Genomic DNA, 72089 nt, shown 5'->3' with positions numbered 1-72089 from the left:
GCATTCCATACGCTTGGGGTTTCAAAATGGTTACCTGGAACTTTTCTGAGAGGTCACATGGCAAGGGGGCTCCTGATGGAGTAGGCGGAGCTATCAAACGTATTGCTGACAAATATGTCCATGGAGGTGGAGATCTTCAAACACCTAAAGATTTGTTCAACTATCTTTGCCAAAACACAGAAAGAGTGACCATTGAATGGGTTGAAGAAGATAAATGGATAGCTTGCTTCCTTCAACAGTGTGCCCAGTGGTTGGAATTAGTAACACACACCAAGTGCTCTCCTTTTCACCTGGGGAAATACTATATAGACGCCTGAGTTGCTTTTGCAAGTACCCAGAGAAGTGTCTTTGTTATCAGCCGAAGAAACTTCGCATTGACGTCTCTGCTTCTAAAGCTGGCAGTGCCAATGTGGAACAGCAAAGTGCTCTTCTCCAAGATGTTACCTGTGTGAAACCAAAAGAAGCAAACCACCCAGCTGAAGCAGAATGCACTGATTCTGATGATGACACCAGCTACACTGTTGGAAAGTTTGTCATTGTCAACTACGATGATAGGCCATATGTGGGCCAGATCATGAAGATATGTCACAACGAGGCTGAGATTAATTGCATGAAGAAAGCTGGTGACAAGAATAACTTCATCTGGCCAAATAAACCAGACTGCATATTTTACAGCTGTGATCAAATAGTTTGCACAATATCTGTGCCAGAACCTCTTCACAGGTCTACCAAGCTTTCTAAGATTAACTGGCTGAAGTTTAATATGGTCTGAAATGTTATCGGCTTTCGGCTTTTCAGCTTCAACTGATGTTTAAAGAACCCATGTGAAATACACATTTTTGTTTTTGTTTAAAGATTCATTGGATAATTCATATGCAAATTATACATTGTATGTTTTTTACTGTATCTGGTTTTACTAATATCTATGAATTTTCAATCTAAAACATTCAACTAATTGTAAATTGATTTGTTTTTTACTGTTTAACAATTAGAATTGTTGTTACAACACACACTCTCCTCTAATTTGAAATTGTTCATGCTGAATGTTCTTGAAGTGAGATGGTGTTTGATTTACTCATATTTCTGAGTTTCTTATCATTTTAAAAGTTTTAAGACAATGTTAGCTTGTTTTTTGATATTTTTAAATTATTAATGTTAACTTAATTGAATGTTGAATGCAAATAAAATACATTTTTTTTGCATTGACAAATTGTGGAGTGGTGCAGTTCATCATATAGCGTGACACTATATAATTTGGTGTGACATTCAGAATTGTGCCAGTAAAAATACTTTCTTAATTATAAATCATAAAAAACTCAACGGAACACAAGAGAAATAGTATCAGCAAGAGTCACAAGAATTTTCATAGATTTATAACCAGGTTTAACATAATTAATCTAAAATATCTGGAAAGGCTGAGGAGAGATGACTTACTTTGCATGATAATTTAGAAAAACAATACAAAATCTAATGAATCTGCACAAAAGAAATGTTAAATCTTAAGATAGTAATGATAACGATTCAAGTTGAAGTTAGTTACTTAGGGAGAGTATATCCCATTTTCATTTTATATAGAATAACTTTTGTCACACCATATGACAATTTTAGGCACGAATGCAACAAATTGGTGAATAAATCCAATTTCAAATACAAAATCTAAAAGACCACATATATTTTGGGAAATGCAAGAGTCAGTACAACACAACTCAATATTTTTTATGCCTAATATTTGAAGTAAAAAATAAAAACTTTTTTCAGGCTTATATGTCTCCCACCCATTTACACAAAGTTGTAATGGGCATGGCTTGTTGGCATGGGTTATTTACCTCTGCCCATTAATGTCAAAACATGGCTATACGCATTTTCAGTGGCGTAAGAGGTAAAGCGTGTACCACAGTGTTTTTGACGCGAGAGACCCGAGTTCGCGTCCGCATTTGGCTGAAAACGTTCATCTCCTTTTTCACATCTCTTATTACAATAAAATAATCGAAAAGTTTAAATAAAGTATCGGGTAGGATTAGGTGTATCTGAGATGCTTTACTTTGAGACTGAGGCTACATTTATTATTTACATAATTGTGTGCGTTTGTTTGTTTTTTAAAAACACTGTTTTGATGCATTAAGCCACAGTGTTTTAAAATGTGCCTGCATCAGTCGTGAATCGGGGAAGTCGTGGCCTAATGGTTAGAGAGTCGGACTTGTAATCCGAAGGTTGCGGGTTCAAGTCTCGGGCCGGCAGGGATTGTAGGTGGGGGGAGTGAATGTCCAGCGCTCTCTCCACCCTCAATACCACGACTGAGGTGCCCTTGAGCAAGGCACCGAACCCCCAACTGCTCCCCGGCGCTGCAGCATAAAATGGCTGCCCACTGCTCCGGGTGTGTGTTCACGGTGTGTGTGTGTTCACTGCTGTGTGTGTGCACGTTGGATGGGTTAAATGCAGAGCACGAATTCTGAGTATGGGTCACCATACTTGGCTGAATGTCACTTCACTTCACTTCACTTTGCATCTGGAGATTTGCCTACAAGGCAAACTGACTGAATATATTTAGCCAATACTTCTAATATTTCCCTTACTGTACGTAAAGTACACAAGAAGTTTACATGAACAATTGGACTGAGGCTACATTTATTATTTAAATAATTGTCTACAAGGGATGTACTGACAAAAAAAAACTCACTGTAAATCACTATATAGGTAATATAAGCTTTACAGTTTGACAATGTGTTATTTTAAAAGTAATTTTAATAAAAAATACATCGGACGTTTTAACCCAGTTGGTGGAATTGTCAGATTTTAAATGTTTTTTCATGTCAATATGCAACCACTATTTTTTTTTTCCCAAAACCGCCAAATTCAAACACATTATTAATAAATCATACTATACGCTACATAGTTTGATTTTATTAATAATGTGTTTACTGAGTTTGGCATTTTAAAAACACTGTTTTAACGCATTAAGCCAGGTATTCCTTATGGGAGGAAAACGCTTTACGTGTAATTAAACGCGTTACATTCTTATTCTGGACTCATCTGCTTGTCTATACATCATATGCTTTATTAATAATGTTTTTATTGAGTTTGTTCTTTTAAAAACACTATTTTAATGCATTAAGCCACCTTAAGCATGTTCAAATGTCCCGCCGGAAGTACCGCTGCTTCCTTTTACACTGAAATGCCTTCCTTTTACACTGAAAAGTTAATGCACATCCACATATGAAAGCACTCGCATATACACAACTAAAGCATGCATCCGTTTTATTTTGTTTGTATGTGCGAGTGTTTATAGGTGTGTCTGCGTGCAGCGAGTTTGTATGTATGTGCGAGTATGTATAGGTGTGTCTGAGTGCAGCGTATATATGCATGTGCGAGTGTTTATAGGTGTATATGCATGTAAGTTTATATGTATATGCAAGTTATTCACAAGTGTATATGCATTCATTACTAACATAATATGTATTGGTATGGATTTCATATTAGTGTGCACGTGTATTTCATATATGTATTTTGAACATCCAATAGTATACATGTACTGTATATGCGAGTAATTTATAGGTGTATATGCACGTGTGTTATGTATGTATTGATAAGCGTAGTTTGATTTAAATACTAAGTGGCGCCTCATAGGCTGCATCCGAAACCACCTACTTCTCTACTATATAGTAGGGGAAATGAAGTGGGCGAGTGAATAAGTCCGAATCCTTCGGATTCATAAAAGAGTAGGCAGGAATTACCTGGGTGACATACTAATTCTCGCGAGATTCGGACGTGCGTCTACTTAAAGTGCGTCCGAATATGCCTACTTCTCTACTATATAGTAGGGAAAAGCAGTAGGTGAACGAATAAGTATGTCCGAAAACTCAATATTCATAGAAGAGTAGTCGAGAAGTTCCCGGATGTCCTACTGCTTCTGCCCAGATTCTTGAGTGTTCATCCGATCAAGTATAGGTCTCTGCAGCAAAGTAATGGGAGTTACCAGATCGGGGCGTTTTTAGACCATGTGTCCTGATTGGCTGACGTCATAGTGATGGTAGGTTTAGGGGTGGGGTTAGGTAAAGGCAATCATTTTGTTTGTATGATTGAGAAACTCCCAGCAGTTTGAAAACACCCACAAATTCAGAAACGCCCTCTTTTACTCTGCAGAGACCTCAATCTCCATCCGATGCACACTTTTCTATCCCAGAAGCCCCCGCGAGAGGATACGTCATCATCACGTGACGGAGATCAGCGATGCAGGTGTTTACAAATGTGAGTATTATCGATCAAAAACACGGTTACATGTGTTAAAATCGCATTTCTTGAGCTACTGTATAGTAAATCGTTGATTTGCTGAAGGTGTAGATGCTAGACAGTGACGTTACAGTATATTTGTATAGTGAACAGCTCCAGTAAACACGCACGTCTCCAAAGTGCATTTACATAAACCTTATACATCTTAAAGACCATTAAATGTCTATTTAATAAGAGACAGGAACATATTCTAGAAGGATATTCAAAGGCTCTCAGTGAGCTGAAAACCTTTCAGTTACTGAAATGAATAACAAATGATTTTAAATCTTAAGGTTTCGTTTATTTTAATTATTGTAATTTCAAACGAAGCTGTTACAGCGCTTTTCTGATTCTTCATTTCTGTGCATTTGATGCAGAGCTTTTGTGCTGGAGCAGGTGACAGCGGGATTTGTGGGAAAAAAAAAGGAAAACAAAAATATAAAGTAAATCATTTTGTTACTTCTAATACAGAAATCAAATGACATTGTGCTGTTAAAATGACTGCTTGTGTATTATGTTTGTGCTTCTTTGTATGATCTGAAATGTCTGCAGACTGGTGTGAGCAGTGAGGATAGAGAAGTCCACAGCAACATCCTGGAAATGATCCAGTGCCATGAATGAGACACTCCATCACTCCACCTGCCCTTACTGCCTCATCTGGACCGGATGCTGCTGTGGTCTCTTCATCCTCAGTGACCCCAGAGCCAGCGAGAGCATCTAGAGAAAGACCAAAAGAAATTGAGGATGTGATTTTATTCAAGTTTGTCCTGCTGGTTTCTGTTCATACAACATCAGTCAATGGATCACGAGTTTCAGAAGCTTCAAAAGCATCGTCAAATAATTTCACGAAGAATCTGAAAGTTAGGCTCCATTGACTGATATTGTATGAACAGAAACCAGCAGGACAAACACATACACGTACACACACACACACACACACACAGAGGGATTGAACAATGTGGATGTGTGTAAATAACGACTGAATGTATATGTTTGGGTGAACTAACCCTTTAAAGCCCCAAATAGAAATTGTATGAAATATATGTAAGCATTTATATTATAGAAGTACCTTGAAGAAATAAACAAGCAGCTTTGTTGAGCGTTTGTGCCCAAGGCACAAAAAAAGCATTTACATTTTTTTTGTTTTTACATTTAATGTTTTGTAAATTTACAATTATGCATTTGGCAGCTAAATTTGCCCACATGCATTCTCCTGCTCTTGCTTCAAGATTGTGTGTGGTACGGGGGTGTCATCATGGTCTTCCTCATCCTCTCTGTGCACTCAGGCAACGATAGCCTCGATGTCCCTTTCTCATCCATGATCAGATTCAGTCTGACTGCATGACTGCAGCAGTGAGGGACGTGATGGACGGCAGAGACAGGTGAAGCTGGACACGGTGGTCTTCATCAGAATAAAGCTGCAGAACTGGCTCAGCTGTGTTGAGATGCAGTAGGATGTGGGTTCACTGCCTGCAAATACATGATTTTTAGAACAATTTTGTTTGAATAAAGCTTTTTCATGTGTTGTTGACTGGTTTATTTATTGTCATGGTTACTTTTATTTACATTTTACTCATTTGTTCATGTTTCCTGTTGTCAGTAAATAAAATATAACTGTTTCATTAACATATGCATTAATTCATTACTTGACTGAAAATTGAGATGTATTCACCTTGGCTGCATTTGTCTAGTGTACAGTCATGCATAGCTATGGCATATGAAAAAGAAAATTACATTTTGCTTGTTTCACTAAAAAGTATAATTAATTATTGGTCAGCATTTATCATTATTATTCACAAGCTCAGGGAAAGATGGTAGTACCTTTAACAATGAACAATCATAATGACACAAAAAAAAGAGAAAGAAAACAACTACAATTGGTGTACATCATAGTATGAGATTATATACACAGGGACAAAAAGATTAAATATGTTTGTATAATCATAAAATTAATATAATCATAATGCATTAAAATTGCATTTGTTTTTGTTATTTATAAGCCTCAGGGATGAAACCAGAGGGACATTCAACAAGAAAAAAAGGAAAACAAAGGAGATTTAAGCCAGTTTTGCATGCGGATGAACGATTTAGTTTTTTGTAATAAAAAATAATATCTTTAAGGATGAAACTGTAGGGTTATATTAGTTGAGTTAAAAATATAAAAACTTAAATCAACCCTAAATTTGTTGGTTAATGTCTTAATCTGCCGATCTAGTTACTGTGCTGTTTAATAGTGTTTTTACTATATTTTGGATTTTAATATCCAGTGCAGAGTTTGTTATATATGGAATTATTTTTGTGTCTTTATTATTCAAACAAAAATTCTGTATTTGAGAGCAAAACTAATTATTTGTAATTAAAAATTAAAAGTTTGCAAAAAAAAGTCTTCTTAAGGTTCAAAATTAAAGTAATTGAAGGAAAAAATATTTGCAGTGCGTGTAAATCTTAAAATTTTTTATTAATTTTTTTCGTGCACTTTAAAAACTTTTCATCACTAATCCACAAATCTTGCTCTCTTTCCTGACTTTTCAGTGGGCGGTCTCTACGCACCAGGATGAAAGGCCCTTTTCTATTGGCCACTCTCGATTGAAGTGACAGGTTGACCACGCCCACTACGCTTTCACGCCACTGACGCCAGTCTGACAGAAGAGCAGCAATGGCCAGCAACCGCTCCTTTACTGGGTAAGTTAACTAATTTAACATCTTAAATTCAGTGACTAGTGAACTGAATTATTCTCTCTTCTCATGCTCCCCCACCTAAATACATAACGTTAGCTAAGCTTGTCTGTAGTTGGTGATGGCCAATAGAAAAGGACCTTTCATCCTGGTGCGTAGAGACCACCCACTGACACACAGCTTGACTCGCAAGCAAAACTTTTCAACTCGCAAACAAAAGTTTTAGACCCACAAAAAAAGAAGGCAGGAAAGAGAGCACCATTTGTGGATTAGTGATGAAAAGTTTTTGAAGTGCACAAAGAAAAATATATATTTTTCAAAGATTTACACGCACTGCAAATTATTTTGTTTTCAATTACTTTAATTTTGAACCTTAAGAAGACTTTTTTTGCAAACTTTTATTTTTTAATTGCAAAATAATTAGTTTTGCTCTCAAATACAGAATTTTTGTTTGAATAATAAAGACACAAAAATAATTCCATAGTTATACGGCTCGTTCAGTGAATCACCGTAACAGTGATTCTGTTCAAATCCCTATAAAATCATAAATGATTTGCTTTGAGCTAAATTAAACTATTTCTTTAAATTACATATTAATATTATATGTTTATTACGTTACAACTCTCTCTCTCTCTCTCTCTCTCTCTCCCTCTACGTCTCTCACTCTCTGATTACTTGGTAATTGCAAATTGCCCACAGGTGGTGCTCATCAGAGAGTGTGCTGCAGACGTGTGCTGCAAAAGAGCAGAGTGAACTATGGCTGCATCCGAAACCGCATACTCAACGAGTAGGTACTTTTTTTCAAGAAGTACTTACTTAACGAGCGCTAAAAGAGTACGTACTTTACAGCCAAATCTCATTGAGTATGAATGAGATCCGCCATGTTTACGTTATCATGTGATCTATGACTTTATAACAAGCACAAAACAAAAGATATGAGCGACAGGTTTAATTCATCTATCTGTAAATATTTTGATGCTGATGAAATCTGCTCATTTTTTATCTTGTTGAAGAAACAGCTGCCCTTATGATTGTAGTATAACAAACAAAAATGCTCCAAATGTTTTTTTCTAAATTAACTTAATAAAAAAACTAAACGAAATATAATAATTTTGCCATTACACACAAAGAGGAGAAGGGGGAAAAAAAGACGGGCTCAGGTTGGGCTCGAGCCGGTAATTCTGATAAGCTGTGGGACGTGGGCCGTGCTAGGGCCTAAATTTGAGGCCCGTGCAGGGCTCTATTGAGTGTATGCTCTTTCTTTTTTTCTGTTTAACGACCGCATAATATTAAATGATGATAACGCGAGGCAAGCATATGGCATAATCATGACCTATTTTTAGCAGAATTCATTGAGGGATTTGACAGTGTGATTCACAGATTTAAGAATTTCAAGTGTAGGCTGTTATATAGACACACGCACATAGTTTTCTTCTTTTGCCATTTTTGGTTTCTAGCTTTTAGACTAGTCGACTAGTCGGATAAAAAAACTTCCATTTAAACGACAGTCAAATTAGTTGTAGTGCACATCCCTACACTGAATCAACATTGAATCATTGAATCTGCTGAAATCCCAGTTTAGTTAGAGAGGTAAGGGTCCACAGAACAACATCCCAGCGAGCACTTTTAGTCCAGCGAAACAATAACGTTGTAATAAGGATGAATATTCCTTTGTTTACGTTTCATTTCTTCGGGAGAGTTATTGTTCGCGTCCGTTATGGAATTAATTACGCTCAAAAACAGCGTCTTGGTGGTAAAAAAACAACACGGTGCTGTAGCATACAGTTTTACAAACAGAATGAGACCGTCCACGGAAAAAAAAAGTCTCAGAAAAGCGGAATATAGATTATTTGAATTTGGCGCTCCCTCCAGTCAGCCATGACGCACGCTGTGACACGCACGCTGTCATCTGAGCGGGGCGTAACTTAGCGATCTGCTTTATCCATAAAAAACTGTTTTTTTTTTTTCTTCTACATTTTGTATATGTGTGTGTGTGTATTGTGTGGGGAATGTGGCCGTATCTGCATGATTATAATATCTATGGACGGACATCAGCGTGTTTATTACCGACTCTATGACTGCTATCATTGTGATTCATTGATCAGCTATTATTGATTATATGGCCCATCTGTATGATTATCATCTGTATGGACGCACATCAGCGTGCGATTACTGACTGTATGACGATGTCTGCCAATATCACTTCATGTCTGGCTATCAGAATACTTCAGTATACATACTATATACAAAACATTGTTTTTCAATTATTTTTGTATTTTTTAGTGCTCAAATAAATCTGTCTATTATTTTATAATTGAAAAACTATGCAGGAATATGTATAATGACTAAACTAGTTTGTATAATTCTGCAATCCATTTGGTGGTTATTTTTCCTCAAACAGGGGGGTGGGAGGACTATAAATAGTTTCAGAAAAAATATTGCAGGAATCTCATTTTTCATGGTATCTTCTTCAAATTTGAAATATGAACTCATGAGACACGTGGCTTTCAATCCATTACTTTTCTGGATTGCTCCAGGACTTATTTAATGTATTTGTATATGAAATAAAAAAACATTCAGTGTGGAAAAATATTTTTCAAGGCACGTCAGTGTCTATAACTTTTTATCTTTTGGAGCATTATCAACTCTGGATGATGGATAGTAAAGCCGAGAGTCTTCTTTCCAAAGATACCGAATTTGTGTGTGTAGCACACTTTGTCACGAACTATTACCATTTTAATTTAGGTAGGTTATTTTCACCTGTGAGGCCCACAATGGGGGCGAAGGTTAACAGGTTAAATAGCCTATAAGTTTTTTTTTTTTTTTTAAGTAACGATCAAGCGGCCAGCGGCATGAGCTGATCATAGCCTATGTTTGATCAATTTAGCCTTCTCATATCATCACGACTTGCCTAAAATAAAATCTATAGATATACTAAAACAGTTCAAGCATATAACAATGTTTAAACGTTAAACATGCGCTATAATAATAATGTGTGTAGCCTATATCTCAGTTTGTGCAGAGAGTGGAAGCTAAAGCGCGCTCTGCAGGACATGGAGGCACCAGCGCAAACACTTGCATTTATTTCAGTGGAAACAAATTAAAATAGGCTACACCGTCTTTTTTTTTTTTTTTTTGATAAAGGTAAGAGTAATACATCATTCGGGCCTGTAAAGGGTCTACTTGTATTTGTGTGCACTCACAATACCAACAAATGGTAGTTCTTTTAGAAAACAAAGAAAACAAACATGATGCGCTTTCTGCCTTCTTGTCAATAGAAAGCTTTAAATTATCACATAACGAAATAAAAAAATCGAAAACAAAAACGTTTTATTATAATCTTAATCATAATCAATAAAGATGCATTTCTCTCTAAAGGCGCGTCTAATGAGGAGACGGCGAGTCAGGATCAGTTCGTCATCCTTGCGACACAGACTCAGAAAACATTAGTTCCCTATCAAGGGAACTTCGAACTGCGTCCTCTAGAGGTCGCTATGGGGAACTCCAGCTACGTGACCCGTGTCTGAAGCATATATACAAAAACACCAAATATTGGCCGGCGACAGCCTATGATGTCACTCCCGGTGCGCCACAGTATAAAAGGGCGCCGGGAGAAAGCATCATCCTCTTCTTCGTCTTCAATGACTGTTTTGTTTGAAGCGTGCATCTTACGAGGTAAGTATGCTTTACTTTTGTAATGGCGAGCACTAGCAAGGCGTTTGAGAGATGTGTGCATCCGTGTCCACGTTATCGGATGCTTGATGACTCACATGACCTTTGGTTTGCGCGCTGCATGTACTGTGAGCATTTTTCTAAAAGCTCCGCTCTCATCTGTCTCTCTTTTCGAGGAAAGAGGGGCAGCCGTCTGCTTCCCGCGGTTCAGGACCCTCCGCTGCTGAAGCACGGAGGAAAATGAGCTCATGGGGTTTGCAGGTGGTTCTTGCCAATGAGTTATAGAAGGGATTTTCCTTCTCGCGCTCGTCTGCCGCGAGCGAGGGCGAGCTGTTGGATGACAATGACGCGATTTCGCTGACGTCATCTGAAAAAAAAAGAAAAACGCTGGAATGTGATACTAACGCAGCAGCAGGTCAGGCTGTCGCCTCATTACACACTATGGCAGTGTTTCAGGCATATCAGGCTGATCTGTTGAAAGACCTGGATAAAAGTCAGGGTTTGTAAAAAAAAAAAAAAAAAAAAACATTTTTTACCTGACGAGGTTGCTGAGCAGTGCAACCTCTGATTTAGCTCTTTGAGCCATTAAGCAGGCCGCCTCTGCTATGGGCAGTTCTATGGCGGTCATGGTGGTAACGGAGAGACATCTGTGGGTGAACCTGGCAGATATTGAGAAGAGAGAGAGGGGCTTTTTTCTCAGTGCTCCGGTTTCGCCTTCCGTACTTTTTGGTACCTCCGTCGAGTCAGTGGTTGAAAGGTTTAGGGAGGCGAAGGCGCGTTCAGCGGCTTTTTAAACCTTCATTTAAATGAGAAGGTGCAGGTCTGAGCTCAAACAGCGCAGTGGTCCGGACGAGGCGTTGCGATGCTCTCGCCCAGGCCAGGGTAGAGTTGAACATCTCTCCTTCCCTCAGGCGGCCTGTACATCTATTAGGGTTTTAAGTAGCAGTTTCCTCCTGCGCTCTTATTCAGCCCCTACACTGGACCGTTCTTCTGCGCGGGATCCATGGATGGGTGAGTACGATCCAATTTTATCAGATTCGCTGGTATGTGTGTTTTATACCATTCAAACTAACCTAAAATAAACCAGTACTACAGGCTGGTATCAGGTGTAGTGCTGAGCAACTTTATTACAATGCTTTGGCTCTGAGGAGCAGAATTTTCTAGTCTGGCCCTTTTGTTCTTCAAACGAGGCCATGATAGGTGCATAGAGGTTTAGGTTAGAACTGCTCACCCTTATTAGGGTTTTAAGTAGCAGTTTCCCTGACCCCTTGTTGCCTTCTGTTCAGCTACCTATTACCCTGATACTATTTCCAGCAGCTTGTTCGGGTTGTTAGGTATCCCTCTGTTTGTAGGTCGAGCCAGCTTTGCTCTCCTCGCCTAGAATGTGGAGGGTTATTTATGAGCATGCCGCTCCCTCCTGAGTGTTTGAAACTCTTTTGCAAGTAGAGTTTCCGCTCCCAGAGCTTTGTTACTTAACAACCTGATCCTGGTTGCTGCTGTACCCCTCCGAGCTCTACCCTGTTGGTCGAGCTGGCACTGCTCCCCTCACTTAGAGGGTTGCCTATGAGCATGCCGCTCCCTGCTGAGCGTCCGAGTTTCCTCTCATATGAGAGTCGAGTCTCCGCTCTCAGAGCTCCGTTATTCAGAAACCTCAGCACGTCAGGCCTTTCTCCAGGCCTCCTTGTCAGGTTGCTCTCATAGTTGGTCGAGCTAGCATTGCTCTCCACACTTTAGAGGGTTATTTATGAGCATGTTGCTCCCTTTCTGAGCTCTCTTTGTTGGGTGAGCTGGCATCGCTCCCCTTATTTAGAGGGTCTCTTATGAGCGTGTCGCTCCCTTCTGAGTGTCTGAGTTCCCTCTCATGTTGAGAGTTGAGTTCTCCGCTCTCCAGAGCTCTTTCTTGGTAGAGTTAGCATTGTTTCCCTCATTTAGAGGGTCATCTCTCCCTCCAGAGAGCATCTGACAATACGGTTTCTAAAATCCATATTTGGTAAGTGCGCACGCTAGTCTCTGTGCACTTTTCTAAAAACCACGCTGTGGTAAGATCGCACACCAAGTCTTTTGCGGTCTTTTCTAAAATCCTGTATGGTATGGGTTATGCGCTGCGGCTTCGTGCCCATTCTTTGAGTGGGTTAGGCCCGTTTTCTCCTTGGGCCCCACTCTACTTATATATGTGCTGAGTATCCTCTCTGTCTTGGTAGAGCTAGCATTGCTCCCCTCATTTAGAGGGTCGCCTATGAGCATGCTGCTTCCTCAGGAGCTCTCTTTGCTGGTCGAGATAGCATTGCTCCCCTTTCTTAGAGGGTCAGTTTGACTATGAGCATGCTGCTCCCTCCAGAGAGCATCTGATAGAGAGTAATGTTATTTCAAGCTAGAGCATTTGGAGAATAGAAATTTCAAATCCATGATTATGGTAAGTGCGCACGCTAGTCTCTGGGCACTTTCTGAAAGCCACGCTGTGGTAAGATCGCACACCAAGTGTTTTGCCATCTTTTTCTAAAAATCCTGTATGGTATGGGTTACGCGCTGAGGCTTCGTCCCATTCTTTGAGTCGGTTAGGCCCCGGTTTTCACCTTGGGCCCCACTCTACTCATGTATGTACTAGTATCCTCTCATGAACTGAGAGTTAAGTTCTCCGCTCTCTAGAGCTCTGTTTTTGGTAGAGCTAGCATTGCTCCCCTCGTTAGAGGGTTGCCTATGAGCATGCCGCTCTCTGCTGAGCGTCTGAGTTTCCCCTCTTATGAGAGTCGAGTCTCCGCTCTCAGAGCTCCGTTATTCAGAAATTTCAGCACGTCAGGCCTTTCTTTAGGCCTCCTTGTCATCTGACAATACGGTTTCTAAAATCCATATTTGGTAAGTGCGCACGCTAGTCTCTGTGCACTTTTCTAAAAACCACACTGTGGTAAGATCGCACACCAAGTGTTTTGCGGTCTTTTCTAAAATCCTGTATGGTATGGGTTACGCGCTGAGACTTCGTCCCATTCTTTGAGTTGGTTAGGCCTCGGTTTTTACCTTACGCCCCACTCTACTTATGTATGTGCTGAGTATCCTCTCATGCTGAGAGTTGAGTTCTCCGCTATCTAGAGCTCTGCCTTGGTTTAACTAGCATTGCTTCCCCTCATTATAGAGGGTCACCTACGAGCATGCTGCTCTTCTTGTGGGTCGAGCTGGCATTTCTCTCCTCTCTATAGAGGATCACTTATGAGCATGCCGCTCCCTTACGAGCGTCTGAGTCCCCTCTTACGTTGAGGGTTGAGTTCTTCGCTCTTCAGAGCTATGCCTTGGTAGAGCTAGCATCGCTCCCCTCATTTTGGGGGTCACTTATGAGCATGCTGCTCCCTCTAGAGCATCTGGAGAATAGAATTTTCAAATCCATGATTATGGTAAGTGTGCACGCTAGTCTTTGTGCACTTTCTGAAATCCACGCTGTGGTAAGATCGCACACTGAGTGTCTTGTGGTCTTTTCTAAAAATCCTGTATGGTATGGGTTACACGCTGAGGCTTCGTCCCATTCTTTGAGTTGGTTAGGCCCCGGTCTCCTTGGGCCCCACTCTACTCATGTATGTGCTAGTATCCTCTCATAAACTGAGAGTTAAGTTCTCCGCTCTCTGGAGCTCTGTCTTGGTAGAGCTGGCATTGCTCCCCTCGCTATAGAGGGTTACTTTTGAGCATGCTGCTCCCTCACAAGCTCTCCTTGTTGGTCGAGCCGGCACTGCTCCCCTCGCTATAGAGGGTTATCTATGAGCTTGCTGCTCCCTCCAGAGCATATGAAAAGAACAATGTTTATAAATCCATGTTATGGTAAGTGAGCACGCTAGTCTTTGTGCACTTTCTGAAAGCCACGCTGTGGTAAGATCGCACACCGAGTGTTTTGTGGTCCTTTATAAAAATCCTGTATGGTATGGGTTACGCGCTGAGGCTTCGTCCCATTCTTTGAGTCGGTTAGGCCCCGGTCTCCTTGGGCCCCACTCTACCTATGTATCCCCAGTGATACTATTTGTACGGGGGCTACTACTAAGGATCTGTTGATACAGTTCCTTCAGCGAGCTCTTGTAGGAGCAAGCAGTAGCCCCTGGGTGACAGGCCAGGCTTAGTTACTATCCTAAGCGCTTGGTCGTATCCCCTTAAAGGAATCCTTCTTTCTGATTCCAAGCCTTGAGTTTTACCCTAGGTCCACGAGGTCCGGCCTCTATGAGGTAAGTTCCGGGGTATGAAACTCAGGCCTTTGGCCGAAGGGGATAATGTCACTGACAGCCGTCAATTCATCCCAGGGACAACTCCTTTATCGTTGATAAGAGTTGATGCTTAGTGCTCGCCTTTGGAATGGCATGCACTTCCCTCAGCATGACGGCGTGGGTATATCGTTCCCCATAGCGTCCTCTAGAGGACGCAGTTCGAAGTTCCCTTGATAGGGAACGTCTCAGGTTACTTATGTAACCGTGGTTCCCTGAGAGGGAACGGGACACTGCGTCCTCTAGACTTTAGGCCATGCTTCGGATGCAGCTTCAGACGAAGAAGTGGATGATGCTTTCTCCCGGCGCCCTTTTATACTGTGGCGCACCGGGAGTGACGTCATAGGCTGTCGCCGGCCAATATTTGGTGTTTTTGTATATATGCTTCAGACACGGGTCACGTAGATGGAGTTCCCCATAGCGACCTCTAGAGGACGCAGTGTCTCGTTCCCTCACAGGGAACCACGGTTACATAAGTAACCTGAGACGTTTATTAGTAAATAATTCAAAATATCTCCTTACTATTTCCCGCAGACACATTCATGGTTATGTTTGCTGGGGTTTTGCAGCAATCTTTAGCCTATTGCGTGCATTTGAACGCAGAACTATTCAGCTGCGCTGCTGCGGGACACTAAACACCATCGAGCTGCTCTCAATCGCAGCCATAGACTGTAAAAAAGATGGACGACACGTCTCCGCTTCCTTCCATTATAGAAAAGTGAAGCGAATACATCTCAGTATGGCCGCTGCCATCTTGAGTAAATTACGTCATTTGGAGCCCGAGTCTGCACAGTAGAGCTTCGTTTGGGAGAGGAGCACGCAAGATGGCGCCGTGAGCACAGGTGTTGAGTTATAGCGCCCATCAACAAAGTTGAATCTGAGGAATAAAACGAAAATTTCTTAATCAATTTACGCTTTATTTGGATGTTAAGTGCTACTCATGTACCACACTCTGTTCAGAAACATGTCAGCTGATAAGAAAAGAAAGAAGTCTGCGACGAAGAAGAAAGAAATGGCTGCTGACATGGAGACGACAGCTAACTCTGCTACTGCCTGCAACGTTTTAATTGACAGTTGTCACGACTACTATGGGTCTGAAGAGAAGATTAAATTTTCGGTGTTGTCAGTAGAAGATTTCCCCTCGCTTCCTTCAACTCCTCTGAAGCTTCCCCACAAAAAAGGACGTGGTGAGTCCGCTGACGACATTATCACGAAACTTTCTGAGCTAATCAACATGAGGTCTGATAAACTGGAGTCAATGGTTGCGACGTTTACTAATATACTTCTCATATTGCTGGTTTGAAAGAAAAGCTGAACTCTGTATGTGAAGATGTGAATGAGGTGAAGACCAAAGTTTCCCAGGTCGAGTCATCACTTTTGAAGGAGAGTAATCGAATCGACGTCTTGGAGTCTCGCATCACTGAATTGGAGCGGTACTCTAGACGCTGGAATCTGAAATTACAGGGCGTGCCAGAAAACATAGATGAGAAAAATGTGAGGAAAGAAGTGATTCGCATCTGTCAGAATTTACTGCCAGAACACAGTGATCGTCTTCCGGATGTGATTGACACAGTGCATCTTGTTGGAATGAAGAAAGTGAATTATACCCGTGGTATAATCATCCAGTTCTCCTCGCGTATACTCAGAGCAGCAGTATGGGCAGCAACCAAAAATTCTGCATATCTACAGGGAAAAGGTCTGCATTTCAGAGAGGATCTCTGTAAGGCCGACAGAGAAAGCAGGATGAAGTTGTGGCCACTAGTAGATGAGGCACGTAAAGCAGGAAAAAATGCCTATTTTGTAGCCGGTCGTGCTTTCGTGGAGAAAAAGGAGATTTTTCCATCAGGCTGATTGATCTCATTTTTGAAATAAGGTTTCATGTTTATGTACGTATATATATATATATATATATATATATATATATATATATATATATATATATATATATATATATATATATATATATTTTTTTTTTTTTAGAAACAAATAGTTTATTTCTTGGGTTCTTTTTTGGCCAGGACCAAAAAGGTTATGAGTTCATGTTATGAGTCGATGGCCAAAGTCATGTTTCGTCCGTTTATGTCTAAAGCAGTCATAGTTGATGCAGCACTATGTTCTCACCACAATTTATAGCTATCTTTAAGCTTTTGTTCTAAGGAACTTGTTCAAGTGACTTCTTTTTAATTTTTTTCCAAATCTTGTTATTTTGATGTCTTTATCTATAACATTACTCAATGCCAGGGGACTAAGGAACAGTTTAAAACGGAAAGCCATTTTTTTATTTGCCAAACAATATAAAACAGACTTTTGTTTTCTTCAAGAGACTCACAGCATCTCTTGAGGATGTGCCTTTTTGGAAATCCCAGTAGGGAAATTACATTTTTTGTTCTCATGCTTCCCAACGGTCAACAGGTGTTTGTACACTCAAAAACTTATTTGCTGGCAAACTTCCTTATACAGACTTTGATACCAATGGACATTTTATTTGTCATGTTATTCAAATTCAGAACTTTAATTGTAATTGTTATGAATATCTATTGGTAAAATTTAAAAACAGAGAATGATGTTCTTTTTGATAAGTTAGAAGAAAAAATTCTTCATTGGTTAGCTAAATACCCTGATGCACATATACTCTTAGGTGGTGACTTTAATATCACATTAGATAATGTGATTGACAGATGGCCTCCTGGTTCTTGTACTAATACGAATGTAAAGCTAAAAATGTTAATGCAAAGATTTGATCAGATTGATGCATGGAGAGTTAAGCAACCTCACACCAGAGCCTTTACCTGGTGTAATAACTCAAGGTCTAAGCAATCGAGAATAGATTTATGGTTAGTTTCCCGTACACTTGAAGACAATCTGAATACTGATATTTTATCTACCCCGTTAACTGATCACAAAGCAATACGTATCCATATTGATTTACTACCAATGTCTACTTCTAAAATTCATAACTCTTCCTGGAAACTTAATAGCTCTGTACTTAAGCATGAAACCATTACTCTTAAGGTAGAGGAGTTAATTCATCTATTCTGGACAAAAGCTAAAGCAGAAAGTATTCATGCGAAACATTGGGAGTTGCTTAAATTTGAATTGGGCAAGTTTTTCAGAAGTTATTGTAGTAATATTGATAAACTCAACAGAGCACAAGAAGAGAACATAATTTCCACCATTGCATACCTGTCATCTAAAAGTCCTGATAGCTTATCTGTGGAAGAAAGTAACAGTCTTGTTGAGTGTCAGTACAAATTGGATGAACTTTATAAACTAAAAGCTGAAGGTGCTTTTGTAAGGTCCAGAAGACGCTGGCTTGAAGAAGGAGAACAAAATTCGGTTTACTTTTTTAGGTTGGAAAAATCTCTAACTAAAAATAATATATATCAGTTGAAAATAGGTAACTCTATCTCTGAAGACCCAAAAGAAATTGCCAAACATTGTTCTGAATTCTATAAGAATCTTTATAGCAGTTAGTTCTCTTATGACAGCACTATATCCTTTATGGACTCTATAGATAATATTAATTATATTAGTGCTCCTGATAAAGATTTTTGTGATCGTCCCATCACATTAGCTGAGGTCCTTGAATCAATCCAATTTTTAAAGGTTAATAAATCGCCAGGCATAGATGGCCTTACTTCGGACTTTTACCAAAAATTTGCAAAAGATTTGGCCCCTTTTTTATTAGAAGTTATATATGAAAGCATTAGGGTGGAATCTCTCCCACCTACCCTAACTCGAAGTTTAATAACTCTCATCCCCAAGCCTAAAAAAGACTTATTACTAATAGACAATTGGCGTCCAATCAGTCTTTTAAATTGTGACTATTGTCACGGTTCACTTATTCATTGCTTCCTTCTCGTCCCGTGTTATTGTCATGTGCGTGTGTGTTGATGTGTGTGTGGGCGTGACCGAGCCATCACAGCTGATCAGCGCCTCAGCTGAGGCTCGTTAGCAGTTCCAGCCCAGCTGCAGCCCATTCACGCACCTATAAATACTCACCTGTTTCTCCCCTCCATTGTCAGATCGTTTGTTGATGTCTTCACAAAGTCTTCTGTTCCTGTTCCTGTTGTCTTTGTGGATCCGTGCTACCGTCTGGAGTCGTTGTCTAGTTCGTGGATTGTTGCTGTGTTTCTCGTCGCTCGTTTGGATACATCACTCTGCACCCACGGACCCGCCTCAGCTCACCATTTCTCTGTGTTGTCCATCTTCGTCCCTGCGCCACTGATCATCTGTACTCTGTGTTATCTGACAGTGATTTTCTATTAATAGCTTATTCACTCGCTATCTTGCTTCCTCATCCCTGAACATGACAGAACGATCTGACCATTCGTTGGAAGCAGCGAGTGCATCTGCTACTTCTCTGGAGGAGTTTATCAGCCAGAGTATCAGCAGAATGAACAACCAGGAGGCGAGTCTGAGTAGCACGGGGCGTGCTATTCAGGCTCTAGTGGCGCAGGTGTCCGAGCTCACCCAACAGTTTCAACATCTGCGCGTCTCCACTGCGCCTCGGCTGCCCGTGCCCGAGTCGTACTCTGGGGAACCCAGTTTTTGCAAGACTTTTCGGTCCCACTTTATATTAGGTGGCCTTAACTACTATGTACTTACATTTCAATTAATCATTTGGTACAATGCACTTATTGTGTACATGCGTGTTTTTACATTGTACTTATATTTTTTAAAATACCTATATGTAATTACATCTGTAATTAATTTCTGTAATTACATTTATATTTACACTGTTGGCCAATCCCTTACACCGTAACCCACCCTTAAACCTACCCATACCACCAAACCTGTCCATAACCTTACCCGTATCCCACCTCAATAGCAGCAAATGTGTTTTGCGTTCGTACTCACACTTCTGACTGGGAGAGCGGCACTATGGGGAACGGCGGTGTGGGAGAACCAGGATCCATGCTGCGCCTCGTTCCAGACACTATCCGAAGAGATGAAGCGGGTGTTCGACCGTGCTGTCGCCGGGAAGGAAGCGGCCAGAATGCTCGCCGATCTTCGCCAGGGTGAGCGATCGGTCTCCGATTATTCGATTGAGTTCCGGACCCTGGCAGCAGAGTGTCGCTGGAACGAGGAGGCGCAGTGGGACATGTTCCTGCATGGGCTGGCTGACCGCGTCCAGAGGGAGATCTACGTCCTGGACCTCCCTACCACTCTCAATGGACTAGTAGATCTGGCATTAAAGGTTGACGCACGACTATCTAGAGCTGAGCGGCGCGTCCCTTCCTGCCGAGTTCCTGGAGGGGCTGAGAGGCAGCGGTCCAGCGACGGGGACGTGGTCAGTCCCACCTACGATCCCGAGCCCATGCAGGTAGGACAGGCTCGGCTCTCCCGGGAGGAGAAGGAGAGGTGGAGATCCCAGGGTCTTTTCCTATATTGTGGTGGGGCAGGACACTACCTGAACAAGTGCCCAGTAAAAGACCAAGCCTGATAGTAACTGTGAGGCTGCTATCGGGTGGGATCTCCGCCGAGAAGACCTCATCATCCTCGTCGACCCTCCTCCCGGTAAAACTGAGATGGGCAACACATTCTTTTGACTGCCAAGCACTTCTGGACTCTGGGGCGGAAGGTAATTTTCTGGACTACACGTTTGCACATAAACTTCAGATCCCCCTCAAGCCACTCACACACAATATATCTGTCCACGCCCTCAACGGTCTTGAACTCCCCACTATTTCCTTCACCACTGGACCCGTCACTCTCATCACATCAGGCAACCACACCGAAACTATCTCCTTCTTGATCATGGACTCTCCCCTTGCACCCATCGTCCTCGGTCACCCCTGGCTCATTCGTCACAATCCCAAAATCCATCATGGCTTGGAGCAATAGATGTTATGAGTCCTGTCTAGTGTCTGCCTGTTCTTCCATTTCTGTTTCTGTTTTTCAGGAGGAGGCGGTGGATTTGTCTAACGTGCCCGCAGAGTACCAGGACTTGAGGGAAGTGTTCAGTAAGTCTCGAGCATGGCTATGGAGAAATATATTTCTGATTCTATAGCATCTAAGTTCATCCGCCCTTCCTCTTCTCCAGCAGGGGCGGGGTTCTTTTTTGTGGGGAAAAAGGACGGGTCTCTGCGTCCTTGCATTGATTACCGAGGGTTGAACAACATCACGGTAAAGAATACTTACCCTTTGCCGTTGATGTCTTCAGCTTTCGAGAGGTTGCAGGGAGCGTCAATTTTCACAAAATTGGATTTACGTAATGCCTATCATTTGGTCCGCATAAGGAAGGGGGATGAGTGGAAGACTGCCTTTAACACCCCCAGGGGGCATTTTGAATATTTGGTCATGCTCTTCGGGCTGTCCAACTCCCCGGCGGTCTTCCAGGCACTCGTCAATGACGTGCTGCGAGATATGGTAGATCAATTCATATATGTCTACCTGGATGACATATTGATTTTTTTCTTCATTTACATTTACGTTTACATTTACATTTAGTCATTTGGCAGACGCTTTTATCCAAAGCGACTTACAATTGGGGAATACAAAAAGCGATTCATCTTGAAGAGGCAGTCAGACAGAGGAAGTGCTCTTAATACCAAGTCTCAGTCATTGTTCAAATAAGTACAAGCTAGTAGGTGGAGAGAAAGACAGAGGGAAAGTTTTTTTTTTTTTTTTTTTTTTTTTTTTTTTGAGTTTAGGATGAAGTCAAGTACTGCCGAAAGAGATGAGTTTTCAGTTGTTGCTTGAAGGTTGCCAGAGATCCGGCGTTCCGGATAGGGGTGGGAAGATCATTCCACCAGCCAGGAATGGTGAACGAGAATGTTCTGGAGAGTGATTTTGAGCCTCTCTGTGATGGTACCACAAGGCGTCGCTCACTAGCAGATCTCAAACTTCTGGAGGGGATGTAGGTTCGTAATAGTGAGTGGAAGTAGGAGGGTGCCGAGCCTGTGGTAGATCTGTACGCAAGCATCAGTGACTTGAACTGGATGCGAGCTGCCACTGGTAGCCAGTGCAAGGAGATGAAGAGAGGTCTAACATGCGCTCTTTTGGGCTCGTTGAAGATCAGTCGTGCCGCTGCATTCTGAATCATTTGTAGAGGTTTGAGTGCGTTTGATGGCAGACCAGCCAGAAGAGCATTGCAGTAGTCCAGTCTTGAAACAACCAGGGCCTGGACAAGAAGTTGCGCAGCATGCTCTGTCAGAAAGGGCCTGATCTTTCTGATGTTGTGTAGTGCAAACCTGCAGGAGCGAGCAGTCTTTGCAATGTGCTCTTTGAAGGTCAGCTGGTCATCAAAGATTACACCAAGATTTCTGACCGAAGTTGATGGGGTAATCATTGATGAGCCGAACTGAATCGTGAAGTCATGCCGTAGAGTCGGAGTGGCAGGGAAGACCAGAAGTTCTGTCTTTGCCAGGTTGAGCTGTAGGTGATGTTCTTTCATCCATGCCGAGATGTCCGCCAGGCAGCCTGAGATCCGTGCAGCTACCGTTGGGTCATCTGGTTGAAAAGAGAGATAGAGCTGCGTGTCATCGGCGTAGCAGTGGTAGGAGAAGCCATGTGCATGTATGATGGGACCCAGCGATGTAGTGTACGTGGAGAAGAGGAGGGGTCCAAGAACCGATCCCTGAGGAACTCCAGTGATCAGTTGATGTGGTTTGGATACCTCCCCTCCCCAGGTCACCCTGAAGGATCTACCGGTGAGATAGGATTCAAACCAGCGAAGTGGAATTCCAGTGATGCCCAGTGAAGAGAGGGTAGACAGGAGAATCTGATGATTGACAGTGTCAAAAGCAGCAGAGAGATTCAGCAGAATGAGGACTGACGATTTGGAATTAGCCTTTGCAGATCGCAGGGCTTCAGTGACTGAGAGTAGCGCAGTCTCTGTTGAATGGCCACTCCTGAAACCTGACTGTTTAGCATCCAGCTTGTTGTACTGTGAAAGAAACAGTGAGAGCTGGTTGAAGACAGCTCGTTCGAGTGTTTTCCCTATGAATGGAAGGAGAGAGACAGGTCTGTAGTTATCTAAAAGAGAAGCATTTAATGTAGGTTTTTTGATCAGTGGGGTTACCAGAGCCTGCTTGAATGCTGTGGGGAAGACGCCTGTGAGGCCCATTATCATGTGTTGATAATGTGTGTGAGTGCCGGTAAGAGTGTGGGAGAGATTGTTTGGAGAAGATGTGAGGGGATCGGGTCGAGAGGACATGTTGTAGGATGGCTGGAGAGGAGAAGTTTGGATACTTCTGCCTCGGTGAGGGGACAGAAGGAGAAGATGGGAGCTAGAGCGGTGGATGTGGGTGATCGGAGGTCCTGCGGAGTTGAGAACTGGTTGCTGATTGTTCTAGTTTTGTCTGTGAAAAAAGAGGCAAAGTCATCAGCGGTTATCAACGTGGTGGGAGGTGGAGGGGGGGACAGAGGAGAGAATTAAATGTTCTGAAGAGATTACGCATGTCTGGAGCACTGGTGATCTTGTTGTGGAAATGTGAGGATTTGGCAGTGTGGACTTCAGTAGAGAAAGATGAAAGCAAAGACTGATACCTACTCAGGTCCGACGGATCGTTTGATTTGCGCCATTTTCTCTCTGCCGCTCTGAGTTTGGTCCGATTCTCTCGAAGAACATCGGATAACCAGGGGTTAGAAGGAGCAGCCCGTGCTGGCCTAGAGGAGAGAGGACAGATGTCGTCTAGACAAGAGGTTAAGGTAGAGCATAAAGTGTCAGTGGCTGCATTTACATCCAGAGAAGAGAAATGGGTAGGCGAGGGAAGAGAGGAGGACACTACAGAGGAAAGAAGGGAGGGGGAAAGGGAGCGTAGGTTGCGTCTGAAAGTAACCGGTAAGGGAGATGGTGGCACCTGAGTTGCAAAATGTAACGTAAATGTAATGAAGAAATGGTCAGAGATATGAAGTGGTTGTACCAGAATGTTATCTGTAGAACAATTGCGTGTATAAATTAAGTCGAGTTGGTTACCAGATTTGTGCGTGCTAGTAGTGGTGAGGCGTTTGAGATCAAATGAAGCTAGGAGTGACTGGAAGTCTGTAGCATAAGGCCTGTCTAGGTGAATGTTGAAATCGCCGAAGACTAAGAGTGGAGTGCCATCCTCCATGAAAGACGACAGCAGTCCGTCCAGCTCGTCTAGGAAGGTTGGTGGTATTTGGCCCGGCGGACGATAGATTACCACAATCTTCATCTCTCCAGGAAAATATGCAGCACGTCCGGCGAGTGCTTCTGAGGTTGCTAGAGAATGGGCTTTTTGTCAAGGCGGAGAAATGCGCTTTTCATGCACAGTCTGTTCCTTTTCTAGGGTAAATCATTTCGTCTGAGGGAGTGCGCATGGATCCTGAAAAGGTTAAGGCTGTGGTGGAGTGGCCAAGTCCAGATTCCCGTAAGACCCTACAGAGGTTTCTGGGGTTCGCCAACTTCTACCGCCGTTTTATTCGCAACTTCAGCCAACTAGCCGTGCCTCTGACTGCCTTGACCTCCCCCAGAACTACGTTCAGGTGGTCTAACACAGCTGAGGCCGTGTTTACCAAACTGAAGGGCCGCTTTGTTTCAGCCCCTATCCTCATAGCCCCTGATTCCTCACGTCAGTTTGTGGTGGAGGTCGACGTGTCAGAGGTGGGGGTAGGTGCAGTGTTATCCCAGCGTTCTTCCACAGACGACAAGATGCATCCCTGCGCGTTTTTGTCCCATAGTTTATCACCGGCCGAATGTAATTACGACATTGGTAACAGGGAGTTGTTGGCAGTCAAGCTAGCGTTGGAAGAGTGGCGTCATTGGTTGGAAGGGTCGGGGGTACCTTTTATCGTCTGGACCGATCACAAGAACCTAGAATATATTAGAACTGCCAAAAGATTGAACCCCAGGCAGGCTCGGTGGGCACTTTTTTTTCGGTCGTTTTGATTTTTCTCTCTCGTACCGCCCGGGTTCCAAGAACATCAAACCCGACTCTTTATCGCGCATTTTTGACCGCTCCGAACGCCCGTCTACTCCCGAGTGCATTTTACCTGAGACTCTGTTTGTCTCCGCTCTCACATGAGAGGTCGAGTCGAAGGTCAAGGTGGCCTTAGAAGGGGTAACGCCTCCGCCCAGTTGCCCACCGAATCGGTTATTTGTGCCTGAGGGTTTATGGTCAGACGTTATACAGTGGGGGCATTGTTCCAACGTGGCTTGTCATCCAGGAGTCAATCGTACTAATTTTTTGGTTAAGCAACGATTCTGGTGGCCACGTATGGCTCGCGACGTTCACAGTTTTGTTTTGGCTTGCTCGGTTTGTGCCACTGGTAAGACTTCCAATCGACCCCCAGATGGGTTACTTCAACCGCTGCCCGTCCCTTCGAGACCCTGGTCCCATATCGCGCTAGATTTTGTTACTGCCCTCCCGCCCTCTCAGGGCAACACGGTCGTTTTGACTGTGGTGGACCGGTTCTCGAAGGTGGCCCATTTCATCCCCTTGCCCAAATTACCCTCAGACAAGGAGACAGCGTTGACAGTCGTAAACCACGTCTTTCGCTTACATGGCCTCCCATGAATCCTTCCTCTTGGAGTCAGCAACTGTCTATGGTGGAGTACGCCCACAATGCGTTACCAGTGTCGTCCACGGGCCTATCTCCGTTTGAATGTAGTTTAGGTTACCAGCCACCAATTTTTCCCAGTCTGGAATCCGAAGTCGCGGTCCCCTCCGCCCACGCCTTTGTCCAGAGGTGTCACCGCACTTGGACTAGAGCCCGTGAGACTCTACTCCAAGTGGGGGCGCGCACCAAGGCTAAAGCCGATCGCCACCGGTCTAAGCCTCCCGTTTACGTCGTGGGTCAAAAAGTGTGGCTTTCAACCAAGAACATTCCTCTCCGCTCCGTTTCTAATAAACTTGCTCCCAAATTTATTGGCCCGTTCACTGTCACCAAGATCATTAGTCTGGTGGCAGTCCATCTCAACCTTCCTCCAGTGTACAGGAGGATTCATCCCGTCTTTCACGTATCCAAAGTCAAACCCGTTTCACTCTACTATTAATCCGCCAGCCCCGGTCCCCCCCCCCCCCCCCCCGCCGCGACTCGTAGACGGGGAGCCGACATTTTCGGTAAATCGTATTCTGGACTCAAGACGGAGGGGATGCGGATTTCAGTACTTGGTGGACTGGGAGGGTTACGGTCCGGAGGAGAGAAGTTGGGTACCTGCTAGAGACATACTGGATCACTCTCTTATCGATGATTACAATCGACAGGTAGGTGAACCTGGGAACGCCAGGAGGCGTTCTTAGGAGAGGGGTACTGTCACGGTTCACTTATTCATTGCTTCCTTCTCGTCCCGTGTTATTGTCATGTGCGTGTGTGTTGATGTGTGTGTGTGGGCGTGACCGAGCCATCACAGCTGATCAGCCCCTCAGCTGAGGCTCATTAGCAGTGCCAGCTGCAGCTCATTCACCCACCTATAAATACTCACCTGTTTCTCCCCTCCATTGTCAGATCGTTTGTTGATGTCTTCACAAAGTCTTCTGTTCCTGTTGTCTTTGTGGATCCGTGCTACCGTCTGGAGTCGTTGTCTAGTTCGTGGATTGTTGCTGTGTTTCTCGTCGCTCGTTTGGATACATCACTCTGCACCCACGGACCCGCCTCAGCTCACCATTTCTCTGTGTTGTCCATCTTCGTCCCTGTGCCACTGATCATCTGTACTCTGTGTTATCTGACAGTGATTTTCTATTAATAGCTTATTCACTCGCTATCTTGCTTCCTCATCCCTGAACATGACAACTATAAAATTATTGCTACAATCTTTGCAAAACGTTTAAAAATTATTTTACAGTACATAATAGATGAAACAAAATCAGGCTTTCTAAAAAACAGACACATCTCAAACAATATTCGGTTGGTTCTTGATTTGTTAGATTATTCAGAGTTAGTGAAGGATGACAGTTATATGCTTTTTCTGGACTTTTACAAAGCCTTCGATTCTATAGAACATGGTTTTATATTTAAAACTTTAGAAAAATTTGGTTTTGGAGACCTGTTCATTAAAACTGTTAAAACTTTATGTGCTCATGTTTTATATCCTCAATTAAGCTTAAATACGGTACCTCTCCAAGATTTGATCTGCAACGGGGAATACGCCAGGGCTGCCCCATTTCACCATATTTATTTCTTTTGACTACTCAATTATTGGCCAGTCACATTAAGAATAGTACTTTGCAAGGGATTAGTCTCATGGGAAGGGAGATCTCTAAAATGAAGGATTCTCCTCTCCAAGGCAGAAGGCATTTCACGTCTAACATATGCAGCCATCTCTTTAGAACCTGATAAAGTAATATGTAAAAAGATTGATCAAAAATTATGTAACTTTGTATGGAAAAATAAGACTCATTACGTCAAGAAATCTGTTTCATCCAACAGCAATAGTAACGGCGGTCTTAATTTTGTTGATTTTGCATCGTAAAATAAAACCTTTTAAGATTAACTGCTTGAGGAATTACTTGAAAAAAACATCCAGTATTTGGAATATTATACCAGATTATGTCTTTTCACAGTTGGGAGGCTTGAATATTCTATTGTTATGTAATTACAGTATTGAGAAGATCCATGTTGCTCTTTCTAATTTCCACAAACAAGCACTTTTAGCATGGTCTATGATTTTCAAGCACAATTTTTCCCCAACTAGTTACTTCATTTGGAATAATAAGAATATGTTATAAACATAAGTCCCTATTTTTTGAGAACTGGTTTAAGAATGGTATCAATCGAGTTAGTCAGTTAGTTCTTCAGAATGGTTACTTGTTTACTTATCAAGAATTTCTTTCGCATTATAATTTTCCTATTACGCCAAAACAGTTTGCCACTGTATTTGGTGCTATTCCGAATGGTGTAATTATGTTATTTAAGGGCTATAACAGTGATTTGACAAGTTCTGAAATGCCTCTTCCAAACCCAGTTGACACGTACGTAGGTGGGATATGTTTTAAATCTACTTTGAAAATTAACAGAAATATTTGCTTTCTTTTTCTTAATGATTTTGTTTCCACTCCTCAAGCTGTTTCAAAATGGAATAGATCAGTGGAAAATATTTTGTGGAAAAAGGTTTGGACGCTTCCTAACAAGTATTTATTGGTAAATAAGGTTAAAGAGATTTATTTTAAGCTTATTCACCAGTACTATCCTATTAAAACCTTTATTGTGTCAAAATTCAATTTAAGCATAGATGTGAACTGTACTTTTTGTGACTCGCAGCCAGAGACTGTCTTGCATCTTTTTTGGCATTGTGTTCATACAAGAAAACTTTGGCAAGACATTTGCCAGTTCATTGTAAATTTCATACACAATGACTTTGAGCTTTTCTTTAAGGATGTTTTGTTTGGAATTTTCAGTTTTGAGAAGCAATATGGAAATGCTTACTTTCTCTGCAATTTAACTATTTTGCTTGCAAAGTTTTTTATCCACAAATACAAGGTTATGAAAGTTACCCCGAACGTTTCTTATTTTCAAGAAGATATTAAAATTTATATTAAGTCTTTATCTACCTCCTATAACAAAAAGGCAATTAAAACTTTAAATGTATGCTCACTTTTTGGTGTTTTTGCATAATTTGTATTTGTTCATTTATGTTGTGAGAAAAGAGTATGTTAGTTGCTATGTGATCTGTTTATCTATTTTATGTCTTATTTTTTCTCATTTATTTATCACTTATTTTTTCTCATTTATTTATCTCCTTTATTTTTCATTTATTTGTTAAATTTTTTCTTTACTCTTTCTCTTATGATTTGTAATCGCTATGTATTGTTGGCCATCCTTGAACCCCTGGATGTTTGCCTTGGCATATGTTCTGTTACATTTGTATTTCTGAACAAATATTTAATAAAAAAAAAAAAAAAAGAGCTTCGTTTAGAGCCAGAGTCTGCGCAGTAGAGTCGTGGGGCGGAGCCGCAGAACCAAACTCCCACGGACCCAATCAACCATAAAGACACACCCCGTTTTTATAGCATCAAATTACTACCTAAAATCAAACTTATCACAAAAACAAACAATAGAACATATATTAGCGTGATCACAACTATCTTAAATGACCAAAATCGTATTTTGGAAAATTGAATTGGAAGTGTAATTAATTTTTTGCTATGACTCTAGTCCCATTCTTTACATGGAGAAAGCGGGGTTTATGACCTGTACTGCAGCCAGCCACCAGGGGGCGATCAAAGAGCCTGCAGCTTCACTTTTACGGACGAGTCAGACACACTTGGTCGCGGCACGGTCTCGTGTTGTTTCCACCAGCGCGGCAATTTTTTTCATCGCTAATCGATGGATGTCTACAATCTAAATATAAGGAGAAACCCAAAACAGGCCCGAGGCTGGAGCAATGCAGAAATGGAAAATCAATCAATAGACTGACAGAATTCTTCATTTTCATATAAAGTTAGCCAACATATTAAAACAAAAGTCAAAAACAATAGAAAAGTTGATCAAGGAATAGCATTAAAATGGCTTTTAAAATTGTACTTCATGTTGGCTAAATTGTCTAAAAACAAAACAATGCTAGTTTCACTTAGAGCATGCACATTTCTTCAGTGAATTTAACACGTTAACGTGGTCTGGCGAAAGACGGGACTAGATGATTCTGCACTTGAAAAAAATAAATAAATCGCTCAGCAGGAACTGAAGTCACAGGCACGCAGAGTGATAACTACAAGCAAGCAGACAGTTTCGAAAAGAGCCTGGAAATCCCACAGCACCACCGAAGTGGGTCTTCATTTAAGATTCAAGATTTTTATTTGTCACATACACAATTATACAGGGTATAACCAACAGTGAAATGTAGGTCAGGTCCGCTCCAAGGACAGTGCAATTATATAGAATACAAATATTAAGAAAAAGAAAAGTAGAAAAAATAAGAGTAATAAAATAAAAGATAAAAAAATATAAATATAATTGTGCAGGTCAGTACAGGTCGGTATGTTGTTGACTTAAATAGTAATAAGAGAAATGTGCAAAAAGAATGTGCAAAAAGTTGTCCAGGGTATTTAAATAGCAGCAATATGAGGTAGAGAAAAATTATGAACAGCTATTGATATAGTGGTATATACATGGAGTCATGTGATGTTATGACACAGAGTTAGAGTTTAGGAGCCTGATGGCCTGGGGGAAGAAGCTCCTCCTAAGTCTCTCAGTTTTTGCCATCAGGCTACGGAAGCGCTTACCAGATGGAAGCAGAGTGAATAGACGGTTACCAGGGTGATTTGAGTCCTTGATTATTTTAACAGCTCTATTTTTGCAGCGTTTGAGGTAGATGTCCTGCAGAGAGGGGAGAGCAGACCCTGAGATGCGCTCAGCTAAGCGCACAACTCTCTGTAGTGCTTTGCAGTCCTGATTGGAGCTGTTTCCATACCACACTGAGATGCACTGAGTCAATACACTTTCTATGGTCCCTGAATAGAAAGTTTTCAGGATTGCTGGTGAGACCCTGAATTTCCTCAGCTGTCGCAGATGGTACAGTCTTTGCCTGGCTTTCTTAACCTGTGTTTGGATGTGTGTAGTCCAAGTCAGGTTCTCGGAGATGTTTACACCGAGGTACTTGAAGTTGCTCACCCTCTCCACAGGTGTCCCACTGATCATTAGAGGAGTGTAGGGCTGCTGCTGTCTCTTCCTGAAGTCCATGATCAGCTCTTTAGTTTTGCTCACATTCAGAGAGAGACAGTTGTCCTGGCACCATGATGTGAGTCTCTCTACCTTGTCCAAGTATGCGGTCTCATCGTTGTTGGAGATGAGGCCCAGAACCACAGTATCATCAGCGAATTTGACAATAGATGTGGAGCTGTGAGAGGACACGCAGTCATGCGTGTAGAGAGAGTAAAGCAGGGGACTCAGGACACAGCCCACAGTCTATTTAGAAGAATAGATGGCGCGGATGGGATCACGGACCGCAGTGTAGGAACAACTCTTCGGCTTACGCACACATGTAACCACAGACAGCTTGGCGTCTGCTGGGATGCACTCGCTTAAATCTCCAGGGACCAGGAAAACATATATTTTGGATTTTTAAGAGCCCTTGTCATTTGGAGAAACTCCACAGAAAACCCTCCCTAACTGCTAACTCCATTAAGTCGCAGTAAATCCAAGGACGATATCGCAAAGGACGATGTTTTTACGAGTAACTCTGACAACGGACAAATTCCAGAGCTCCCCAAGAACTGACTTTTACAACCTTGCATAGCAGCACATTCCTAAAAACGCGCGCCGTTGCTCTCTAAGATGGACAAAGGGAGCCACACCTTTGAACTAGAAACGAATGTTTAAAAGGGGAACAAAAGTTATACTGGTTTCTGCTATGTGAAGCAAAATATACTCGAGAAAAGAAACAATATATATACCATACCTTTATAAACATATATATTAAAGGATGTTTTGTTTGTGACATTTATAAGCTGTTGCATTATTTTTAATCCATGGTAAATCCAGAATGTATAAGTTACCTGATTACTAGATGTTTAGCTCACCTGCTATTTGTGTCGTTTAAAATTTGAGGATCTGTTTATCAATGTATTTAACCTAGTAATATCCTCTGTGGTCACGTGTATTTTTGGTGCATATCAAAATATAAGTGTTTGGTTTCTTTAGAAAGCTAACCTTATGAAGAATATTATGGTTGAATGAAAATGATCCGCTTTATCAACCCGTGGTTACAATAACGGATAGAAACTTGCTTGCAATAATTTGTTTTATGTGATGAATAACTGACCAGATAATGTATGCAAAACACGCAGCTACGCAGGGCGGGGCTCCGCTCACAGAGACGCTTGCGATTGGATCACGCGCCAAAAAAAGGCGGACCCCAAATCGTCCCGTTAAAAACGGATACTCAACCATGAGAGTTGAGTTGGAGTTGAAAACAACAGGAGGACACGCACGCCAGCGAGTCTCTCGTTCTGCTCACGCTGCAAGCGCTTCAGGCCTCGAACATCACGGCGAAGCAAAGCAACTAACACAAAGACTCAGTTAAACTTTCAAAGAACTTTAACCTTAAACTTCTTCACCAAGTCAGAAAGAGACAACCAACCACTGAAGAGTGCGCTAGTCACACGACCTCCCGAGCAGCCAATCCGAACGCAGCCACAGTTCGTCTCTACCAAAGCAAAGGAGGAAAGAGTCTCTTTGAACCGAAGAAAGCCTGAACTGAGTTCGATCGAAACGACTGAAAGACCAAGTAAGGCAAATCTCTTTATTGACTGAAACCGGGATATCTCTCCGCTGAGGGTAAAGATAAAATACTTCTTTGTCTATGAATTCCCTCAGGTTGAAAAGCTAGCATTAAAACCTAAGTCTCTCTCTCTTCAGATATAAACAACTCGCTCCCATTGCAACGTATGTGTGTGTTCATGTTTGTTTATGTTGTGTATTAATGTTGTGTTAGAATAGTGAATAAAACTTTGACCTTATTAAGAAATCTTTGTCTGTGTTATGTGATTTAACATGTCGTAACTATTTGCCAAAAAGATCGCGTTTACCTACGATCATGGGCTAACTTAGCTAACTCAATTTAACTATTTGATTTATTTTAATCGTTGGCCACGAATGAAATAAACAACGTGTTAAAAGATAACTGCTGTTATTAATGCTTGCTGGACAAGTCGTTAACAAGGCATAAGTTGTACATTCTGATTAATAACAATTAATCGTATGAAGATCAACTCTTAAGAGTGATTCCCTAAAAGCTAAATAATAAAATAAATATATTTTTGTAGGATTAATTCCTACAGCAGGGACGGGGTGTACTGTATGAAAGATTGACATTTGCTGGCTTTAGCTAGCCTCCAAGCTAACGCATAAGATTACGCATCGCTCCAGTAGAGTTATTGTAAGCCAACTTGACATTACACAGTTTACACAACTTTTCCATCTTCTAATTAAAAAAAAACATCCCACACCTTGCTGGACATTTACACTAATTTATATCTGATATTACGGTGCAATACTAAATCAAATATTCAGATGTATACAGTAGGCCTACTTGTCAAAACGAAGGTAATTTGATTTTTAAATGTTTTAATCAGTAATACTCACCAAGGCAGTGCTCAAAACAAAACAGTAATATTGTGAAATATTATTAGAATTTAAAACAACTGTTCCCTCTCAGTCGGTCACTCCGAGTCACGTTGGATGACCGACGAAATTGGGATCTCGCCAGAGAGACCAATCCACTTTGAGTGTAACTAAACGAGCCAATGGACATTGGCATGCGATCATTGCATCCAGCTGCCGCTGATCACAGCGTGAGCATAAGACGCAGCAGGTGCACCGCATTAATTCATCCTTTCGCTTTGGAGCCGAGTGGCAGTGCATCACTGCTGCTCTCCTATCCTGCGAGTAAGCGAGCGAGCGAGTGTTGGCGGTACGGCGCAGCAGCGGTGGTCACGTTGGACGGGAAAAAAGATCGTCTTCCGGCTGACAACCACACTAAGAGTGTGCGGTGGCCAGCTCCCCTGCGTGCTTCAGCACTGAAAGAGCAAATTTCTCTAAAAGAGCAACACGGGTGTTCGCGTCTATTTAAAGATGTCATATCACCCGTGCGTTTCTGGGTGTGGTCATTTCTTGGCGCCTCAGGACGGTCACGATTGCTGCCTCACGTGTCTGGGCATTCAGCACGCTGAGGAAGCTTTCATGGATGGTTCATGTTCTTCTTGTGGGGACATGACCATCTCGGAGTTGCGTAATAGATAGTTCGTCCTGGCACCCGGGGTGACGCTGCGTCGGGTGGAATCAGAGGTGATTTGAGGATCACGGTGAGGGCATCCCCAAGTGGAGCTCCTCATCCCTCAAGCACTCCGCAGCCGGTGGAGCTGCCGAGAAGGAGCGTGCTGGGCCCTCTGCTGGATGGGGTGCACCAGGAGTTTCCTTCGGTGCCCCCTCTGACGACCAGGTGTCGATCGCTGCATCGGAGGGTGCATCTCTCCGGGGATGACGACTCGGCTGCGTTGCCCCCTTCGGGTGTGGTAGCGTTGTCCGAGCCAGACCCAGAGATGACGGCTATGCTTTCCCGGGCCGCCGAGAATGTCGGGCTCGTGTGGAATCCTCCACCGCGTCTCGATCCTTCGAGGTTGGACAAGTGGTTTCTCGGTGGGGGTCGTGCTGGTTATCAGCGCCCCCCTCCGGTGCCATTCTTTCCGGAAGTGCATGAGGAGCTCACAAAATCGTGGAAGGCACCTTTTACTGCCCGAAACAAATCTTGTGGCTCCCCCTCCCTCACCACCCTCAATGGTGGGGCCGCTTTGGGGTACGTGGGCATCCCCTCAGTGGAGCTGTCTGTGGCCATGCAACTATGTCCAACAGCCACTACCACCCTGCGGGGTGACCCGTGTCTCCCCTCACGGGCCTGTAAGTATTCGTCAGGTCTAACTGGCAGTGCTTATAGAGCCTGTGGGGAGGCGGCTTCTGCCCTCCATGCCATGGCGTTATTGCAGGTCCACCAGGCCAAAGCCCAGAAAGACCTGCACGAGGGTGGTCACGACCTGGCGGTTCTACATGAGCTGCGTGCTGCGACGGACCTCGCGCTTCGAGCGACGAAGGTGACCGCACAGTCTCTGGGTCGTGTGATGTCCACGCTAGTGGTCCAGGAGCGCCATCTCTGACTGTGTCTCGCTGACATGAAGGAGCAGGAGAAGGTACAGTTCCTGAATGCTCCCGTGTCACAGACCGGCCTCTTCGCTGTCGAGAGCTTTGCCCAGCAGTTCTCGGCAGCACAGAAGACTGAGGCGATCAAACACATCATGCGCCAGAGGAAACCTGCTGCTTCCACCCCGGCTGCAGCCCCTCAGCCTGTGTCCGCCCCCGCGCAGCCGCAGCAGCCTTCCACCAGGCAGCGTCGTGGAGCCAGTCGCAGGCAGGACGCTCGGCCCGTCCAGGCCCCCGCCAAACCTGGCGGTAAGCGCAAGTGCAAGAGGCCCTGAGACGGGCGACCCAGAGATGGAGGAGACTGCTCATCGGGAGATGGTGACCGCACCACTCCCTCCCCCGGAGGAGGGCCGGGTGGAGAATCTTTTGTTTTGTTTTGCTTTTGTTCCCCAAAACAATCTCTGGGTCTGGGTCTCAAGAGGAGGAGAGTGGTGACCCGTGCATCACGGGATCACTTCCCTCCTCCTCTCTCGTCAGGCAGCGGGTGGTTGCCCAAGAGCACCCCTCCTGCCCATTCGTGGAACCAGGTAAGGGCGGTAGCACTCGAGTCCCCGCTTCAAGTCGTCAAACGCTAGGCTGTCACAAGCCTCAAGCCGGGTTCCTGTATTTCCGCCCTCACGAGGAGCTATCAGGTGAGTGTTACACTACACACCCAGACCCCGCCCCCTGCCGTCACAGGCCCCAGGGCGGGTCCCTGTGTTCCACCTCGTTGCCCCTCTGCGGGTACGTCGGTGGCCCCGCTGGTCCCGGTGGCACGGCCTCTCGGAGCCTGTCTAGCGCTCCCCAGTCCGTCTCGGTGGCTCCTGCTGACCATCAGACTCGGCTACGCGATTCAGTTCGCCCGGCGTCCCCCCAAGTTCGGTTCAGCATATGGTTCACTTCAGTCAAGGCCGTCGATGCCCCTGTCTTGCGTGCGGAAATCACAGTCCTGCTGGCGAAGGACGCGATAGAGCCGGTCCCTCCAGCCGATATGAGGTCGGGGTTTTACAGCCCTTACTTCATTGTGCCCAAGAAAACGGTGGGTTATGACCGATCTTGGATCTGCGAGTTTTGAACCGTACACTTCACAAGATGCTATTCAAGATGTTGACGCAGAAACGCATTTCCAATTAGATTGGTTTGCAGCAATCGACCTGAAGGACGCGTGCTTTCATGTCTCAATTCTCCCGCGGCACAGGCCATTCCTGCGGTTCGCGTTCGAGGGTCGGGCATATCAGTACAAGGTCCTGCCCTTCGGGCTGTCCCTTTCGCCTCACGTCTTCACCAAAGTCGCAGAGGCGACCCTTGTTCTCCTGAGAGAACGGGGTGTGCGCATCTTCAACTATCTCGACGACTGGCTCATACTTGCACTATCCCGAGAGCAGTTGTGTGCACACAGGGACCTGGTGCTCAGGCACCTCAGCCAGTTGGGCCTTCGGGTCAACTGGGAAAAGAGCAAACTCGTGCCAACGCAGAGGATCTCTTTTCTTGGCATGGAGTTGGATTCGCTCAACCAGACAGCACGCCTCACCCAGAAACGTGCTCAGTCGGTGCTAAACTGCCTCAAGACTTTATCAGGCAGGACTTCGGTCCCACTGGAACACTTTCAGAGGCTCCTGGGGCAAATGGCTGCAGCTGCGGCTATAGTTCAGCTCGGTCTGCTCCATATGAGACTGCTTCAGCACTGGCTCCATGGCCGAATCCCGAGGTGGGCGTGGAAACGCGGTACTCTCCGGGTTCAGGTTACACCGGCCTGCCGCAAAACCTTCAGCCCGTGGTCAGATCCCTCATTCCTTCGGGCAGGAGTGCCCCTGTAGCAGGTCTCCAGGCATGCTGTGGTATTCACAGATGCCTCGGCCACCGGATGGGGAGCCACGTACAACGGTCACGCAGTGTCAGGGGTTTGGACGGGTCCCCAACTGCGTTGGCATATCAATTGCCTCGAGCTGCTGGCAGTACGCCTTGCCTTGAGCCGCCTCAGAGGGCGCCTTCAGGGCAAGGACGTTCTGGTCCGTACGGACAACACTGCGACCGTTGCGTATATCAACCGGCAAGGCGGTTTACGCTCCCGTCGCATGTCGCAACTCGCCCGCCACCTCCTCCTCTGGAGTCAGAAGCATCTGAGGTCTCTTCGTGCCATCCACATCCCGGGAGTGTTCAATCGGGCAGCCAACGAGCTGTCTCGAGCAGCACTTCCAGGGGAGTGGAGACTCCATCCCCAGGTGGTCCAGCTGATTTGGAGTCGGTTCGGAGTTGCTCAGGCAGACCTGTTTGCATCTCCGGAAACCACCCACTGCCAGTGGTTCTACACCCTAACCGAGGCAACGCTCGGCACGGATGCACTGGCGCACAGCTGGCCCCAGGGCCTGCGCAAATATGTGTTCGCCCTAGTGAGCCTACTAGCACAGACACTGTGCAAGATAAGGGAGGATGAGGAGCAGGTCTTGTTAGTGGCTCCATATTGGCCCAACAGGACCTGGTTCCCGGAACTCATGCTCCTCGCGACAGCCCCTCCCTGGCCGATTCCTCTGAGGAAGGATCTGCTTTCTCAGAGACGGGGCACCCGCTGGCACCCGCGTCCGGACCAGTGGAAACTCCACGTATGGTCCCTGGATGGGACACGGAGGTTCTAGGTGACCTACCCCAGGAGGTAGCACTCACTATCGCTTCAGCACGTGCACCATCCTCAAGACGGCCTATGCTCTGAAGTGGAACCTGTTCATCGAATGGTGTTCCTCTCACCATGAGGACCCCCGGAGATGTTCGATCAGAGCCGTGCTTTCCTTTCTGCAACAAGGTTTGGAGCGTAGGCTGTCCCCCTCCACCATTAAGGTTTATGTTGCTGGCATTTCCGCTCACCACGACCCTGTAGAGGGGAAGTCGGTGGGGAAGCACGATCTGGTTGTCAGGTTTCTTAGGGGGGCCAGGAGGTTAAATCCTCCTAGGCCTTCCTCCCTACCCTCTTGGGATTTGGCATTGGTGCTAAGAGCCCTACAAACTGCCCCCTTTGAGCCTTTGCAGTCAGTCGAGTTGAAGTTTCTCTCTATGAAAACCATACTTCTGACTGCATTGGCCTCGATCAAGAGGGTAGGGGACCTGCAGGCATTTTCGGTCGACGAATCGTGCCTTGAGTTTGGGCCGGCTGACTCCAGTGCAACACTGAGGCCCCGGCCCAGCTATGTGCCTAAGGTTCCTACCACTCCCTTTAGGCACCAGGTAGTGAACTTGCAAGCGCTGCCCCTGGAGGAGGCAGACCCAGCCCTAGCTTTGCTCTGTCCTGTACACGCACTGCGACAGTACGTGGATAGAACTCAGAGCTTCAGGACCTCAGAACAGCTCTTTGTCTGTTACGGAGGACAGCAGAAGGGGAAGGCTGTCTCCAAGCAGAGGATGGCCCACTGGATAGTGGATGCCGTCATCTTGGCCTATGAAGCACAAGGTGTGCCCTGCCCGCTCAGGTTGCGTGCTCACTCCACTAGGGGTGTCGCATCATCCTGGGCGCTGGCTCGTGGTGCCTCGCTAGCAGACATCTGTAGAGCTGCGGGTTGGGTGACTCCCAACACATTCGCTAGGTTTTATAGCCTACGTGTCGAACCGGTTTCCTCCTGTGTTCTCACCTCAAACGGGTAGTGGCACCGAGAGGCCCGGCTCAGAGTCGGCTTGCGGCGTCCTTACGCCTAATTCTCCAGAGAGTTCCTTAACCAGGCAAACCCTGTCGAGTCCTCCAGCACTCCGGCATCCGGAAGTGGCGGAGCGTCCGGCGTCAGGCCTTTCAGCCAATGAATTCTTGAAATCTGGTGTGAGGCTATTGCCCATATGTGTATCCCACGGTATGCTTATTAGAGCCGTGCTTCCCCTGGCAGACCATGTTCTGCCATCTCTAATGATGCAGCCTAAGCCATCTCAGAGACTTCCATGTCCTATAGGGCCCTACTTCACATGTCTAAATATCACTTAACCTGTTAACCTTCGTCCCCATTGTGGGCCTCGCAGGTGAAAATAACCTACCTAAATTAAAATGGTAACAGTTTGTGACAAAGTGTGCTTACACAAACAAATTAGGTATCTTTGGAAAGAAGACACTCTCGGCTTTACTATCCATCATCCAGAGTTGATAATGTTCAAAAAGATAAAACATTTTCCACACTGATATATTTCAAATTTGAAGAAGATACCATGAAAAATGAGATTCCTGCAATATTTTTTCTGAAACTATTTATAGTCCCCCCACCCCCCTGTTTGAGGAAAAATAACCACCAAATGGATTGCAGAATTATACAAGCTATTTTAGTCATTATACATGTTCCTGCATAGTTTCTCAACTATAAAATAATAGACAGATTTATTTGAGCACTAAAAAATACAAAAATAATTGAGTAATAAAAAAGGAAAAAAAATAGAAAAAGAATTCTTTGTATATAGTATGTATACTGAAGTATTCTGATTGCCAGACATGAAGTGATATTGCCAGACATGGTCATACAGTCAGTAATCACACGCTGATGTGCTTCCATTCAGATGATAATCATACAGATGGGCCATATAATCAATAATAGCTGATCAATGAATCACAATGATAGCCGTCATAGAGTCGGTAATAAACACGCTGATGTCCGTCCATACATATTATAATCATGCAGATATGGCCACATTCCCCACACAATACACACACACACACATATAAAAAATGTAGAAGAAAAAAAAAACAGTTTTTTATGGATAAAGCAGATCGCTAAGTTACGCCCCGCTTAGATGACAGTGTGCGTGTCATAGCCCGCGTCATGGCTGGCAGGAGGGAGCGCCAAATTCAAATAATCTATATTCCACTTTTCTGAGACTTTTTTTTCCGTGGACGGTCTCATTCTGTTTGTAAAACTGTATGCTACAACACAGTGTTGTTTTTTTACTACCAAGACGCTGTTTTTGAGAGTAATTTATTCCATAACGGACGCGAACAATAACTCTCCCAAAGAAATGAAACGTAAACAAAGGAATATTCATCCTTATTACAACGTTATTGTTTCGCTGGACTAAAAGTGCTCGCTGGGATGTTGTTCTGTGGACCCTTACCTCTCTAACTAAACTGGGATTTCAGCAGTGGACACGTTTGTGGCTCGTTATTACAATGATAAAGGTACGTACTGCTTTTTTACTCTGCGTGTTTGGATGTGTACTGCTTACACAAATGTAGCAAATACATTCCTTATAAGCTTTCCATCGAAAAACAGCGATCTGTCGTCGATGCTTAAGGCTTAGACCTTCAAAATGATATATAGTTTGTCAAGATTAACTTTGTCCCGTTTCATTTATTCTATTAGAAAACAATGACACATGCAAACAAAGAGCGTTCAGTGCGACGTCGCTCTGGTAAATGTTAACAGGTTAACCCCCTCTGGGAGGAGGTGACTCCGCAGTGTGCCTCTTCCAAATGGAAGGGCACGCTTCCCAGTGTTATCCAAGTCCTACTGGTGGGTTGCTCAAGGAACAACAGTAGTTCACCTTCTCTGTGTAGAGCCCGGTCCTATCGTCTGCCTTATAGGAAGGATCAGGAGGCCTACACAGGGCACTGGAAGGGGCACTCGGAGTGACCAACTGAAAGGGAACGTCTCGGTTACGTATGTAACCCTCGTTCCCTGAAGGAGGGAATGGAGACGTCACGTCCCGTCGCCACAGTCGCTGTACCACTGCTGAGCTGCCGAGTCACCGGCTCGGCTCCTCAGCGAAAGCAAGAATTAATGCGGTGCACCTGCTGCCTCTTATGCTCACGCTGTGATCAGCGGCAGCAATGATCGCATGCCAATGTCCATTGGCTTGTTTAGTTACACTCGAAGTGGATTGGTCTCTCTGGCGAGATCCCAATTTCGTCGGTCATCCGACGTGACGTCTCTGTTCCCTCCTTCAGGGAACGAGGGTTACATACGTAACCGAGACGTTTTCTATTTAAATATATCGTAAAATTTAATTTATTCCTGTCATCAAAGCTGAATTTTCAGCATAATTTCTCCAGACATGTGACAGTTCAGGTTTGCTTTACAGGAATAAATTGAATTTAATAATATATATTCAAAAATAAAAAAGTTATTTCAAATTGCAATAATATTTCTAAATATTACTGTTTTTACATACTGCACATTTATATAGAATATTTCAGCAGAATAACTGAACAATGACAGGCAAATCAAACAGCATCCAGGGACATATTTACAAGGTCTGAATTATTTATTTATTTATTTAAGAGATCACTTAAACTATAGTTATGAACAATGAAATATAGGCGAATTGATGGAAAAAACCCACTGAATTACAATAACTCATAAATTAAATAATAAAAACACCATTATCAACAAGCAAATGGCCTTCTGCCCAAATTCTGAGGCGGCATCTTTCCCCAACGGTTTCACTTCAACTTTTAACAAAATATAAAGTCATAAATACTGATGTTAAGAATAAATGTCTACCCAGATTCACATCAGTCAGTCATATGTAATTTCCACATGTATTCTTATTCCACCTTTACACTACAGTTAACAGATGCATCTGATTATTATGAATCTAATAATATCTGAAATTGATAAAATCATGCAAACATGTAATATGGATGTAAAATAAACTGCATATGTCAGTATACTGGACATTGAATTTTTACTCAAAATTGTTACATTAAAATCTACAAAGTTTACACAAGTTGTTTTCTCAAATATTATAACAGTAAGACAAAAATATTCAGGTAAAACATGGCATAATAAAATCTTACTTTTCAAACAGTGTGAGAGATGAGGAAACTATATCAGTTTCACTGATGATTGACCACAAACATAAAACCCAGGATAAAGCGTCTGAGTGAATGTGGTCTGGACTGAGTGGATGAGGTTCATTGTGTCAGAGACGCTGTAGAAGGACAGAGTTCCTGCACTGAGATCCACATACACTCCTATTCTCCTGCAGCTGGAGCGAACAGGGAGTATAGTCTTAGTGTTATTGTGCCAGAGTAAGAAACTGAAGGGAGAGCAGGACAAACTCCAGGACTGATCATTATGTCCAAAGAAACACTCATAACCAGGTCCCTTCCTGCTGATGCTCTTATATGACACTGATATACGCACATTACTCCCACTCCACTCAATCTCCCAGTAACAGCGTCCACTCACACTCTCTCTACACAACACCTGACAAATACCATTAAATCTGTCTGGATGATCAGGATACGGCTGAGGTGTGCCAGTGTAAGTCACCACTCTGTTCCCTTCAGACAGATGGAGGTGTTGATGTGCAGTGTTTGGATCCAGAGTGAACTGATGGGAATCTGATGATATAATGATTTAGAATATTTTTGTTATACATTGATTATAGCTTAACACTTCCATGCTCATATTCAGTGTATGCACATCAATCAAAAGAGAAATGTATTAAATGTGAGCTCTTTAAGGTTCATATTACATTTAAATGACAAATTATGGTCTAGATATTAAATTTAACAAGTTTGAAGAAAATGTTTAACATATTGTTGTGGTATAATTTGGTTTACTCATTAGTGAGTCTGGCATTTTTCACCAAACAATTAGATATTAGGATAGCACTAATTGTCTCACTATATGATGTTTTATTAACAAAGTTCAGGAGGAGCACGTTCAGATAATTAACCCAGTTAACAAGATAAGAGGTGTGTATATATACACAGCACATTTACCTCTGTTCCTTGACAGTTTTGCAGCATCCCTCCGCCACCCCTTCTCTGCACTTATTCCTGTCCTAATCTATAGGGGGGTACTCAGGGTTCGAGCCAAAGTTCAGAGCCCTCCCCTCGGACAGCACGCCAAATACGCATAAACTTTATTCTATTAATTATATGTAAGTGTGAACTCGTGAATAACTAGTTGCTTATTAGCATGCATATTACCAGCATATCATCTGTTTAAGTACATATTAATATCTTATTTTGCAGGACTTAATCCTTAACCCTTAATCCACCCCATACCTAAATTTAGCAACTACCTCACTAACTATTAATAAGCAGCAATTTATGAGTTTATTGAAGGAAATGTTGTAGTTAATAGTGAGAATTGGTGTTTGACCAAAATTAGAAAGTAAACTTTTTTTTTTATTGTGTACATTTTCTTGACTTAAGTGACTTACACTGTAGGAAGTCCTCTCTGGTCCTGGGAACAATGTTACTGTGAGTGACTGTGGGAATCAACAGACGTGAATAGATTAAAACACAGGCAAACCTTAGACCTAAAGACTGTTTTCAGAGAGCAGATAAATCTTTACCCAATATCTTTTTTATCTCCACTGTGCAGAAATCCTCCAGTTTGTGTCTCAGCTGACAGATAGTTTCTTTCAAATCTTCAAACAAAAAGAGCAAACTGACAGAGATGTTGTCTGTAGATTCAGGAAGAGCTGAGAGAGACTGAAGACTCTGCAGAAAAACAATATAAATGACTCAAAGACCTCATTATCTCACACTGTCCTCAATAACCTGCACTACAGTTGGGCTACCTGCAGGAAATGGATGTGATCGTCTGTGTGTGAAAGCTGCTCCAGCTCAGTGTTTCTCTTCTTCAGATCATCAATCTCCTGCTCCAGTCGCTCCATTTGTCCTTCAGCTCGACTCACTGCAGTCTTTTCCTGATCTCTGATCCGCTGTGTCACCTCAGAGCGGCTTCTCTCAATGGAGCGGATGAGCTCAGTAAAGATCCTCTCACTGTCCTCCACTGCTGTCTGTGCAGAGCGCTGTTAGACACACATCACAATCAGCTCTTACTGCTTCCTCACAGCCTGAGAGCCACAGCGGCTTCAGTGGGACTGAAAGAGGAGAGTCAAACTGAGTCTCAAACTTCTCTTCTTCTCCAAACTCACCTTATTAGACTCCACAGCCGCTCTCAGCTGCTCAAGATCTTTCTGTCTCTGCTGGATTCTCTGCTGGATTTCACTCTGTGTCTCCTTCAAGTGTTTCTGGAGGAGAAATTAAAAGCAAACGCAAGACTTATTACATAAAACTATCACAAATGCATCATGTAAAAAGGTGCCTGTTTTCTTCTTTACAGCGTTTCTCAAGAGTTGTAAGATCATTATATGAATTTAGGTTAGACATGTAGTCCTTTCACATGAAGGGGACATATATGATTATTACGGAGCAGAGAACTTGAGGAATGTTACAAAAATGATCAAAGTTCAACTCCTGCTCAAATACAGAGCTGTCGTGTAGTAACACCCAATGGGAGAGTAGATCACATGATGCACCCATGATACAGCTGGATACTGCAGTGAGGAGAAACACTTGAAGTGTCAGCATTCATTTCAGTTCATACCTCTTTCTCTTTTCTCTCTGCTGCAGTTGATACAGTCTCATGGTTTTTATGTTCATACATTGCACACAGCATGCAAACACACTGCTGGTCAGTACGACAGAAAACCTCCAGAATCTTATCATGTTGATGACAGATCATCTGCTGCAGTCGTCCAGTGGCATCAGTCACTTTGTGTCTCTTTCCTGAGCGAAACTCCTCATGACGCTCAAAATGAGTTTGACAGTAAGACTCCAGACACACCAGACAGGACTTGACAGCTTTGTGTTTTCTTCCAGTACAGATGTCACACTCCACGTCTCCAGATCCAGCAGGAACAGCAGCTGTTAGTTTGGTCTTCTTCAGTTTCTCCACCACTTCAGCCAGCATGGTGTTTTTACCTAAAGCAGGTCTTGGACTGAAGGTCTGTCTGCACTGAGGGCAGCTGTAGACTCTCTTCTGATCCTCTTGATCCCAGCAGTCTGTAATGCAGCTCATACAGTAACTGTGTCCACAGGGAATGGCCACTGGATCCTTCAGGAGATCCAGACACACTGGACACAAGAACTGCTCCACTGAAAAAACACCAGCTTTAGCCATTTCACCGTCTACAGCAAAACAGACACACAAACAACAGCTCAACAGCAGATCAGCTTCAGTTTCTTTTAACTGAGTTTCCTGGTTCTGTGTTTGAGAGACGTGTGCAAAACAAGTTTGTCTGTAAGTCTGTAAACTCTCATACTGAAATGTCCACTAGATGTCAGTCTCATACAAATAACACTCTGCATTTCAGTGTAAGTTACCCTTACAAAAAAAGAAGTTTATTTAAATATGCTATTAGTATACTTATATTAAAGTAAGAGAGTATACTTTGTCTACCTCATATTTGCTATTCAAAGATATATCTAAAATTAAAGTTAAGTATTCTTTTGTTATACCAGCAAGTATACAAGTTCAAATTCAAGTTCAAGTTTATTTGTATAGTGTATAAGTTTATTACTTAATTAGAAGCACAATTAAATTGTGTCATACAGGGGACCAATAAAGTGCAAAGTATTAAATGTATAAACGAAAGATGTCATGCAAGTAGACAAGTGCAAAGCTGACAGGTGTGGGTATTGGGACAGGCCCAATATTTGACATATACTTAATCTTTTCATTAAGATGTACTTAAAAAGTATAATTAATGATTCTAAATCTACTTGGTTTAGTTCTGATTACAGCTTTTTAATAGAGTAGAATATTAAAATGTACATGTTCATGTTTATAGTAACAAGTCAGCTTTACATAAATTCAAGAATAATTTCCAAGTATACTTTGCAGTAAGCACACTAACATCAATGCACTAGTATAGTATTAAATTGGCCCACTTTTTAGTTGATAATATTATATTTTTAACATTACAGTAGTATACTGTACATCCATGGCCAAAAGTAGTGACATCAATTTTGTGTTTCGCAAATTTTGCTGATCCAGTATTTGTAAATGTTTTTTTTTTTCACGTTTCTTTTGTACACTGGAAACCAATGATTACTATATTTACTGTATGTATTATTCAGAACACACATATATGTATATACATGATTCTCAGTTGCGTCATAACTTATAACGACATCACCTGTGGTCATGTGCTTTGGGTAGTGACCTGAAATAACGAGACTGCAGATTCAAGTGGCTGAAAAAAAAATGAGACACAAATGTGTCATTTTTTCTTATTAGTATAGTTGAATTGTAATGGATCATTGCGGGCCAGTAGACACTGCTTAATAAAATGGGATTAAATACAAAAATTATATTCGCAGGTTTGTATAATATTCAACTGTTTTTAATCATTTTGAGGAATACTGAATCTGTTTTTGTGCAGGTGAGATGAGTAAATACATGTTCATATTTAGTCTAGAACTCCAGTAAGCATCATGTTCACACAGCGCACACAAAGCCTCTGCACTTACTCCTGATTTCTCTCAACATGGCAACACGAGAGCAGTCAGTCAGTACATGGAAAACAAAGTAACTGGAGTTACTTATTTGAAAAAGTAACTCAGATATTTCCTTCTACATTAAAAAGTAATGCATTACTTTACTAGTTATTTAATTTTAAAAAAGTAATCTGATTACATAACTTGTGTTACTTATAATGTGTTACCCCTAAAACTGGAGTCTGGTGCAAAACATCATGGTTATGTATGTATCTTTGGTTCTCAGAGTAGGGAACAAGATGCTGTGTCAGTAACTGACACTATGGAGACGCTGTCTGAGTGCATCCTGCCTTTGTCATTTCCCTGCACTGAGTCTGTTATTAAGAAATGTTGGCCAAGAGGGTCGTCCCTAAGGTGTCTGCCTATTCCATGTTGATCAAGAGAATCATTTGGGCAGTCGTGGCCTAATGGATAGAGAGTTGGACTTGTAATCCGAAGGCAGGGAGTGAATAACCAACACTCTCTCCACACTCAATACCACGACTGAGGTGAGACCCTTGAGCAAGGCACCGAAGCCCCAACTGCTTCCCTGGTGCCGCAGCAATGGCTGCCCACTGCTCCGGGTGTATATTCACTACTGTGTGTACACTTGGATGGGTTAAATGCAGAGCACTAATTCTGAGTATGGGTCACCATACTTGGCAACACAATAGTATAGGGATATAAGTATAGTGCACTGGTTATTAATATTTCTGTCACAATCTCCAGCTGCAGTGCCACTCAATCCCAGGCTCCATTTCCCATAACCCCCTGCACAGGAACTGATTACAGACACATCCGTTTCTTATTAGGAGTATTTAAACTGCACACTCTCACACACTCATTGCTGAGTCTTGTTTAGCTGTTAGTGGACATTTATAAGCGTTTCCTTGTTTCTCCCTGTTTTCCTGCTTCCTTGCTTTGTTTTTTTTTGTTTTGTTTTTTTGTGATCGTTTGCTGCCTGCCCTGACCTTTGTCTGTTTCTTGGATTACTCTTTTGTGTTGCCCTTGGATATTGTTGTTTGCTGGTGTTTGACCCTGCCTGTTTCAACTGCGCTCTGTAATAAAGCTTGCATTTGGATCCCCTACTCCATTGTCACACATCCGTAACAACTTCTTTGTAGCATGTAATTACACAGTAACGAGAACACATTAAAATAAAGTGTAACTGCCTTTTATATTCTTATTCAATTTCTGAATTTGTATTCTGTGTTGTTAGAAGGAAATTGCAAATCTGCTAGAAAATTATTTGCACAGCTCTCTTCATGATTTTGTGATTTGAGGTATCATGTATAGGCCTACCTGTAGCATGGACAGTGTAGATATCGCTTTAAGTTACCTTTCTTGAGTCATAATTATATGGGTTTGTTCAAATTTTAACTGCAGTGTATGAGCAATAGCAAGTGACTCTTCAGGTAAAGGAAATGTACTTCTGTAAGAACAACACTTCCACCTTGAGGAAACTCCTTCCTGTATTACAGCATCAGGATAGGAGCAGCTGGATTAAAGACCCATAACCTCTTGTGTACAATTTTTTAAGAATCAGTTTTACAATAATTAATTAAAGTACAAATACAAAAGATTAACTGATCTGAAAAAACAAATATTTGGACCCAAGGCAGATATAAAAGACTATGAAATATCCAAAAATAGATGTTCAAAACTGTGTGAATTGAAGTATACATAATTCAAAGAATTCAATCTCAAGAGTCCTACATCAAGAATCCTGGCTTCCTGAGGTGTACTGTGGGTAGAGTTTAGGATATTTGTTAACAGATTATGATTATGTAACAACAACAAAAAAAATATGAAAGGTGTCCTGTGAAAGTATACAAGTGTGCATAGAGCTCAGCGCAGATTGACATAAACTTCTGTAAAGTACTAAATAAGTGAACTCTGCATATTGTTTGGTGTAAGGTGTATTTGCTTCAATATAAGGTCACCTTTTGAATCTTCTGAGTGTTTAGCTGAAGTCTTGGTCGGCCAGGATCAGCGGAGCCACCAGAGGTACAATGCCAGTCCCAGCCAACTCGAGCAGATCTTCACCCACACAGATGGCATGCTGGTTTTCATGGCTGCGTAGTCTGTTTCAGGTCTGAGAAGGAAAGAGATTTCTCAATTTGTTTCAAATTAGCATCTATAGAGAGAGAGGATACTCTATAAGATACTCACTGGTACCAGTTGGTCAGGGTCATCATGATGTAGAGAGAGGCCAGGAACAGAGAGAAATGGAAGAATGAGTAGCTGTATGTGACGCTGTCCTCTTCGTTATCCACAGCGCGTCTCACGCCGTCCTCCTCAGAGACGTTCTCACTGGCATCGGTGGCCGCCAGCCCCTGAACTTCCTCTGTCTGCATCAGCTTATTCACCTGGCTGCTGTTTGAGGAGCGAATGCTACAAAAATACAAGACGACAACATGTAAAAGATGGCTTAGATAAAATAATTTAATTAAAAAAATATATATTAATTTCAAATATGAATTTTACGGCTAGCCAATATATTAAACATTTTCAATATATTGAATATGAATTTTCTGCCGATATAGTTTGGCCATTATTTAATATTTTTGAAAGAAATTAATGATTTTATTCAGCACAAAAATTAAATATGAAGCGACAACTTGTTTTCAACATTAATAATGATAAATGTTTCTTGAGCAGCAAATCAACATATTGAAATGATTTCTGAAGGATGTGACACTGAAGACTAGAGTAATGAAGCTGAAAATTCAGAAATAAACTAAATATTTTAAATAATATAAAGACAGAAACAGTTACATTTTAAGCAGTAATGTAAAATAAAATATATATCATGAATATAGTAATGATTTTAATGTGATCAAATTCTGTATTTGATCGTTATGTTTCCAACAAATCAAGTCAGTAGACAGTGAATATGCTATATATATATATATATATATATATATATATATATATATATACACACACACACACACTCACCTAAAGGATTATTAGGAACACCATACTAATACGGTGTTTGACCCCCTTTCGCCTTCAGAACTGCCTTAATTCTACGTGGCATTGATTCAACAAGGTGCTGAAAGCATTCTTTAGAACTGTTGGCCCATATTGATAGGATAGCATCTTGCAGTTGATGGAGATTTGTGGGATGCACATCCAGGGCACGAAGCTCCCGTTCCACCACATCCCAAAGATGCTCTATTGGGGTTGAGATCTGGTGACTGTGGGGGCCATTTTAGTACAGTGAACTCATTGTCATGTTCAAGAAACCAATTTGAAATGATTCGAGCTTTGTGACATGGTGCATTATCCTGCTGGAAGTAGCCATCAGAGGATGGGTACATGGTTGTAATGCCTGGTCGGGATCAGGATACCAAACACAATTTCCAGACATCCTGGCGCCGGCTGAAATAAACATCTAATATCCAGGAGACCCCTAAAACCCAGGATATACGTGAAGGAGTAGCAGCTGAAGGTCTCTCGAGAATAGACTGCTTGGTTATCATAAACCAAGTTGGACGGAGAAAAAGCTCCCTTTGTCACAGTCACTGAGGCGGAAGCAAAGATGCAGGTGATTAATATTTAATTAAGGGTCAGACCACACAAGAACAGTACAAACAACAGTCTCTCGGATGGGATGATGGCGCAGGGACCAGATGAACAGCGTGCTGATGAAGAGTGTCGAGGGAGAATCCAGTGCAGGTGATGATCCAGGTGAGACAAATACTCCAGACACACTCGGACGACGAAGGTACAAGAAGAGATACTGACTGGGAACACATCCAACACATCCAGGTACATCCAACGATCTGACAAGGGAGAGAAGTATTCAGTGAGGCTTTATAGCTGAGTGAATTGGCAGCAGCTGGTGCGGGAAATTGAGATCAGCTGGCGCGCTGATCACGGAGCAAGGGACACGCCCACTCACACACAATACACAGACACAGACAATGATACACGAGACATGGAGGAGGCAGTAGATTAATATACCGTGACACCCTTGGATGACTTTGAAAAAACACAGAAAACACAAATTTTTATTATTTAACTTTATCTTAAAACTACTTTTAAAATGTGGACATATCCTGCACTTGTTTACCTACTTGGTTGTCTGGCGCTGAGGATTCCCATGGACAGTGGGCCTTTTATCGCGGAAGACAGAAGAGATGAATCTGTGCCGTATTTGTGGATTATTATCCCGAGGGCGGCGACTTCCCCAGAACCGGTTGGTGGAGTTATTATTACGAGGATTCAGAGGTATGAGATGTGCACCGTGTATCGGACGCTCTTCATCCAGAGAGTTGAACCGAGAGGGTTGCGGTGCCTGTGGGCTTGGGGAAACAGAAAGTTGTCTCCCTATGCGATATCTATCTGCAGTGACGGTTCGTCAGCCGGCTCAGCGAGGAGAAACTGGTTCGTTTTCCTTTTGCTATTAACTTCGGGCAATATCCATCCTAATCCAGGCCCAGCACAGCTTCAAACTCCTGATGAATTTAAATCCAGTAATGGTTTGCGTTTTTTTCATCTTAACGTCCGTAGTCTGGTGAATAAAATTGACTTCATAAGAATATGGGCTGATTCAACGAACGCCGACATAATTGTTCTTTCGGAAACATGGTTAAACAAATCAGTCTTGGACTCTATGATACATATTGAGGGTTACCATGTTTTTAGATCGGACTGTATTAAGAAGGGTGGTGGAGTTGCAGTTTATATTAAGTCTAAGTTAAACTGCACTTGTATTCTGTCCATCAGTAAACCAAAATGTTTTGAACTTTTTGGCAATTAAATTACATTTTTTAAATGGTCCTGATATTATCGTCGTCGGATGTTATCGTCCACCCTCGGCTTCATGTGAAGCCATCACTTCACTTACGGACTTTTTTCATAACTGGACTAATTCAGAGATGATTTTACTTGGGGACTTAAACTGGGACTGGTTTTCTCATGTATCTCATCCCTTCAAAAGTATTTGTGACTCTTTTTGTTTGGAGCAATTGATACATCTTCCCACCCGGTTAAATCATAAAAATTCTACTAAATCCACGTTACTTGATGTTATTTTAACTAATGCTCCTCATAGATTTTCTGCAGTGGGTGTTTTTTGCAACGATATTAGTGATCATTGTCCTGTGGTTTGTGTGAGAAACTGCAGGACTTCAAAGGGTAAACCTCGCCTTATTTTGAAAAGGCAATTTAAATATTTTAATCAGCAAGCTTTTTTGCAAGATATCTATAATAGTGATTTATATAATGTTTCACAGATACCTGATGTTGATTTAGCCTGGGATTTTTTTAAAAGTACGTTTTTGACTATATGTGATAAACATGCACCTTTTAAAAGATTTAGAGTGCGAAATAGAGATAATCCCTGGTTTAAAGAAGCCATATCTTCACTTATAAAAAAAAGAGATGCTGCATGGGCTAAAGCAAAGAAAACTAATAGTCAAATGGACTGGATAAATTATAGAACACTAAGAAATAATTGCACAAAATTAGTAAAAAGATCTAAGTGTGATTATTATTTAAATATGATAAATGAGAATATTAATGATCCATCTTCTTTCTGGAAACGGACTAAATCAGTTTCTGGTCAAAAAACTTTTACCAGTCTACCTGATTATTTAAAATTAAATGAGAGTATAATTAAGGATAAAGAGAATACTGTAAATGCTTTTAATAAACATTTTATTTTGGGGGGAGAGAACCACAATTGTAGTAATTTAAGGAAACAAGAAAATGTGGAAGCCACTTCATGTTATATTACTCAGAGCCAACAGTTTAATTTTATTCCTATTTTAGCTACTCAAGTTCATAAAGTTCTATCTAATTTGGATATAAAAAAATCAGCAGGGCCGGATAAAATAGAACCTTATTTTTAAAAAATTTCTGCACATCTTATAACAGAGCCCATTACATCTATTTTTAACTTGAGTTTAACCTCAAATGTTATTCCTCGTGCATGGAAATCCGCATCAGTCTTACCTTTGTTAAAAGCTGGTGATCCATCAGTTTTGGATAATTATCGGCCAATTAGTAGGTTATCGGTGTTGGCAAAAGTATTTGAATCTTTTGTCAATGATCAAATGAAATCGTTTCTAACCGAAAATAAAATATTAAATGAATTTCAGTCAGGCTTTAGATCAGGTCATAGTACTATTAAAGCAGCTATGCTGGTTACAAATGATATTGTTAAATATCTAGATAGTAAACAACATTGTGCAGCATTATTTGTAGATCTTTCTAAAGCATTTGACTCTGTAGATCATAAACTTTTATTACAGAGATTAAGTTGTATAGGTTTTAGTGAAATGACTCTAAATTGGTTCAATAATTATCTAACAGAAAGATCTCAATGTGTCTCAGTCGAAAACTTTATTTCAAATGAATTAAAAATAATAAAAGGTGTTCCACAGGGTTCGATTTTAGCCCCAGTTTTATTTTCTATTTATATTAATGACATTGGTTGTGGGATAACCCATCTGGATATAGGGCAAATGATTTTGTTTGTTTTATGTTTTTGAAATTGTTTTATTGTGAAACTTTTTGTGCTGCCATTTTTGGCCAGGACTCCCTGGAAGAAGAGATTTTGTATCTCAATGGGACTTTCCTGGTAAAATAAAGGTAAAATAAGAAAACACTCCCTAGTCTTCCCATTAAAGTCTGCAGTAATTCATGAAAAATGTCTGGAAGAAGAAGGTTTTACAGCCGACTCAGAGCTAAGACGAGCTCCAGAGCTCCCCAAGAAGTGACATTATGACCTCGCTCGATCGGCACATCCCAGGAATGCGCTGTCAGGCTCCGCTACTAGACACAGAGCAAAATGCTTTGTGCAAAGATTTTTAAGGGACAAAGTTATACTGGTTTCTGCGACTGAAATGATACTCTGAAACAAAAACACTATATACCATAGAGTTACAACATATATATTAAAGGATGTTTTTGTTTGTGACATTTATAAGTTGGGTGTGTGAATTTATGTAATCTATTTCATGTAATCTTTTTTATATTCCTGATCACTAGTTGTTCATTTTCACATGATTGATGTTTATTGAGAATTTAGGATCGGCTTTTTATAAGTATCTGAAGTGATAAAATAACTAAATAAAAGAAGGCATGCCCAACATGTATCTGTGCAGGGCACAGAAACACTTGCGATTGGATCAAACGCCCTGCAGGAAAGAATCCGATTGGCGGATCCCAAATTGGCCCGTTAAAACAGATGCACAACTGTAAAAAAACGGGTTGGAGTTGAAAACTGAAAAGGAGGCTCACGCACGCCTCGCTCGTCTCTCGTTCTGCTCACGCTGCAAAGCGCTTCTGGCCTCTAAACATCACGGCGGAGCCTTGCAACTGAGACCAAGACTCAGTTAAACTTCAAAAGAACTTTAACATCGGAAGCTAAAGACCTGAATCGACTTCCTGATAGCTTCATCGAGTCAGAATGAAGCCATCCAACCACTGAAGAGTAATCCAGTGACGACGAACCACGAGCAGCCAATCCGCAAGCGGTCCGTCTCGACCTGAACAAAGAACTGAACTCGATTGGAGCACAGACAGTAAGATAACATCCCTTGAATCTACTGGAAACTGGTGATATATCTATCTGTTGTTTAAGAGTAAAGACAAAATAATTATCTGTCTATGAGTTCCCTCAGGTTAAAACTAGCATTAAGTTAGAACCTAAGACTCTCTTCAGATCCGAAAAATTCATTGCAACGAATGTGTGTGTTTATGTCTTTTGTTTTGTGTTGTCTAGTCAAGTAGTGCGTTAGAGTAGTGAATAAACTTTGATTGTATTAAGAAATCTCTTGTCTGTGCTATGTGATTTTGCATATCGTAATTATTTGCCAAAAAGATCGCGTTTTACCTAAGCTCATAAACCTGAGAACTAAATGAACTAGTTGATTATTTTGATCGTTGGCCGCGAGTAAAATAAACAAAATTGTTAAGAGATAACTTGCTGAAATTAATGCTTGCTGGACAAGTCGTTAATAAGGTATAAGTTGGATGTTCTGATTAATATCCATTAATCATATGACCATCGACTCGTAAGAGTGGTTCCCTAAAAGCTAAAATAAAATAATAATGTGGGATATTAATTAATAGAATCCTACATGGTGGTCATAAAGGGATGGACATGGTCAGAAACAATGCTCAGGTAGGCCGTGGCATTTAACCTGTTAACCTTCACCCCCATTTGTGGCCTCGCAGGTGAAAATAACCTACCTAAATTAAAATGGTAACAGTTTGTGACAAAGTGTGCTTACACAAACAAATTAGGTATCTTTGGAAAGAAGACACTCTGGGCTTTACTATCTATCATCCAGAGTTGATAATGCTCCAAAAGATAAAAAGTTATAGACACTGACGTGCCTTGAAAAATGTTTTTCCACACTGAATGTTTTTTTATTTCATATACAAATACATGAAATAAGTCCTGGAGCAATCCAGAAAAGTAATGGATCGAAAGCCACATGTCTCATGAGTTCATATTTCAAATTTGAAGAAGATACCATGAAAAATTAGATTCCTGCAATATTTTTTCTGAAACTATTTATAGTCCCCCCACCCCCCTGTTTGAGGAAAAATAACCACCAAATGGATTGCAGAATTATACAAACTATTTGAGTCATTATACATGTTCCTGCATAGTTTTTCAATTATAAAATAATAGACAGATTTATTTGAGCACAAAAAAATACAAAAATAATTTGTAACATGTCCCAAGTTACTTGTATTTTATTTTCTTATTTCTGTATGACTATAGCGGTTGTAGTAATTCTACAGGGCACTAGGGGGCGCTCTAGAGAGCTTGCACACAGGATATAGAGGTAGCTGATAGAGAGAAGGAGATTCGTTTGGTGGAGGGAGCATGTGGTTGTGTTCCCTTTGGCTTCCAAAAAATGTCTGAATCCTGATTGAGAAACCTTGTGGTTTTAGCTCAATCTAAAGGACTCCTTAATATTCTAAATATCTTTAAGCTTGTTTTTACACCGCCCTAGAAGAAGGGAGAGTGTTCATACAGCTGGATGTTTATGCTCAAAAGGATTTGGTATGCTGAATTGAGAAGGAAGAAAGTTGGATTGGTGCCTCAAACAACCACATTATTTCAGCGTACTCAATGTTTTCCTATATACTGGACTAAGCCTGCAACGACTGGGGGAAGTAGTAATGTTTTTTTTTTACTACCTCAAAGACACTGAACTGTTTATTTATTTTTTTTCTGTTTCTGTTACACTTCCCGTGTTACCAGAGTAATTTCTTTTGATCTTACTAAATTAAAGAAACAACCACCGAGCTGATTCTGTGTACTCCTTGTTTATTCTAGTGCTCAAATCTAACTTAAAGCCTCTTATTAACAAAAAAAAAAAACTTCAAAAACTTAAACAATTGATTTCAGAAACAGAAAAAAAATAAATAACAAACAGTTCAGTGTCTTTGAGGTAGTAAAAAAAAAAACATTTTAACCACAAATACTGATGTTCAGATTAAATGTCAACCCGGATTCAGTCCGTCATGTCATTTCCACATGTATTCTTATTCCACCTTTACACTACAGTTAACAGATGCATCTGATTATTATGATTATTATTAATCTAATAAAATCTGAAATGCTATTTCAGAATCAGAAATTTATTTAATAATAAAAAAAGATAAACAAACAAAAATACAAACCCGATTCCAAAAAAGTTGGGACACTGTACAAATTGTGAATAAAAACAGAATGCAATGATGTGGAAGTTTCAAATTTAAATATTTTATTCAGAATACAACATAGATGACATATCAAATGTTTAAACTGAGAAAATGTATCATTTTAAGGGAAAAATAAGTTTATTTTAAATTTCATGGCATCAACACATCTCAAAAAAGTTGGGACAAGGCCATGTTTAACACTGTGTGGCATCCCCTCTTCTTTTTATGACAGTCTGCAAACTTCTGGGGACTGAGGAGACAAGTTGCTCAAGTTTAGGAATAGGAATGTTGTCCCATTCTTGTCTAATACAGGCTTCTAGTTGCTCAACTGTCTTAGGTCTTCTTTGTCGCATCTTCCTCTTTATGATGCGCCAAATGTTTTCTATGGGTGAAAGATCTGGATTGCAGGCTGGCCATTTCAGTACCCGGATCCTGCTTCTACGCAGCCATGATGTTGTAATCAGAGGTGGGTAGAGTACCCAAAAACTGTACTCAAGTAAAAGTAAAAGTACTTGTAGAAATATTTACTCAAGTAAAAGTAAAAGTAATAGTCTGAATAGTTACTTGAGTAAGAGTAAAAAAGTATTGGATAAAAAAACTACTCAAGTAGTTAGTTACTAGTTACTTTGGATCATATAGGTACTGAATATAGTCTATTTTTATTTAGATATATAGATTACATTTATGTAATGTGTATGTGTATACACACACACACACACTGCCGTTCAAAATATATATATAATGTAATTTATTTCAGTGCAAATCAGAATTTTCATTAGCCTTTACCCCAGTCTTCAGAGTCACATAATCCTTCAGAAATCATGTTGATTTATTATCAGTGCTGCTCTTTTTAGCTTTCTATTCATCAAAGAATACTGAACAAAATCTCACAGGTTCCAAAAAATATTAAGCAGCAAAACTGTTTCCAACACTGGTAATAAATCAATATATTATATTGACTCACATGACTGCTCTGAACAGAACGAAACAAATGCATATTGACGGATCTGTTCTGCAAAATGTAAACAAATGTAGCCTATATTTTTGCAAGCGTAAATATTGTAAAAATATGAATATTAATTGTGTCTAGAACAGGCCGCGCGCCGCTGCGCAGAGCTAACGCGGGTTCTGCGGGTGTTCATTTCATACTCTGTGACAGCTTATTTAATGTATACATTATACATTGTATTTAATGTAAGGTACATGTACAACAAACTGGTAATGTCATAGTGGTATCGTGGCCTATACCTGTGGAACAGTAGACAGCACACGCGGTATTCATCTAATAAAGATCTTCATATAGCTCTAGCAAACAAGCCTTTGCAGATTTGCTTTCAACTAACTGTAGATCCAAAGCCACGTCTTCAGCGCTCTTGTACCCCTTTTCCACTAAAGCAGTTCCAGGTGCTAGTTCAGAGCCAGTGCTATAGCCGGTTCTTAGTTGGTTCGACTGGCGAGCCCTTTAAGAACCGGTTGCTTTTCCACAGGCTAGAGAGCCAATACAGAGCCGGGTCTTACGTCACTGAATACGTTTCATGTTTCGGATCACTAGCGCGGCACAACAGGCATCTGTACAAAGCATAAGCGCCACGCAGATCGATCGATCGGCACACAACACACTAAAGCACCACGAGAGCGATCCAAAAGCATAAAGAGCCGTCTGCTTTTGATGTTCTTAAACTCTCTGTTATCTGAGTGAGAACCGCTTCAGATACTCAGCGTGTGCGGCAGGGAACTGAACAAATCATTCAAACTGATTCGCGAACCAATTCACTGGTTTGCCAACTGGTTTGATAAAGCCTTTAAACAGAATCGACTCAAAAGAATGAATCATTCGCGAATGAGCATCGCTCATTGCCCAGAGAAAAGTAGACGGCGCGTTTGGAATAAACCGAAGCATTTTTAACTTGTATTGCATTAAGATACAGTAACGAGAGGAGAGTCGCCCACAGTAACAAAGTAAAAGTACAGTTTTTTCTCTAAAAATATACTTGAGTAAGAGTAAAAGTACCCATTTTAAAATATACTCTAAAAGTATTAGTTAACCAAAAAATGTACTCAAGTAAATGTAACGAAGTAAATGTAACTCGTTACTACCCACCTCTGGTTGTAATTGATGCAGTATGTGGTCTGGCATTGTCATGTTGGAAAATGCAAGGTCTTCCCTGAAAGAGACAACATCTGGATGGGTGCATATGTTGTTCTAGAACTTGGATATACCTTTCAGAATTGATGGTGCCTTTCCAGATGTGTAAGCTGCCCATGCCACACGCACTCATGCAACCACATACCATCAGAGATGCAGGCTTCTGAACTGAGTGCTGATAACAACTTAGGTTGTCCTTGTCCTCTTTAGTCTGGATGACATGGCGTCCCAATTTTCCAAAAAGAACTTCAAATTTTGATTCGTCTGACGGAACAGTTTTCCACTTTGCCACAGTCCATTTTAAATAAGCCTTGGCCCAGAGAAAACGCCTGCGCTTCTGGATCATGTTTAGATATGGCTTCTTTTTTGACCTATAGAGTTTTAGCCGGCAACGGCGAATGGCACGGTGGATTGTGTTCACCGACAATGTTTTCTGGAAGTATTCCTGAGCCCATGTTGTGATTTCCATTACAGTAGCATTCCTGTATGTGATGAAGTGCCGTCTAAGGGCCCGAAGATTACGGGCATCCAGTATGGTTTTCCGGCCTTGACCCTTACGCACAGAGATTGTTCCAGATTCTCTGAATCTTTGGATGATATTATGCACTGTAGATGATGATAACTTCAAACTCTTTGCAATTTTTCTCTGAGAAACTCCTTTCTGATATTGCTCCACTATTTTTCGCCGCAGCATTGGGGGAATTGGTGATCCTCTTGCCATCTTGACTTCTGAGAGACACTGCCACAGAGGCTCTTTTTATACCCAATCATGTTGCCAATTGACCTAATAAGTTGCAAATTGGTCCTCCAGCTGTTCCTTATATGTACATTTAACTTCTCCGGCCTCTTATTGCTACCTGTCCCAACTTTTTTGGAATGTGTAGCTCTCATGAAATCCAAAATGAGCCAATATTTGGCATGACATTTCAAAATGTCTCACTTTCAACATTTCATATGTTATCTATATTCTACTGTGAATAAAATATAAGTTTATGCGATTTGTAAATTATTGCATTCCTTTTTTATTCGTAATTTGTACAGTGGCCCAACTTTTTTGGAATCGGGTTTGTACTCAAAATCGTTACATTAAAAGATACAATAAGTTGTTTTCTCAAATTTTATAACGGTAAGACACAAAAATATCCAGCTAAAACATGGTATAATAAAAAATATAAAGAAGTTATGGAAACTATATCAGTTTCACTGATGATTTACGACCCCAAACAGTAAACCCAGGATAGAGCGTCTGAGTGAATGTGGTCTGGACTGAGTGGATGAGGTTCATTGTGTCAGAGACGCTGTAGAAGGACAGAGTTCCTGCACTGAGATCCACATACACTCCTATTCTCCTGCAGCTGGAGGGAACAGGGAGTTTAGTCTCTTTATTATTGTGACGGAATGAGAAACTGGAGGGAGAGCAGAACAGTCTCCAGGACTGATCATTACATCCAAACAAACACTCATAACCAGATCCCTTCCTGCTGATGCTCTTATATGACACTGATATACACACTTTACTCCCACTCCACTCAATCTCCCAGTAACAGCGTCCACTCACACTCTCTCTACACAACACCTGAAGATAATTAAATCTGTCTGGATGATCAGGATACAGCTGAGGTGTGTCAGTGTAAGTCACCACTCTGTTCTCTTCAGACAGACGGAGGCGTTTATTTGCAGTGTTTGGATCCAGAGTGAACTGATGGGAATCTGATGATATAATGATTTAGAATATTTTTGTTATACATTGATTGTAGCTTAACACTTCCTTGCTCATATTCAGTGTATGCACATCAATCAAAAGAGAAATGTATTAAATGTGAGCTCTTTAAGGTTCATATTACATTTAAATGACAAATTATGGTCTAGATATTAAATTTAATAAGTTTGAAGAAAAAGTTTAACATATTGTTTTAAGTATATTGTGTGCTATAATTTGGTTTACTCATTAGTGAGTCTGGCATTTTTCACCAAACAATTAGATATTAGGATAGCACTAATTTTCTCACTATATGAAGTTTTATTAACAAAGTTCAGGAGGAGCACGTTCAGATAATTAACCCAGTTAACAAGATAAGAGGTGTGTATATATACACAGCAGATTTACCTCTGTTCCTTGACAGTTTTGCAGCATCCCTCCGCCACCCCTTCTCTGCCCTTATTCCTGTCCTAATCTATAGGGGGGTACTCAGGGTTCGAGCCAAAGTTCAGAGCTCGGAGCCCTCCCCTCGGACAGCACGCCAAATACGCATAAACTTTATTTTATTTATTATTTGTAAGTGTGAACTCGTGAATAACTAGTTGCTTATTAGCATGCATATTACCAGCATATCATCTGTTTAAGTACATATTAATATCTTATTCTGCAGGACTTAATCCTTAACCCTTAATCCACACCATACCTAGACTTAACAACTAACTCACTAACTATTAATAAGCAGCAAAATATGAGTTTACTGAAGGAAATGTTATAGTTAATAGTTAGTTAATAGTGAGAATTGGTGTTTTACCAAAATTAGAAAGTAAACTTTTTTTATTGTGTAAATTATCTTGACTTAAGTGACTTACACTGTAGGAAGTCCTCTCTGGTCCTGGGAACAATGTTACTGTGAGTCACTGTGGGAATCAACAGACGTGAATAGATTAAAACACAGGCAAACCTTAGACCTAAAGACTGTTTTCAGAGAGCAGATAAATCTTTACCCAATATCTTTTTTATCTCCACTGTGCAGAAATCCTCCAGTTTGTGTCTCAGCTGACAGATAGTTTCTTTCAAATCTTCAAACGAAAAGAGCAAACTGACAGATATGTTGTCTGTAGATTCAGGAAGAGCTGAGAGAGACTGAAGACTCTGCAGAAAAACAATATAAATGACTCAAAGACCTCATTATCTCACACTGTCCTCAATAACCTGCACTACAGTTGGGCTACCTGCAGGAAATGGATGTGATCGTCTGTGTGTGAAAGCTGTTCCAGCTCAGTGTTTCTCTTCTTCAGATCATCAATCTCCTGCTCCAGTCGCTCCATTTGTCCTTCAGCTCGACTCACTGCAGTCTTTTCCTGATCTCTGATCCGCTGTGTCACCTCAGAGCGGCTTCTCTCAATGGAGCGGATGAGCTCAGTAAAGATCCTCTCACTGTCCTCCACTGCTGTCTGTGCAGAGCGCTGTTAGACACACATCACAATCAGCTCTTACTGCTTCCTCACAGCCTGGGAGCCACAGCGGCTTCAGTGGGACTGAAAGAGGAGAGTCAAACTGAGTCTCAAACTTCTCTTCTTCTCCAAACTCACCTTATGAGACTCCACAGCCGCTCTCAGCTGCTCAAGATCTTTCTGTCTCTGCTGGATTCTCTGCTGGATTTCACTCTGTGTCTCCTTCAAGTGTTTCTGGAGGAGAAATTAAAAGCAAACCCAAGACTTCTTACATAAAACTATCACAAATGCATCATGTAAAAAGGTGCCTGTTTGATTTAAAAAATGTCTTCTTTACAGCGTTTGTAAGATCATTATATGAATTTAGGTTAGACATGTAGTCCTTTCACATGAAGGGGACATATATGATTATTACTGAGCAGAGAACTTGAGGAATGTTACAAAAATGATCAAAGTTTAACTCCTGCTCAAATGCACAGAGCTGTCGTGTAGTAACACCCAATGGGAGAGTAGATCACATGATGCACCCATGATACAGCTGGATACTGCAGTGAGGAGAAACACTTGAAGTGTCAGCATTCATTTCAGTTCATACCTCTTTCTCTTTTCTCTCTGCTGCAGTTGATACAGTCTCATGGTTTTGATGTTCATCCATTGCACACAGCATGCAAACACATTGCTGGTCAGTACGACAGAAAACCTCCAGAAGCTTATCATGTTGATGGCAGATCATCTGCTGCAGTCGTCCAGTGGCATCAGTCACTTTGTGTCTCTTTCCTGAGTGAAACTCCTCATGACGCTCAAAATGAGTTTGACAGTAAGACTCCAGACACACCAGACAGGACTTGACAGCTTTGTGTTTTCTTCCAGTACAGATGTCACACTCCACGTCTCCAGGTCGAGCAGGTCCAGCAGCTGTTAGTTTGGTCTTCTTCAGTTTCTCCACCACTTCAGCCAGCATGGTGTTTTTTCCTAAAGCAGGTCTTGGACTGAAGGTCTGTCTGCACTGAGGGCAGCTGTAGACTCTCTTCTGATCCTCTTGATCCCAGCAGTCTGTAATGCAGCTCATACAGTAACTGTGTCCACAGGGAACGGTCACTGGATCCTTCAGGAGATCCAGACACACTGGACACAAGAACTGCTCCACTGAAAAAACACCGGCTTCAGCCATTTCACCGTCTACAGCAAAACAGACACACAAACAACAGCTCAACAGCAGATCAGTTTCAGTTTCTTTTAACTGAGTTTCCTGGTTCTGTGTTTGAGAGACGTGTGCAAAACAAGTTTGTCTGTAAGTCTGTAAACTCTCATACTGAAATGTCCACTAGATGTCAGTCTCACACTGAAATGCAGAGTGTTATTTTTATAAGTTACCCTTACAAAAAAGAAGTTTATTTAAATATGCTATTAGTATACTTATATTAAAGTAAGAGGGTACACTTTAAGTCTACCTCATATTTGCTATTCAAAGATATATTTAAAATGAAAGTTAAGTAATCTTTTGTCATACCAGCAAGTATACAGACAAGCATAAGTATGGGCCTGTTATAATACCCACACTTGTGGTCTTGGCCACTTGAGAGTATCTGCACGTGACAGTAAGTAAGTGTCCCAGGTCTAAAAAATGGTCAAAGCTCATGGCTATTAATGCACACTAAATCCACATTTCAGAACGGTATTTGAGACTTAAGTGTATCTCATCATACATGTTCAGGACTTACATGCACCTAAATCACAAGATGTTGAGAATAACTTTGCAGTGCAAGTTAATTCAATTAGATATCAATTAGATATCATAACTTGTGTAAAATGTAAAGTGTTGCACATTTTATTGATACTACAGTTGGGCAAAAAAATATTTAGTCAGCCACCAATTGTGCAAGTTCTCCAACTTAAAAAGATGAGAGAGGCCTGTAATTTTCATCATAGGTACACTTCAACTATGAGAGACAGAATGGGGGGAAAGAATCCAGGAAATCACATTGTCTGATTTTTAAAGAATTTGCAAATTATGGTGGAAATTACTGTAAGTACTTGTTCAATAACAAAAGTTCATCTCAGTACTTTGTTATATACCCTTTGTTGGCAATGACAGAGGTCAAACGTTTTCTGTAAGTCTTCACAAGGTTTTCACACACTGTTGCTGGTATTTTGGCCCATTCCTCCATGCAGATCTCCTCTAGAGCAGTGATATTTTGGGGCATGTCACTGGGCAACATGGACTTTCAACTCCCTCCAAAGATTTTCTCTGGGGTTGAGATCTGGAGACTGGCTAGGCCACTCCAGGACCTTGAAATGCTTCTTACGAAGCCACTCCTTCGTTGCCCGGGCGGTGTGTTTGGGATCATTGTCATGCTGAAAGACCCAGCCACGTTTCATCTTCAATGCCCTTGGAAGGAGGTTTTCACTCAAAAGGAGGTTTTCACTTTCCCCCCATTCTGTCTCTCATAGTTGAAGTGTACCTATGATGAAAATTACAGGCCTCTCTCATCGTTTTAAGTGGGAGAACTTGCACAATTGGCGGCTGACTAAATACTTTTTTGCCCAACTGTATATGAGTATGTACATTTTATAAAACTTTTTTTTTTTTTACATAATTGTAAGCACAATTAAATTGTGTCATACAGCGGACCAATAAAGTGCAAAGTATTAAATGTATAAACGAAAGACATCATGTAAGTAGACAAGTGCAAAGCTGACAGGTGTGGGTATTGGGACAGGCCCAATATTTGACATATACTTAATCTTTTGATTAAGATGTACTTAATAAAAAGTATAATTACGGATTCTAAATATACTTGGTTTAGTTCTGATTACAGCTTTTTAATAGAGTAGAATATTAAAATGTTCATGTTTATAGTAACAAGTCAGCTTTACATAAATTCAAGTATATTGTCCAAGTATACTCTGCAGTAAGCACACTAACATCAATGCACTAGTATAGTATTAAATTGGCCCACTTTTTAGTTGATACAATTATATTTTTAACATTGCAGTAGAAAACATGGAGAATACAACTAGTTTGCATCTTTTTTTCTTTACATTGCAGTTATTTTACTAATAAACCTATGCAATACTAACTATCTTTCCAGTACAGTACATCCATGGCCCAAAGTAATGACATCAATTTTGATCAGGTTTCTTTGAATAAATTCTCCTAATGAACCGATCCTCTTTCATCTCTTTTGTTTTAAGACTCTGACAGTAACGCTTCCTTTTGAATAAAGTGTTGTATAAATGCGTGTCCTGTCATTATAAACCTCTCCTTTCACTCTGGAACTGTGAAGTGGAGCAGGGCATTGTCCCACCAGTCCTTGTTTCGGAGTCTCATCCACAGGCGACTGGTTTTGGGCGTGAGGAGGGGCATTTTACTGCATGATAAACACATAGTTCAGGCATGAAACTCTTACTAATCGCTAATTGGTTCATTCAACAACATGGCCCCAGCCAATCAGGAGTACTTCCTAATCCACGCAAGCATACACTCCTCTCCAAAAGTATTGGGACAGTGAGGCCAATTCCTTCCCGAGAGATTTACACGCCGGCTTTTATTTCCAGGTATTTACACCTGGATCTGACACACAACTTAGAAAATATCACCTTTTGTTTGAACCCACCCATTTTTCACTTTTATACCTAAAAGTATACTTTATATACTAGAAAGTGGGCCAATTTAGTCCCAAGGAGTATTGAAATAGTACACTTACAAGTATACTACTAGTACACTGATATTTCTATACTTACTACATAAAGTTTACTTTAAAAAATACTTTACTTAAGTATACTTAATAAAATAAACTTGAAGTATACTACTTTTTTGGTAAGGGACTCTATGATCGGCGGAAGTAATCAAACGAATCAAAAGTAATCAGTAATCAAATCCTGAGATTTGACCGGAAATAATAAACCTGTTCTAACAGATCTTCTTCTTCCTCTTGTTTTACAGCAGATAATTCTAACAAATCTGTTTTGCCTGATTAAATTAGCAAAACCTGAAGATTAATGTCCTTTTCTTGTTCCTGTATTTCCTATGTCAGCACTTGGTCCTTCACCATTTGTGACTGTATCTGTTCCTCATTTTTATCGTCTTGTCTGCTCCTCATTTATTTTCTCATTCTGAGGTACTGAGTTACATTGCTTCAACGAATAACGAGCAGCTCTTCATCATCTTCATCAGCACCACTAGCTGTTTAGCAAAACATCTGCCAAACAAGAAACTGTCAAAACAAAAAAGATAAAGAAAAGATAGAAAAACTCACTCGTACCGTACTACAGAGAGAGAGAGAGAGAGAGAGAGAGAGATGAACGAGATGCTGAAACACACAGAGCAAAGCTTCAAACTGGCCATGCTAAAACTGTTCAATGATGTTCTGTGTGTCGGGTTCTTCCCTGAGATCTGGAACAAGGGCCTCATCAGCCCCATTCACAAGAACGGAGATAAACTAGACCCCAACAACCACCGAGGCATCTGTGTGAACAGTAACCTGGGGAAGGTGTTCTGTAGCATCTTAAACACCAGACTGTTACACTTCCTTAAGAAGCACAATGCCTTGAGTAAATGCCAAACTGGCTTTCTTCCAAAATTGTCGCACATCCGATCACATTTTTACATTACAAACACTAATTGACAAATATGTACATCAAAACAAAGGAAACATTTTTGCTTGTTTCGTTGATTTCAAGAAAGCATTCGATTCAATCTGGCATGAAGGATTACACCTAAAACATACCGACAGTGGAATAGGGGGAAAATTCTATGATTTGATCAAATCAATGTACACAGCCAGCCATTGTGCGGTTAAAATTGGAAACCAAAGAACCAAATTCTTCCCCCAGGGGCGTGGACTGAGACAGGGATGCAGTTTAAGCCCCACCCTCTTCAACATTTACATCAACCAATTGGCCAACATATTAGAACACGCTCCCTTTCAAGGGCTCGCTCTACACGACACAGAGATAACGTGTCTTCTCTACGCAGATGACCTGGTCCTCCTGTCGCCCACTGAAGAGGGGCTTCAGGACAGCCTGAATCTGCTGGAGGATTACTGTCACACCTGGGCCCTGACGGTCAACCTCCTAAAAACTAGAGTAATGATGTTCCAGAAACGCTCCAGACCTCAGGGACCAACACACACATTCACACTATCACACAGAACCATTGAAACCACAAAAACATACACTTACCTCGGCCTGAAAATAACTCCAACCAGTATCTTTACTTTGGCTGTGAATGAACTCAAAGAGAAAGCTCAAAGGGCTTTCTATGCCATAAAAAGATCCATTCAAATCCAAATCCAAATCTGGCTCAAACTTTTCAAATCTATAACTGAACCAATTGTTTTATATGGCAGTGAAGTATGGGGTCCTTCTATAAAATTTGACTTCTTAAATTGGGAAAAACACCCGATCTAAACTCTACATTTAGATTTCTGTAAAAGAATACTCAAAGTCCAAAGAAAAACTCCAAACAACGGATTTAGAGAGAGATGCATCTTTATTGATTATGATCAAGATTATAATAAAAGAGTTTTTGTTTTCGATTTTTTTATTTCGTTAAGTGATAATGTAAATATTTCTATAGATATATTTATCATGTCTGTGAGGCATGTATTCGCTCAGTTTCGGTTCATTTTTGTGAAGCGCTCCTGTTAAAGACGCAGAAAGCACATCATGTTTGTTTTCTTTGTTTTATAAAAGAACTACCTTTTGTTGGTATTGTGAGTGCACACAAATACAAGTAGACCCTTTACAGGCCCGAATGATGTATTATTCTTACCTTTATCAAACAAACAAACAAACAAAAAATGACGGCGTAGGCTATTTTAATTAGTTTCCACTGAAAGCAATGCAAGTGTTTGCTGGTGCCTCCATGTCCTGCAGAGCGCGCTTTAGCTTCCACTCTCCGCACAAACTTATATATAGGCTAGCGCACATTATTATTATAGCAGGTTTAACGTTTAAACATTGTTATATAGTTGAACTGTTTTAGTAGCCTATATCTATAGATTTTATTTTAGGCAAGTCGTGATGATTGATCAAACATAGGCTGATCAGCTCATGCCGCTGGCCGCTTGGTCGTTACTTAAAAAAAAAAAAAAAAGAAAAACGTATAGGCTATTAACGAACAAAAATGCTTTCTAAATTAACTTAAAAAAACAAAACGAAATAAAATAATTTTGCCATTACACACAAAACTGAACTATTTTAATAGCCGAAACAGTAGTATAAACTGTTTTAGGAGAAGGGGGAAAAAAGGGCTCGGGTCTGAAATTCTGATAAGCTGTCGGACGTGGGCCGGGCTGGGGCCTGAGCGTCTCGGGCCAGGGCCGGGCCTAAATTTGAGGCCCGTGCAGGGCTTTATTGAGTGTATGCTCTTTATTTTTTTCTGTTTAAAGTAATAAATAGCAATATTGGTCATACAGTTTTTACAAAACATATTAAGAACGATAGCGGAGACACTAAAAAAAATGATGCATACGTGCACAAATACTTACACCCTATGTCAACATCTTGCCAGGCAGCAGGTCCACCGTTGCCAGTTTGCCTGGTCTGTGAATTGACTTATGAAGTAAAAAAAAAAACATTTCTAAGTTAAAAAATGAATGCTTGAGACATTTATTTTCCATGCCATAGAACTAATTGAAATTCTGAAGACAATGTGCAAGATCATTCAGGTGTTCTGTGAATGCCTACAATATGCCACATAGCGTCATACAATTAAGATGTCTCACCATGTTGAGTGACCAGATGGTTGCCTGGAGATTCAGACTGAGGCCTGGTAGTATTTCCTTTAAAGAATATAGCAAAACAGCCACTTAAAACATAGTCCACACATTGTATTTGTTTAAACCAGCACACAGGGGTTTTCTTGTACAAGTAACCGACTAGCAACCTATAATGCATACATGACCTCTCTAACACTTCCCTGAGCCTTAATGCAAATGTGTCACAGAGCCATACTGGCACTGCTAGAACATACTAATTGAAATTCTGAAGACAATGTGCAAGAACATTCAGGTGTTCTGTGAATGCCTACGATATGCTACTAGGGATGTGCGCTACGACTAATTTGACTGTCGTTTAAACGGAAGTTTTGTATCCGACTATTCGACTAGTCTAAAAGCTAGAAACCCCCAAAAAATGGCAAAAAAAACAAAAAAAGTGTGTGTGTCTATATAACAGCCTACACTTGAAATACTTCAATCTTTGAATCACACTGTCAAATCCCTCAATTAATTCTGCTAAAAATAGGTCACGATTATGCCTTATGCTTGCCTCGCGTTATCATCATTTAATATTAGGCGGTCGTTAAGTAAAGCTACTAAAAATGTGTGATTGACGATAGACATTGTCAATCTTTTTGTATATCTTCATATCAGTGAATTCACAGGCCCAGGAGACTACCTATGACAACTGTGAAAGTCCTGCTGCCTGGCGAGATGTTGGCATAGACTCTTTTCGGTGTAAGAGAGATGACACAGTGACAATTTAACATATAGAAAATTCAATGTCTCAACCATTTCTACTTTGTGTGACCAGCATATGTGCATGTATTTCAACTCGCAGCACCAAATCCAAGGCAAGAATTAGATTGGACAGACCATCAAGGGCAAACTTTCAGTGAACGTAAGTGTATTTTAGATATTCTATGCATTTGGCCATTAGATGAACTTAATTGTCCCAGAAGGGAAATGTGTCTTGGGCATACAGTGCTACATACAGCTGCTTATCCTACAAAACACACACCAGTTCAACACCACATACCACATAAAGGACAGCAGGAATAAAATCAAAGTAAGCACAGCAGATATAGGAATCAGCACCTCAATCTCTGAGCAGAGAAACACAGAGTCTGAATAAATTATCAGCAATAAAAACCACCACTTGTTAAAAAAAATTGTACAAAATTTACAACATTATAAGATACATCACAAAGCCTGAAAAAATTATCAGCAGCAAAAACCATTAATTGTGAAAAGTTATTGCACAAGAAATATGATAGCAGCACAAAGAAATACACAATGCTTATACCTTCCCCCAATACGTTGACCACAGTAGACTATAGACAATACTCGTGGTGCACCTAATCAACCATCTTATGTCTAATCAGGCTTTCCAGCACTGCATTGTGTAATTTATTTATTTATTTTTCAAGTCACAATAGTCCGGTGGAGGTCTGAGGAAATGGAGGCAGGTCGCTCTGCTGAAGGATTGCGCTCTTCTGGAGGCAAGCTATTCAACAGATGTTTGTGTGTAGGGGACGTAATTTCAGTGTTCTTTTAAAAATATATAACAATAGAAAGTTCAACTATAAAACTGTATTATGGCTGCATTGTTTTCTATTGGGTAACAAAAGCAGCCATGTAACACTACAGTCTACACCTGTATTTTCTAGTGCCAAGATCCCGTCTCTCCACTAGCTGCCAGCTAGTCCCAGCTACCTGCTCAGGTACATTTGGCCATATCTCTCTGTTGACGTCAGTAAACGCCTGTGTTTGGGATATTCCAGTGCAAATCAATCCAAAGTGCTGTCAGTTGAGGTCACCGAGTGCTGTTGGTTAAATAAAAAGTTTAGTCCAACATGGACTGAATAGCAAAACGGCAGCTAGCGCGGGGGTATAGAAACTGAGTTAGTGTTAGCTGCTGGTTTGCAATTTGGTCTATGTTGTACCATATTGTCTTATTATTTTACCTCAGACAACACTTTGAACATCAAGGCTATGGGTTGATTTACCTCAGAACATCTCTTCAAGGATTTTATGTTACACCCAATGTGGCAGGACCTCTATGATTTGTTAACATGAAGGAATTTTCACTGTATTTCCAACAGAGGTTGAAAGACTACTGCTTGAACAGCTGGGAGAGCTTCATCTGAAGGTAGATCACTTGACGACCCTCATTCAGTCCCAAAGCGTAAATCGAGGTGAAGACCAACAAAGAAGTGACTACGAAGAAAAACTTCCAATTGCCACACTGGAAGACCTGGATAATTTTGATGAGATGCTGCGCCAAAACCCCAGTTTTAAGAAACAAGTGGTGTCCTTTAATATCAGACTTGGAACACTATGTCATTACCAGGGTTCCCACGGGTCCTTGAAATCCTTAAAAGTTTGTGAATTTAAAAAAATTATTTCAAGGCCCTGGAAAGTTTTTGTAAATAGACAAAAATGTACATAGGTCATTTAAAATGCTTCAATATGAGCATATTTGGAATATGAGACACTAGAATTTTCAAAATGTCTTTGGGGAGTAACCCCGAACCCCCCTTAACCCCACGGTCACACTGACTTTGAGTGTATGTATACAACGTACGTCACGCCTTTTCACTCGGATTTGCTGTAGCCTAAAAATCACCTGTTGTCGCCTGACATTTGCATAAAATAGGCCGCAAGTCTATTTTCGCACCGCCCACTTCCCTTCACTTGCCTCCTGTCGCCCACTGTCATTGAAAATTAATAGTAGTATGTCGCCACGCCTCTGTATTTTGTCGCCCAGTGTGACCACGGGGTGAGTCATCATTCATCAATAAAATAACACTTAAGCAAGATTGGCAATGTATCTTGAGTCATCTGCTTGGACATCAGCAAAAGCTAACTACAGTAACACCAACTGAATTAATGCCTTGTTGATATAATTGACCTGATTTGTGTCTTACAAGATTCTGTAGGGTTCCTTGAATTTGAGGGACAAGGACCTGAAAAGTCCTTGAATTTGACATTGAGTAAAGAGTGGGAAACCCTGCATTGCACAAAGAAGGGACAATGAAATTTGCTCTGCACATCCTTAAAAACAATGTTGGCACACGCACACACCCCCATCACACATAAGCACATATTTCATGTAACAGGACGTGGAACATACACATGAACACACACACATGCACCACTGTTTTCACACTCACAATAAAATACAAAAGCAGCAAGCCCTGTGTGAATAAAGAATAATTTGATTGTTGTATTTCATTACAGATTGCAAAGCTATCCATAACTGGAGGCAGTTCTGTCAAAAAAAACAGTTGAATTGGTGTGGTAGGGGACCTAAAACTGGTATTCAGTCTCGACCAATTCGACAGATTCTACTTGGTATGTGACATGGGTATTTCGTTGAAAGAATTATCTTTTTTGTCATGGTTATGGTTATGGGATTTGGCAGACGCTTTTGTCCAAAGTGACATACAAATATAAAAATAATGCTTAAATGTAACAGGGAACAATTTAAAATGTTGGTCAGACTACATTAAGGAGTATAGCAATAATAAACAACAATGTCATAATACTGTGTACTGCAAAATTCAATTGGACCTCCTTAGTAGAGCCCGTAGCCTAAGTTCAGCCAAAGGTTTTGACCTAGTCTTGTTGCTTATTGTCTCTTGTAGCCGCAGTGCTTCGAAATGACGTAACCGAGGCGGAAGTGGAGGGAGCTATCAAAAATTGGCTCAGGTTGAGCAAGGACCGGATGGAAGGCCGTCGCCGGAATCATAATCAGTAAGAATTCACACAGGTAAACTGGAGCATGCTAGTGTTGATGGCACTTATCTATCATCAGTCCCTTCCTATCTGAAGCCAAATGAAAGCACACAAACTACGGTGGTGATGATTTTTGTAGGAAAAGTTCAAATCAATTGTATTCGGCAAGAGTTTGCATGTATAGGGAGTGCCATCTGCCAACAGGTCCATTTCTTTCATGTGGGACCGCACAGGAGAAGACGACCGGCAGAAAATACAATTTAAGATTATGGTGGTTTTGTTTTTTATCAAAAAACGTATCGTGTCATTTAATGTAGGCAAAGTAAATAAACATTCAATTTGTTGGTATTTTTAACCAGCTTAAATGTTCATGGAAGTATGGTGACTTAACATGGAACGGCGCACAGCTGATGTCCGGTACTGGGTTTGGCTATAGCTAAAAGGCTAACAGATGACTTGGATGACTAACAGAAACAGGAGAACTTATAGCTATATGGTTTGCCCTGTTATGGGTAGAAAGCAGTGGGTGCAACAGACAAGTAGTTATAGCACGTAACAGATGTAAACACGTAAACGCAATCACGTTGAAAAGGTCACGCTTGATGTAGCCGGAAGTACCGAGTCAGTGTTTACAAATGTGCGGAAGGAGGACCATATACACATATTAAAATGTCTCTGTGTCAGTTTATCGTTTAAAATGCCCATTTCGTGTGCGTATCCTGGGTGTTTTAATATTAAAAAGCCTAAAAGAAAATTTTGGATTTTACGTCAAGCGTGACCTTTTCAACGTGATTGCGTTTACGTGACGTCACGAACGCGCATCACGGAACAGAGCAAGGCGAGCATTTGTGCTTATAAAACTGAAACTTTTTTATTTATTTTTGAAATGACCAATCGTTTCGCTAGATAAGACCCTTATTCATCGTCTGGTATCGTTTAAAGCCCTTTGAAGCTGCACTGAAACTGTCATTTGGACCTTG

The 72089-nt window shown here is 41.4% G+C and overlaps 1 protein-coding gene and 1 long non-coding RNA gene across 2 annotated transcripts; one reads left to right on the top strand and one right to left on the bottom strand.

Moving 5' to 3' along the window:
* Positions 1-4182: 4182 nt before the first annotated feature.
* LOC306885344 lies at positions 4183-5890 on the top strand. The gene is made up of 3 exons (XR_013785523.1): positions 4183-4245; positions 4644-4709; positions 4819-5890. It is a non-coding gene; the product is annotated as an uncharacterized lncRNA (long non-coding RNA).
* Positions 5891-40630: 34740 nt separating this feature from the next.
* On the bottom strand, positions 40631-61879 carry LOC306885310 (uncharacterized protein). The gene is made up of 14 exons (XM_079441753.1): positions 61239-61879; positions 60782-60877; positions 60422-60655; positions 60194-60341; positions 60059-60106; positions 58681-59200; positions 47836-48057; positions 47710-47758; positions 43730-44446; positions 43278-43373; positions 42918-43151; positions 42690-42837; positions 42555-42602; positions 40631-41724 (listed from the first exon to the last, which is right to left on the bottom strand). The coding sequence occupies exons 1-14, from the start codon at positions 61812-61814 to the stop codon at positions 41204-41206; spliced, it is 3657 nt and encodes a 1218-aa protein (XP_079297879.1). The 5' UTR covers positions 61815-61879; the 3' UTR covers positions 40631-41203.
* Between the last annotated feature and the right edge of the window lie 10210 nt (positions 61880-72089).

The sequence above is a fragment of the Barbus barbus genome, assembly GCF_936440315.1.
Source record: "Barbus barbus genome assembly, chromosome: 19".
NCBI lineage: Eukaryota > Metazoa > Chordata > Actinopteri > Cypriniformes > Cyprinidae > Barbus > Barbus barbus.
The sequence above is the reverse complement of the archived record's forward strand: the minus strand, read 5'-3'. Positions and strand labels throughout refer to the sequence as shown.

Bases quoted from the DNA above. Each gene is read 5' to 3' on its own strand.
- LOC306885310 (XM_079441753.1), bottom strand. From the start codon at position 61,814: ATGGCTGAAGCCGGTGTTTTTTCAGTGGAGCAGTTCTTGTGTCCAGTG. The intron at 43,374-43,729 runs GTATGAACTGAA...TTTCTCCTCCAG, and splicing joins CAGAGAGAAAAGAGAAAGAG to AAACACTTGAAGGAGACACA. The intron at 43,152-43,277 runs GTGAGTTTGGAG...TGTGTCTAACAG, and splicing joins CGGCTGTGGAGTCTAATAAG to CGCTCTGCACAGACAGCAGT.